Below are 72,089 nucleotides of genomic sequence, written 5' to 3' on the forward strand. Positions count from 1 at the left end.
CAGGCCTATAGGAAGTGCACTGAAACAAACATCCAAACGCTGGGGTCAGGGCACCAGGGAGGAGAGGGGTCTCCCAAGGTGCAGAAAACTGATGGTGCAGTTGGAGAGTGAAGAGATCATTGATGTACCCTTCAGTTGGATGGCAGGCTATGAGACAGAGGGAGAACTAATTCTTGGAAAGCTGGTAATGAGGCTGTACAACATTAGAAGATCTGTGGGGTCATGAGATCGGGAGACAGGAAAGTGTGCTTGCTCCCACCACTTCTATTAAACATTATACTGCAAATCCTAACCAAGAAGAAGAAATGAAAATCATAACATTTTAGAAGGAAGAAGTAAACATGCCCTCATTCCCCAGTAACTTGTTATGTAGAACACCCCATGAATCCTAAACAAAAACTAACAAAAAACAAAAGCTAGAACTAACAATGGAACTAATAAAGGAATCACAGAGGTCACAGACAATAGCTTGCTGGACTTGACTGATACTAGCTTATAAGAGTTGATTTTAAGTTTTCAGGAATTTCGTGTACAGGTTGTAAAGCACAGAAGTTAATAAAAATTGAAGTTTCATTTAAGTAGGTTATATTAAAAACAAAGGTGATAAACACTCAAAATGGTCACTTCTCAATAGTTTTATTACATTTAACAATATCTATGCTCTTGAGGATATTTACATCTATTGTATCTGTATGATGGAAATTCTATATAACTCTATGTTACTACGCTTACCTTCCCAACTCATTGTTCAGTGATGTCCGTTTGTAACTTGAAATCTGACATGGTATTTATACCATGAAAATCAGCAAACACTATAAACTGGGGATTTTTTTTCCTCGAAGAGCTAGTTATAAGACATTTACCAACACAACACAGGCCACAGGATATAAAAGTAATTATATTTCTATATGCTAGAAATGAATAATTAGAAATTAATTTTTAACATCTAGAATATCAATGCCAAGATATAAAATATGAAATATATTCAAGATCTCTGTAATAGAAACAGAAAATAGAAATATAGAAAGTAGAAAAAATTGCTTAGATAAATAATATAGACCTAAATATATGGATTAGAGATTGTACATGGATTATTTTAAGACTGAATACTGTGAAAATTTCCATTATTCTCAAGTTGACGTATGGATTCAATACAATCTCAATCGAGATCCCAGATTTTTTTTTAAAAGGTATTGAAATATGTATTCTAAAATTGGTACTGAAATGCAAAACCTAAAATGACTAAAGCAGTATTTTAAAATGATGAACAAATGTGGAGGATTTACATTAACTGATTTCAAGATCATATAAAGCTACAGTGAAGAAGATAATATGTGTCGGTGTAAGGATAGACAAATAGTAAAAGGAATATAAAGCCAAGAGCAAACTCAAACATATATGATTAATTGATTTTTAGCCAAGGTTCCAAATCAATTAAATGGGGACAGAAAATCTTTTTTAACATAGGGTGCCGTAACATCTAGATAACCAACGGGAAAAAAACGAACTTTGCCTGTTCCACCACTCCACACACCACAATTAACATGGGGCAGAGCATACTCCTAAAGTTATAAGAAAATTTAGCAGAACATTTTTGCTATCTTGGGGTAGGCAAAGATTTTTTAGACAAGACATGGCAAGTGCTAACCATAAGTGAAAAGCAACAAATTGGACCTCATAAAAATATACTTTCCTGTTCATCAAAAGATGCCCTTACAAAAATGACAAGGAAAGTCATAAAGTAGGTAAAACTGAAATACATGTATCTTTACAAAGGACTTATATCTTGAGTATATAAAGAACTCCTACAAATGAACAATAATAACATACGCAATGTTGGCCCCAGCCAGGTGGTGGTGTAGTGGTTAAGTTTGCAAACTCTGCTTGGGCAGCCCAGGGCTCATGGCTCAGATCCTGGGTGCAGACCTACAAACTGCTCTTCAAGCTGTGCTGTGGCAGCATCTCACATACAAAATAGTGGAAGACTGGCATGAGATGTTAGCTCAGGACAATCTTCCTCACCAAAAACAAAAAAAAAGATAGGCAATGTAATTTAACAAGTTGCAAAATATTTCAATAGATAGTTCACAAAAGAGGATATGTGGATGATCAATAAGATCATGAAAAGGTGATCAATATTTTTGGTCAACAGGGTAATGCAAACTAAAACCCACAACATAAGATCTTTCCAACAAACTAGAATGTGTAAAATAAAAAGAGTAACAATACCGGGGCTGGCCCCATGGCCAAGTGGTTAAGTTCATGCGCTCTGCTGTGGTGGCCCAGGGTTTCGCTGGTTTGAGTCCTGGGTGCGGACATGGCACAGCTCATCGGGCCATGCCTAGGTGGAATCCCACATCCCACAGCTGGAAGGACCCACAACTAAGAATATACAACTATGTACCAGAGAACTTTGGGGAGAAAAAGGAAAAAAATAAAATCTTAAAAAAAAAAAGAGTAATGATATCAAAAGATAGCAAGCATATGGAACAACTAAAACTGTCCTACAATGTTGGTGTGAATTTAAAATTGTCCAACTGCTTTGGTGAATTATGGCAGTTTCTCATAAAGATAAATGAACATCTAAACTAAGGCTTAGCAAACTTTTTCTATAAATAGCCACACATTAAATAGTTTAAGCTTTGCAGTTTATATGATTTGTATTACAAGAACTCAATTTGGCCATTGCAGCATGAAAGCAGCCATAGATGATACATAAACAAATGAGTATGATGGTGTATTAGTAAAATTTTCTTTACAAAGACATGTGGTAGGCCAGATTTGAACCACAGATAGTGGTTTGCTGATGTCTGATATAAACAATTCATAGAAATCCCACTTTTATAGATAAATAAAAATATTAGTTTAGTCTATTAAAAGACTTGTATGCTGGTATCTATAACTGCTTTATCCTTAATAGGCCAAATGTGGAAACAACTCACTTGTCTACCAACATGAGAAATGGATAAACAAATTAAGTTATTTGTATAATGAAATACCACTCAACAATTAAAAAGAATGAAACACTTACCCATGCAACTAACATCAAGGAAATTAAAAATTTTTTAATTGATAATGTCAAATGAAGATGAATAAATTACCAACACAAGCACCATTGGTTAGAATATGGAGTTGATTAGAATCATCATCAGTTGCTGGTGCCTGTGTAAAATTTGTACAAACATTTCTAAGAACAATTTGGAATGTTCTTGAAAGCCTAGCATATAGAGTAGATGTTAGGTTACATATATACTTACTTTTATAAAATATTGATAACAATTTTCCAATGCAGATGTACCATTTTACACTCATATCAGCATTTACTCTATGACTCAGCAATTCTACTCCCAAAGAAATAACACCCTCAGGGAATGTGTACTCCTAAGAAAGGTCCCCCTCTGAAGAGAAGTGAAAACATACATTCACAAAAAGACTTGTGCAAAAATGTTTACAGTAAACTTAATCATAATAGCCAAAAACAAGCCAAGTGTCCTTCAACAAAAAAATGGCAATAAAATTTTCTACATATTCATACTGTCAATGCAAATAACCCATAACCAATCTATAAATCAAAATTAGGGAGAGTTTATTGTAAGCCAGATCTGAGGACTAGCCTGGGGCCTTCCTTCCCCAAGGAAGGAAGGGCACCAAAGAAGTGGAGCGTACAGAGTGGTTATACACTGTCAAAGAGCATGTATCACATATGATTGGAATGTCCCTTTTATAACAGTCACCAGATTGCCTAGCCTAGCCGGCACAGCACAGTGATTCACACAGCAGGCAGCAGGTCTGTTGTCTGGGTGGACACAGCAGGTAGCAGGTCTGTTGTCTGGGTGGACACAGCAGGTAGCAGGTCTGTTGCCTTGAGCTGGCAGTCAGAGGGTGAGTGCAGCAATCAATTCCTAGCCTAGGGAGAGATGCTTATCCCTTAGGAAATGCCAATGTGGGGGAAGTTGCATCTTTATCTTAAGGGCATTTGTTCTTGTCTTTGGACATAGTAAATGCTTAAAGCAGATATACACTGCATGTTCAACAGCCATGTTAGGCCCTTTTGGAAAAACTAGGTCAGGCTGGATTAGTTTTACACTAAATGGCTTCCTCATATACTCCAGTATATCCTATTGCTTGTCATTTATTATGAATACAATGTAATACCAGTCAGCAATTTAAGGGAACATACAAATTACTGATATCCTCAACATAGCTGACTCTCCAAAACACGTTTTTGAGTAAACGACACCAGAGAATAAACAGTCCTATAAAACCCCAAATACAGGAAATAAAACAGCCTACGGTGATAGAAATCAGAAATGGTTGCCTGCTAACGTGTGTATATTGACTAGAATGCAGAAAGGAAAATTCAAGGGTAGTGGGAACATTCTAACTCTTGTTTTGGATGGTAGTACAGAGGTGTATATAGTTATCAAAACTCATAGAACTAAAACTAAAATCAGATTTCATGGCATATAAATTACGTCTCTCTTTTTTAATAAACAAAAAGAGAATACCAACAAAGACAAAATTGTATAAATTGCCAAATGTTCTGATTTACCGTGAACATTTGAATTACTCAGGCAAAGACCGTACTGTATATGTTGCTGTGGTTAAAGGCCACTCGCTTGCTAATTTTGACATGAGTCTACTTTATATCCTCAAATGTCTTTATATGTCATTCACATTTGTCTGGGTGGTGGAACAGAAACTTAGATGATATCATCGTTATGCATTGTGGTTTACAAATCACCTATATTTATTTTCTCATTTAATCCTTAATATCCCCATGAGGTATCAACATGTTCATTTAGCTATTAAAAAATTAAAAATGGAAAGAAGTTGAGGGATTTCTTCAAGATCCAAAAGTTAGTAACTGGCAGACTTGAACTTGAGGCCTTAGCTTCTGACACTAAAGCTCTGCTAATATGGCTTGCACGTGACCTGTTCTTTATGACTATGGCTGCCACAGACCACATCCTGAGTTTATTCAGCTGTTAAACTATATGTGACTCTGTTTCTATGACAGAATTGTCTCTAGTTCGTCTCGCTCCTCACCCAGTGATCCTTGTCAGCCTATTTCAAAGAGAAACAGAGTATTAAAATAATGACACTGTTATGTTGTTAAAAAAACAAAGGGAGAAACTGTACAATGGCTTCCAAACATGGGGAGAGATCTGATGTGTATTGATATGTATAAAGAACTAAAACGAAAAACGTTCCAAAGACTAATTTAAGAGAGAACGATAGTTGCCATCCATTCCATTTGAAGTCTCAAATCAGTGATATATAGTGAATGATCATTAAAAAAGTCCTCATCCCAAAGTTAGTGATCAGAGATTGAATTTAAATATTTTGTAGCATATATAATTCAAGAGAGAGAGAGAGAGAGATGCTGATAGCAGTGTTTCTTCTCTAATGAAAAATGTTATAACTGCCTGTGAAGACATGCCAGGCTCAGGTTGTAGCATTCACCTTCAGCCTAGGACAGGAATGAAAAATGGGTGTCTGTTTGCATGCCAATTTCCAATTGCTTAGTGTTGGCTGCCCAGCTTACAATGATGAGAAGGATTCATAATCTTTGGTTGGGCTTCATGAAAGTGTCATTAACATGCTCAGGATGGGAGAGTGCTAAACTGCATACCACATTTCTGACATTTCTTGACTATGGCCTTTGGAAATTTCCACTCTGTAAAGACAGCTTTAGAAGGGCAGCCCTCCCCTTTACTTTATTGTTTCTGTACTTTCCCCCAGCTGTATAACACCAAGAGTCAAACAACTGCAGATTAAGCATTTTGTAATGTCCAAAAAATGAGAGAATATCAGGATAGACAATATACATAGGTGTGCAGTGACAGACACAGGGTAGTGTCAAGATGCGGTGTGGAGCCATGTCCAGGTTAGGTGAAGACCTCGCTGGAATTCTCTCATTATAATGACTGCATCACACAGAGATATCTTTATGGAATCACAGGCAAATAGCTTATTCATTCCCCTAGAACCTTCTGTCTGCCCATCCAAGAAACTTTCTTTAGTTCTAGCTTAGCTCTACTTTCTTTGTAACAAAGTAATAAAAACACTACCTTGGATATATATGGTATTTTACAATTTATGAAATGCTTTAAATCATTTTCTCCTATCTGATATGTTAAACAGCTTTAGGAGGTAGGTAAATGTTATCCTCATTTCTTATTGAAGGAAAAAAAAGAAAGACCAAAAGTACAAGTCATCAAAGAAACAGTTTTCCTTCCTAAATTCAGAATGCCTCTAGATCTCAGCTACCTGACTTTCAACCCTTTAAGCCCCAATTAATGAGCATGTGCAGACCTGGAATATATCGCCATCATATATGCAAATGTAGAGTAACAGATATCCGGGAGCAAGCTGGAATACGTGCTCAAGATGTTGAGGGAAGTTTAAGAAAGAAAATATCACTGTGTAGGCACTGTCCTGCTCTTTTAACAAGACCTATAGTAGAATTTCTGACCCCAGTCAATTTAGGTCCGTGATTTCTAAAGTGAAGCATCATCTTGGAATACTAACGGCATTTTCTAGGAAAGATAATGGTTATTCTGATAGGCCCTCATTACACGTCGTGCTACTTAGGCTATAGGAAGCTAATCTCAGAACAACCAATTGCAGTGTAAAACTGCACTGAGCATTTCAGAACTGATTTGAAAGATTTTTCTACTCCTTGGATGAAACCTTTGTGCTGGTATTATTTGCATTGCCCCTTTGTAAATGCCACACATCCTGCATTTAACTCTGGGCTAAATCTTTTCTGTTCTGTTTATACATACCCTCTGATCTCCACAAAGACTTGCTGCAATGCAGTGGTGATTAGAGGTAATTGTGCCAGTAGAAAACAGGAAAATCAATTACTTTATTCCGTTCATGGTAAACCATTTTCAATCTTAATATTTTTCAGATGTGTTTGTGGGGATAAAAATGTTTTCTCAATATAGTTTGTGTCTAACCATCTTTTCTTTTTAAAGAATATAAGATGAATAAGATGAATATAGCAATTAAGTTTAAGTCTTCTTTTTCTTGTTTATTTCTTATACAATTAGAAAAAATAAAAGTATATAACACTCCAGGATTTTTCAGAGGATTAAATGATGTGCTGAGTGAAAATGATAATGTAAATTGTAAAGAAAATTTTCCCAACCTGGGATACAGGATACAGGGTTGAATTGTCACTATCAAAGCCATCAGGGTCCATGGATAAATTTTAGGTAATTGAGAATAAACAGAATTATACGAAAACTTGTTTGTGGATGTGCTTTTATAATGTCTCAGATTTGAGTGGTTCTTTTTTGTATATCAGTGTTTTCCTTAATAACATAAACACGGTTCACCATTCTCATTTTACAGATGAAGAAACCAATAGCAGATGACAAATTATTTGAACAGGACTCTGAGACTCAGGACTCGGTTTTCTTGATTCCAATTCTTTGCTCTTTTCACTACACTGGACATGCTCCTGAACCACAGAACCAGAAATCTATTTGGATCTATGTTTCTTTTAATTTCAAAGACACAGAGAAAGCCTCAGTTACCTACAACATATTCATCTATAGATTTTAATATTCTCTGTCATCATTCCCTTCCTGTCTCATGTCTCATTTGAATAATGGACCAAGTAAGCAGAGACAGCATTCACACCCAAACAGCCTGCGTTCATTTGAAAAGTTTCTGGGTGAGAATGTGCCCTCTACTGGAATGCAATCATATATGGAGAATGTTCCAAAAGGACTTTCATGCAGCAGCTATTTTTAGAGCTTGCACCTTATAGTTGGCGGCTTAGTGGGTACAGAGAGAAAGGGAACCTAGACTCTTTCAGCTGTCTCACTTGAGAAGAGTCTTCAGCAGGCAGAAATATTATCAGATTTGCATTACAGAAAGGAAATCACGTCTGCTATTTAGAGAGCAAACTGGAGACTGGAGTAAAGCTGAGTGATCAGTTAGGCCGACATTGTAATAATCCAGGTGAAAGTAATGAGCAATAGGGAGAGCAATGGCAGTGGGTGCAGAGGAAGGAGCGAATTTGTTAGATGTTTAGACATTGGAATAAGAAGTCCTTCAAGGCTGCTAGAGTGATTGATGAGGGGAATGAGGGAAAGTGGTGGGCTGAGAAGGGAGCCTGGATTTCTTACTTGAGCAACCAGCATGATGACAATGATGTCATAAGGAACCCAGGGGACAGTGAGACTTTTTAATGAAGAAGATTATTAGTTCAAACTTGGAATAATTTAATTATTCTCTTCAAGAGAGAACTTTGGAAATGTGAAGAGTTTTGTGAAAAGAAGAGTTTTTTGTTTGTTTGCCTTTTGGACTAGGGCACGATGGTCAGCACAGCTATGATAATGCAGAGCAGAGAAATTTTCCACAGTTGAGGTCAGATCTAACCAGTGTTTCCATTGGATGAACTCTGGCCTGTCTCACTGATGGTGAAATTTCCATGCCTGTCATGTTGTGGTGTGTCATAGAGCCGGTCAACTGGCAGCAGTTTGTTCTGTTTACCAAGAGCATTTGTAGCTTGAAATTGATTTGTTCCCTTAATTCAGTGACTGCCAGGCGTACCAGGAATAGGAGGTAAAGGGGAGTGTGTGGGGATCTCAGGATGCTGCATGGTAGGCTAGAAATTTGGACTTCTTCCCGGCTGCATTTGGTATGGCTTTCCACATGTTGCCTGAGCAACCTCAGGACATGTACCACTTTGCCTTTCCCTACTGTGAAATGAGGGCTGCTGCGCAAGTCAAATGTAGTGCTGTGGGTACCCGCTCCACACGGGCAGGGTGCCAGCAATGCTGAGGGATCTTAGCATTATGGGACTGGAAGATTTAAGTAAAAAAATACTCCAATTACACATACATTTCAGGCAAAAATAACCCTTCGGTTTAAATTATGTTTTAAATAGGATTTAATTTCTGTTTCATTAAATTAAAAAAAACACGAATAATACTTTTCACAGCTACATCCATCTCTACCACGACATTTATATTTAATTCTCATTTCCACACTACAAGGTGGGCAATAAGGGTAATATGCTCATGTTTAAAGACAAGAACATAAACAAGAGTCTCAACGACTCGCCCAGGGCCATTTTATAGTTAACAGTATAGACCTGACCAAAGCACAAGTCTGGTCACTCACGGCAAGAAATGGAAGGAGGGTGATTTTGTCCCCCAGGGGACATTTGGCAATGTCTGGGGACATTTTTGATTGTCACAGATTGAGGGTGTGGTGCTATTGGCATCTAGTTGGTAACAGTCAGGGATGCTGCTAAATATCCTCCAATGCACAGGAAATCCCCCACCACACACACACTCACACACACACACATGCTCCAAAGAATTATCCAGCCCCAGGTGTCAGAGTGCTGGGACTTTGCATTCAGGCAGGGTGAACCCAGGTCAAAGTTTGTAGGTAGGAAGTTGATCTTAGAGTACTGCCATCTGTCCCACATCCTGTACTTTTAGCAATTTTAAGAAAAAAAATCCTAGTACCTATGGAAATGGGCCTCTTAGCTACATTAGATTGCTCTTAGATTGAGGAAGTAGTACAAGATGTATATTGCCATTTCCACACTCCAGGGGAAATGTGGGAAGAAAAGTCTACTATTTTACCATAATTACATAACTTCTCACCTATTCTTCTGAAGATAATGAAGCTTATTAGGAAATAAGAATGACCCCGCAAAGTCTGTCAAAATTAGTGGACTCTAAGCAATACAAAAGCACCAAAATTTACATGTATGCTAAAATACACACATATACACACACACATATATATCATATACATATATATAGACATATATATTTAAGCACATATATATATACATACATAAACATAAAAATATTTACTAGTACATACTCAGATAATTTAGTCTCTAAACGCATTGTACACATAGTGGTCTCAACTCTTACCTCAAAGATTTATTGATTTATCTGAAGCTATTTTTGAGAATTCTCCCTGTATGAAGCAAACTACAAATTTACAATATCTAGTTATCAACAGGTTCATGGTCTCTGGAATAACCAGAGTAAAATCCACAATTTCAGATCTAGAAGAAGCTATGAACATTTCAAAATTAATTCTTCATTGAAAACATCAGAGCCGTCAAGGCTATCAATTCTCATCAGAAATACTAATGTAAAACATATCATAATGAGAGTTAAAAATCCAAATGTAACCTCAAATTTGGAGCATCTCCAAACAAGACTTTGGTATCACACTGTTAACTGCAAAATAACCATAAAGTTAGAGGAAAGAGCCCTGTCCACTACAAAATAGGTATTTTTTAGTATCGGTATCCTTAAATTGAAGTAATTGATTTCATAGGATTTCAGCAAGTCAAAATACATGCACAATTGGAATTCTAGTCATCACGAGCAAAAGTAGCAGCCTTGGGAAGGGAGGTGGAGAAGAAGAGTTGGCAGAGGAAAATATGCAGCCCCATAAACAACTGGGAGTAACTGTCAAGGTTTCTCCAGAATGGAGGATGGAAGGGGAGAGCAAGACGGATCCAAGAGAGACAGGTGATCCTGGGGACCTGTGCTAAGGCAGCGTGGGTACACAAACACATAAGACATAATTCCAGCTCCGGGAAGCCTATGCAAATAGAAACAAGAACAATTAAAAACCACATGAAAATAATAAAATTTTAAAAATAAAAATTAATTTTTACAGTTGAATTGGAGAACAGTTTCATAGATGTGTTATTTGGCTCTTGAGTTAAAACTGTAAACTTTTATTGAAATAGATAGTGGAACAAAGAGGGGGAAAAAGGAATTATGTGTTGGTGGTCTGGGATGCGGTTCTCACTGCGATATTCTGACCCACACACTCCCTGTTTTACCTACCACTAACTGCAGAAGTGACTACCCACAGACCTCTCCGTAGTCCTCTCCCCTCCGCATACATCTCCTTCTTATCTGCCGCTGCCGTCAGAATGTAAACCCCCTTTGGGGCAGAGCAGCAGTCTTTTTCACTTTTATATTCCCAGTTTATTATAACCACGATACAGTGTAGGCAGTCTATAAAATTTGGTTGAAATGATGAAAGCGAAAGCCCAGGGCAAGCTCTGGACAAGGCTGAAGACTTCCTTTACTCTTCTCAGGGGAACTTGTTTACAGAAACGCTCTGCTGAGACTGAGTTCAAAAACAGTCGCTGACGCAGCGAGTCACTTTCAAGTAAACATTTGTCTTTCTGAGAGCATATAGGGGTTACACTTGCACACATTCAGCCCCTCTTGCTCATTAAAAATGCTGCGCATTCTGAGAAGTGATGTACGTAAACTGAAAGACTGGGAAACGTGACTAATAACCCATCTGTCTTTGGAAATTTCCTCTTTAACAGTACCTTATTTACTGCTTGCTCAGATTAAGTGTACCAATTTGACAATTCTACATAGGCAAATGTTCAGCAAAGCTATTTCCTCTTTATGCAGAATAATCCTACGAAAATACTTTTATTCTCCCTTTTGCCCCTGTGAAGAACAACCTAAGCACGTTTTCTATATCTTTAGGCATAGGATCACTTGTCCTGGATGAAACTTTACAGGTAATAAGAGAGCTGGGCTTATAGAGTTGCCATCTGCCCCATATCCTGTTAGCTAGTGTTTTGGGACATTTTCCTGTTATTGAGAGCTATACAATTCAGCATATGTTTAAATGACATTACAATGAATCTTCAATGACATACTTAAGACTTGGAGAAATCGTCAGCCACCCAAGCTCTGGCAACACTTCATGGGCCAGCAGAGATTAAGCAAAGCAGTTAGAAGGGACCTAGGCTCCTTAAGAGCAGTGGCAATCAGAAGCCATTGATGTCCATAAGTGCTTTCACATGACTCTAGTGTCTGCAAACCCAATAAATTCCTCTTTAAGTTCGATCTTGAAAGTAGTAATGCAATCACAATAATGAAAAATGGTTAGAGTGAGCCAAGTGTAGTAAGAAAGTGAACAAAAAGTGTGCCCCTATTCAGTATCAATGACAATGATATTTAAAAAGAAACCTGCAGAGCATCAAGCACAATACCTAGCCCTTCGTAGGGATTTATAATGGACATTATTAGCTGCCTCCCAATACATATTCACTCTTTCTTCCTTGTTAATAGAATCTCGACAGTATTCAGGGAAGCAATGATTCCGGGTAGGCAGTCATTTTCCCAGCCTCCCTTGCTGGTAGGATTGGCCATGAAACACAATCTGACCAATGAGACATACATGTAAGTTTGCAGTGTTTTACTCCGAAAGCTTTTCTTGAGAAAGGGGGACTTCAGAGCTGGTATACCTCTCATATCGCCTGTCTTTAAACAGCCCCTCTGCTCGACCCCCTTTCCCCTCCAGAGAATACACTATCCAATTCTCTTTCCAGAAAATCTTCTCTAATAATTAGTTTATATTTTCTTTTTCCAATTTCTCTGCTCTCACTATTTTAAAAGTATTCCAGTCAGATTTTCACCCTGCCACTCTACCAAGACCCTTCTTCTCACAACCACTAATGCCCTCCAGTTGTCAATACACTGCTTATTTCTTAGCCCTCCTATTTTAGCTGATCTGACAGCAGCATTTGAAAACTTTGATCACTTCACTCTTCTTTAATTTTCTTCGATTTCTTCCTTTGGGACACCACTTTCTCTTTGATTTTCCTCCAAATTTTCCAGTCTCTTGTCTTTGTTCTCTGTGCTGGATCCTCCTCACATTCCTGAACTCTATATGTTAGAGTTGCCCATAGCTTGGGCCTTGGAACTCCTCTCTCTCTTCATACAGTCCTTTGGATTATCTGCAATATCAAGTCTTTAAAACAGCATCAATTTACTGCAAACTCCCAAAGTTTTCTCTTTGGCCCATATTACTTCACTGAGATCCAAATTCTCCAATTCTTGACATTTCCCTTTGAATCTCAAGCACTGATCTAAATTTAAGAAGTTCAAAACCAAACTGCTGATTTCCCTGAAACCTGCTCCTTCTCCATCTTAGGCAACTCCCTAGTTTCATTTTTTTAAACCAAAATCTTCAACATCATTCTTTATAATTCTCTTTCATTCACACGCTACATTGCCCAATCACCAAATCCTGTCAAGTCTACAAACAAATTATACGCAGAATTTGACTCTTACTACCACTACCACACTGGTTCAAGCCGCCATCATTTCTAACCCAGGTTACCGCAATACTCTTCTGGATGTTCTCCGTTTTCACCCTTGCCTCCCTATGCTCTGCCCTCTGCAGAGAAGCCAGAGTATCAGTTCACAATGGAAGTCAGGTCACATCTTCCAAATGACTACCCTTCGCCTAGGAGAAAAGCCAAAATGTTTACACAGCCTCCGCAGCCCTACGTCACTTGTCACTCTCTTGTTCTAGCTTTCTCTTCTCCACTGCCTACTTTCTCTCCTCATCCCACAAACACTTCAAGCAAGGTCCTACCTCAGCATTTGCAATAACTCTTCTTTCTAACAGAAAGTTCCTTCAGATACTCAGGAGTGGCTCCTTCACTTCTTCAGTTCTCTACTCAAATGTCACCCTGTCAGAGAGGCCTTTCCCTACCACCCTATATAAAACAACCACCACTCCAATCTTCTACTCCTCTTAACTGGCAAATCCCGCTGCATTGCACTGCTACCTGACACATATGTATTTGCACAATTGTTTATTGTCTGTACATTTTCAGTAAAATATAAACTTTAAAAATCAGGATCTTTGTCTTGCTAAAATAGTGTTTGTTGCCGTGTAGGATCTTGATGAATATTTGTTTAATGAACAAAAAAGGGAATCAATGAATAAAGGAATAATTATGACTGAATTCTTTGCACTCATTAAAATTATGTGCATCCCAAAACTTTAGGAGACATGAGAAAATGCTTAAAATGCAGGTTAAGTTGCCAAAACACGCAAAACATTATTTTGAAAAAATAAGCCCAACTCTTCACAATGTCTAATCACGCACACGTACATAAATTGAATATTAAAAGAACTACATCAAAATATAGATAGTGATTTTAACTCAGTTTGGGACTGAAATAACTTCTTTATATTTTACCTTTATATTCTCAAATTTTTACAAGTCAACATGCATTATTTTATAATATTTTGGAATCCGGAAATATAAAAAGATTTATTTTAAAAATAAAGAGAATCAATAACGATTACTTATATATGATCTTATCCTTTTTACAGTTGTAGTTTTGATTATGTCCAACACAATGCCATGCATATAACAGATGTGTAATTGATTCATGTAAATAAATGACTAAAATACTACTATAATCTGAAGATCTTCTTAATCAGTTTTAATTTCTGGCAATAGTGTTTCAAAAGTACTTTTATATGTTCAGTCAGATAGTCATTCTATAAACGTTATTTAAGCAGCAATTCTCTCAAGCAAGGTTCAAAGTACTAAGAATATAAGGGTGATCATGGCAGTTAAAGTTGCTACCTCGTGGAACTTTCTACTACAATTGAGACTTAGATTTATAAAATATTAAATAATAATCATGTGTTAAGCAAACTTCTCTCTGCTTATATCTTAACATTAAAATGTGTTTTTTATTGTTTATCTTATCCTTTCTTTCTGTTTGTTGGGTACTGTAATTAAACAACAGAAAGTTAAAGAAATTCCAAATGGTTAAAAACAATATGAAATTTTTTCTAGAGACATGTTTTAAATTCCCAATTGAGTGCATTTTATTGACCTTTGACTTCCCCTTATATACATTGTGATAAACTATAATCATTGCTGACATTTGCATTTTATCATCATCATCTATGTGTGCTTAATTGCTCAGAGGTGAATCACACTAAAAATATTAAAGCTATCATATATACCTTTATGTACATATGTGCATATATATGTACAGTGTACATTTGAAGCATAAACAAGTTGAGTATTTTAGTTCTTACTATTATAGATACAAAATGTTTATAAGCTTAACTGATTCAGTTTGGATGATTATAAAGTGAAATCATGTGAATTCGTTAGGTTATCAGATTCCAAAGTCATTAAATGTTTCATCATCTATTTTGTTCTTGTCACTCTAATTTCATGCTTACCAAGTGTCATTCTGATTAGAATTTGCTGGTTGATGGACTTTATCTTAAAAGATGGGTGTTGGTGAAGTTCCTGTGAGAATAGACTTTGAGAGTAATATTTCTTGATTAATATAACTAAATTGTCATTATGTTGCATATTTTTATGTAAAACCAATGTGTAAACAAATGTTTTCCAGAGATATTTCTACGATTAGTTACAACTAGATCATGTCTAATGTGAAGGGAAATACCAATGGCTCTTTACCAATTACGCAAATAATTAAATATTGATAAGCAATGCCATATTTTCTTAGGCTATCAGAATCCCTCCTCCAAAACAAGATTTCCATAAATATGTACTTAACCGAACTGAGTTGAATAGCGAAGTCTTAAAGCATAACACTTGTATTTGCATAATGATACCAAAAATAATCTTTGGAAAATATTGTAGTGTTTCTTAATGACACTGTCCAAATACTGGTTACACATTTTAACCTATAATTTACTGTATGTTTCTGTAGAGTACCATCTTGCTTACATTTTTGACATAAGAGTAAAAGCAGTATATATATATATATACATATACATATGCATACACATGAAATACTGACTGGTATAATGCAGTAGCTTTCTCCATATTTCACGAGGAAGGTTTTAGCAGCTGTTTCTTCTAATGCAAGAATAAAGTTGTAATAACACACAGTATTTAAGGTTGATCACTTGTTTCAAAAAAGAAAAAGAATTCTAGCACTCTACCTGCTGCTAAGATGGTATCAAAGAAGGACAGGAAATACATCCTCCAAGAAAGATTGCAGACCTACATCTGGGAATAAAGGCAATGTGTAATCTTTCAGACTAGAAAATGGTTTATCATCAAACATTACATGTCATCATTTAAAAATTTTTTATGATGTTTTATTTCTAGAGGCATTTTATTCTATAAGAGCTAAGCAATTTTATTTTAAAAAAATGTGTTTATGTGTATGTTTTTCCCTCTGGATTAAAATGAATGAATTCTTGTCTAGTCTTGTTTTGTCTGAAAATTACAAATAGATGAATGAAAGTTGATCTACATTCCTTACTGAATTCTACTGTATTCTCACTACTTTCAGGTAAAAGAATAAAAAATTGAAACAAAAATAAGATGATACTATTACAGGCAGAATGAAAGCCATTATCTCTAACTTATCTTCAGAAATCAGAGGAAAGTGGCTGAGACATTCCATCAGAAGACGAAAAGCTACTGTAATTGTCTTCTTTTACTTTCTTTTCCTACTCTATTTCTTCTGGTATTAATTATAGATTCCATGTTGTCAAGCAGTTGTAATATAAAGAACATAGATTTTAAAATCTGACAAAAGAGATTTGAATTTCACTTTTGTACTTACTAATTCAGCAACCTCATACATATTGAACAGCACTTATCTTCATTTTCTCCATGTTTAAAATGTAAATAATAAGTTTTACCTCAGAATACTGCAAGGATTTAATAAAATAGCATATATGTGGTACTGAGTACATTGGGCTGAATATTGGTTATCCAGATTTCTCAGTGATTGAATCTTTCAGTGTAGGTGAATTTTTCAGTTGACTGAGGGTCACAATCTAGAGTTGAAATTAAAACTAACATTTTGCATGATTTTCTAAAACGGAAATTTTTATAACCTAAAGATAATAATTGTGATCAGCAGAAGGGCCTCCTGTAGGTTAGACTTGGCATTAGGAACCTTCTACATATCACGTCTGATATTCACAACTCCACAAGTTAGGAACTTAATAAAATTAATTTAAAAATAAAACATTCAAGTTCAAGAATTTGGGGGAACTAGCCTTCTACCATAGAATGCATAGACTATATCTCAAACTAGACCTTGATTCTCAGTGTCTGTCACGTGAATACAGCCATTGTGACATGTTATCCATGCATTTGCATTTACTGACATGTGTTACTGACATGGTTAGGTTTAAGTCTATCAACTCATTAATTATTTTCTATTTGCTCACCTGTTCTTTGCCCCACGTTTTCTCTTTTTCTACCTTTTTGGGGAATTTTTTTTTTTTTATATTTTCTCTTTTGTTGATATCAATGTAAGAACTGATAAAATCCAAATAAAATCTAGAGATTAGTTACCAGCAATGTGCTAATTTTGATTTCTTACTTTTGGTGAACATAGCATGGTAATATAACATGTTAACATTATAGAAACTGAGTGAGGGGGTAAAGTATTAATGGGAACTCTGTAGCGTCTTTTAAACATTTTTGTAAATCTAAAATTATTCCAAAATTAAAAATTTATTTTAAAAAAGAAATAAAGACATTGTCAGTAAAAATCAAAGCTTAACTAATTTATTGCCAGCATACCTGCACTAACGGAACCCCTAGAAAACATCCTTTAGGCTGCAGAAAAATAATCCCATGGAGAAGAACTGAGACATGAGAAGGGCTGAAAAACAATGTAAAGGAAAACACGCACATAAATCTAAATAATAGTCTCTGTACAAAAGAAAATAATAGTATCTATGGGGTTAAAATAGATGTAGAATTAAAATGACAAGCAACACTAACACAAAGACATAAAGTAGGAAAAAGATTAAAGCATTCCTCTAAGTTCTAACACTGAAGAACGGTAAAGATACCAATTTATATTAGACTCTAATAAGGCAAGGAGGCATATTTGGGAGTAACTATTATAATGAAGATATAAGAATTTACATCTGACAAGCTCAAATTGGAGGAAATGGAAAAGAATTAAATGTATTAATCATTTCAAACAAAGTATAGATGAGACAAAACAGAAAACTAATAGGGTGATTGAGAAAACCTGAACTGTATCAATCATTATAATATGTTAAAAAAAATACTTACATTTAGTCTAAGTATCCAATTAAAGAACAAAGTCTATCTGACTAGATTGAAAGAAAAGAGTACATGCTGCTTATGAAGAAGTGTAATCCAGGACAGTTAAGAGCAAAAGGATTGGAAAAATTCATTACGAAAATACTAACCAAAATAAATATTGTACATCAGACAAAGAAGTCTTTAAACCATGAAACGGTACTAGATAGAATGAAGGACATTTCCACCAAGAAGATATCACTATTTTAAATCTGTGTGAACTCAGTAATGTAGCTTGAAAATGCATAGTAAAGCAAAAAGTGAAGAACTGTAAGAAGAAATGAACAATTCTGCAATCATAGTGGGAGATATTAACGTATCTCTCTCAATAACTTGTAGAATAAGTAGCAAGCAAATAGGAGATTTGAACAGCAGAAATAATGAACTTGACTTGATTGATATATATAAAACACCTAATTTAAAAAAAATATATAAGCACCATTTTAAGTGAAAAGTAAAAACTAAAAATTAGAAGTGAAATTATTTAATTTAATTAATCATATCAAGAAATCCCTACAGTAAACATCATATGTAGTAGAGATTTATGAAAGCTTTTCATTAAAAATGGAAGAAAGGGAAGTATGCTCACTACCAACATTTCTATTCAATATTTATGTGGGGGGCCTTCTCAAGTGCAAAAAAAAAAGAAAAAAAAAACCACCACAAGCGATAGAAATGAAAAATAAGAAATAAAACTGCTGATTGTCATAAAATACATGATTATATGTACAGAAAATAAATCCAAGGATAAATGGTTGGGATTAATGGGTGGTTTTGAGCATCACTGCTGAATATGCAAAATATATATGTATAAGTACTCATAAATATATATACAAAAAATAATTTTGATATTCCCTAGAATTCTAATAATTCCATATATGGCAACAAATAACCAGACAGTAAAATGTAATGTGACATAATTTATATTAGTATCTGAAATATCAACTACTAAGGAATAAATTAAATGTAAGATGTTCAAACAACTACTCAGAAAATTACAAAATACTAATAAGATAAATTACAAAAGACCTAAATAACTGAAAGATTATATTTGGTTACTGGATAGGGAAATTAAATATTATAAAAATGTCAGTTCTTCCCAAATTCTTCTCTAGTTTCAGTTTAACCCAATCCCAGTATTATTTTTGTGGAATTGAACAAGCTGATTCCAAAACTTACATATGAAAATATCAAGGTTCAAAACTGGCCAACATAACGTTGAAGAGTAAGAATAATTTGAAGGAATTTTAATAAAATATATAAAGACATTATAAAACCACAGTAATTAATAACATCACGCTATTGGCACCTGATAATTTTATTTATGACAATGATGTCACTGGAATGGAATGGAGAAAGTTTTCTTTTGGTATTTTTGCTTTTGTTTTTATAATAATGTTGGTCAATTGCATCTCTACAGGCAAAAAATAAATACTTTTTTATTCCTTACCTTATTCTATGCACAAAAATCAATTCCAGGTATGATGTAGAGCTGAACGTAAGAAAGTGAAACTATTATGATTATTAAAAGGAAAGCTACATTTGTGATGTATAATTATAACAAAGGACATGAGAAGTATATTAAAAACTCCCACAAAACAATTTAAAAAAAAGCAACCCAACTTAAACAATAGACACAAGCTTTGAACAGGAACATATCTCTTTCCTTATATACAAAAACAGTACAATATGGAGAAAGGACAGCTGGTATCGCAATAGGCTTCCTTCCTTGCGTTCTTGCCTTTAGCTCTACGTTAATTAGTAAAATGCAATGAAGACCAGAAAGACATGAATTGTCCTAAAGTAAGTGAATAAGAAATAAAATTATGGTTTGTGTACTTTATATTTTTATTTGTTACCCAAAATATTTGATTAACCAGTATAACCTCTACTGATTTATGCGGGAAGCAAAAAATTAAGTGAATTTGAGTTGTTGAGAATCGAAACAACCTTGTTAGAGAAAAATTCACCCACAGATATTTGCATATTTTATTTTGTTATTTAAATAATTTTGTTGCAGAAAAATATCAGGACACTTAACTGTAAGAAAAAAGTGAATGATGGAATACTCGAAAGAAAACAAAAACTAGGTAGGAGGCATTATTGGTATCACAAACAAGGCAAGAAATGTTCTCACAGAATGGAGAACGAAATGTACAAAAACATCAATATAGAGATGAAGAAACAGTTTTGTACCTATTAAAGCTTTCAATCTTTGAGCTTGACTTGCATGTTGGGAATTTGTTTTGAATATAGTTGTTAAGAGGATGCATAAGGGAGGGAAAAATAATGCTTCCTCACATTACGGACAGAAGAATTTTAAATTTAACACTGACCTTGAACATGCTCAAGTCTATAACAATTTAAAAAAACAAGCAATGGGATATACTACATTTACTTAAAAAATCATGGGAGTACATGGTATCCTATATTTTCTTTTCTCCCTGAGAAAGATTCACCTTGAGCTAACATATATTGCCAGTCTTCCTCTGTTTTGTATGTGGACCGCTGCCACAGCATGGCCACAAGTGGTGTAGGTCTGCACCTGGGAACCAAACCCAGGCCGCCGAAGCAGAGCATGCCAAATTTAACCACTAGACCACCACGGCTGGGCCCTGAGATTTTATTTTGTTGAAAGCAGTATGACGTAGTATTCTTCTGCAAGTAATTTAGACATGCTATAGTTCAATAATTCATTATTTTCTAATAGTTAATTCATTATACAATTCCTGAAACTGTCTTTCTGAAAAAGGACCATTTCTGAAGCTTAGAAGAAGACTACAATTGACCATGTTTCACCAACCTTTCTGAGTTTGATATTCTCAAAAGACTAGTTTATAAACCATTAATCCCCCCCACCTCAATGAAACATGCTTTTTTCCTTCCTCCTTACCCCATCAGCAAATATTCTGCATTTACTACTCTGAATTTCTTAATAAGATAACTTCTTTAGGTAATACAATTTTCTGCAACAGATTGAGCCCTTTCTAGAAAACGAGTTTGGGAGTAAGGAAAGAAATATATTTTGAGGACATTGAAGAAAGATTTCAAAATTAATCCTTTTTAACATAGGTGAATATATGTTTGAGCATCATGTGCCTTCAGGTCTTATCAAAATTTATCTGAGAGTTTTTTTATACTCTCTTGAGAGTTATATTAATATCCTTATTTTCTGACTGCTATTTTATAAAAAGCAATTTTTGTAAAATAATCTTTATAAATAATTAGCTTTGTCATAGGTGAAAATTTATTTGAAATAAAATAACAGCTTTCATGGTAATCAAGTAGATAAGTTTCTTATAATCCATAAAGGCCATGCTCCTCTCTTGAGCCAGAGTATACACCAGGGAGCTGATCTGGACTTTTGAACCAAATAAATGACAAGCAAGAAGGTTCTGGTAATAATTCCTTTTTGATTTGGAGAGCCTTCCTTCTTTCAGTATCTTAATATTTGAGTTAACTTTCATTTACAGAGTGTCTGTGCTCACCACCCTCATTTCTTTAAGTAAACAAAAAACCAATTTTAATTGTGGACTGTAGCTCCCTCTTATTTGCAGAATTTCTGACTTAAAATCCATTTTTGAGTGAGTAAACTATAAGCTTTTCTAGTCATAAAGCATCGTGGAAAGTTTGAAGTCAATTTTCATCCAAGCTGATGGAGAGAAGCTATGGCAAGAGTTCTAGACATCTAGCAGAAGTCTTGTGTTCAGAGTCTGTCTCTGCTAGATTCTAGTTGGAAAGTTTAATTTCAAGGTCTTACTGGGTCTCAATGTTCTAGTAATTTGGGAAATACTGGTTCTACTTCAAAAGATTAAGAGAATTAAATAAAGCCGGATGTGAAAGTAGTCAACACCGTGTCTGGAACTCTGCAGATTCTCCATAAATATTATCCTTCTTCCTTCCTTTCAATAAAGGTGAAAGCTATCATGTTTATTCTAATGTTACTGCTTTTTCAAGAGCAAACAAAGGCTTGATTTGTACCATACACAGGCTCCTTGAAAGACTAATATCAATATTCAGGTCAATTTAATAACTTAGAATAGGATTGTATATAGACTCATTTTATGTCGAATGTAATTTACATTAACATTCATACTAAAAACTTTCACTTTAAGTTTTTCACCCAAAGATTTTCATCAATTTGATGTCCTGTATTTATGCTCTTTAACAGGTTTATAAACTGAAACAATATATCTACTTCTCTAAGATTACTTATAGTAAGTGATAAATTCAAGCATATAATCCAAGGCTAAAACCTACTCAGATTTATGTAAGGTAAGAAGTTATTTCCATAAATTGATGAAAGAAGATATATTTTTCCTCTGAAATATAGTTTCTTAAGAGAGTGCATTTTGTTCTCTACTTCAATTTTACTTGGGTGAAAAAAAGGAACTTCAAGAAAATGTCACTTGTCTCACAGTTACATGTGGCTATACCCAAGAAAATAGCATATTTCAAAGTCTGACTGCAATCTAGAGTTTTGTTTTTAACCTTATTTTATCATCAGAGTTTTATGACATAAAAACTGTCTGTGGCTGGCTCCATGGTGTAGTGGTGAAGTTCGTGCACTCTGCTTCAGTTGCCCAGGGTTCACAGGCTTGGATCTGGGGTATGGATCAACACACCACTCATCAAGCCAAGCTGTGGTGGTGTCCCACAAACAAAATAGAGGAAGGTTGGCACAGATGTTAGCTCAGGGACAATCTTCTTCACCAAAAAAAGAAGAAGAAGAAAGTCAAATAAAAAACAAACCCAGACTTAAGCAAGGAGAGGCTTTATTCAAAAAGATTATTGCCATAGGGAGAGGTGATCAATTCAGTAGGGAGAGTGCTCTGGCCATGGGAACTGCAAGCATCTGAAAGGACAGGCAGAAAAGGGTTTTCCTTAGGAAGGAGTAAACAAAGCTAGAAAGAGCAGATATCAGGGAGTTGACCAGGGAATGTCTCCCTTTACGGTCAGTGATTTGGGGGAAGCGTGGTTAAGAAGGGACTATTTCTCATTCTGATGCTGGCTAAGGCTGTGTGGGTCTCCAAGTTCAGTGTCATGTGTGCAGGAGAAAAGCTTAACTAAAGTTTGGTCAAGTCAAGTTCACAACCATTTTGTTCAGATTGATCAGTGGGGACAAAGAGTTCAGCGAATCTCTTACAAGACAAAGAATGGAATTCGGAGGGTCCATGTATGGCCTTGTCAAGGTAAACAAGGGGGCATCTCGAGGCTTATCTAAGTCATGTGGCAAAAGGTGGTTCTTTGCAGTAAGCTTTTTCTGGAACACTAAGGGTGGGGGAATTTCTTTAACCATCTCTGTTTTCCAGGATCACAGGTTCAATATTGTCAGAATCTAGCCAAACATTTGGAATTCTAGTTTCTCAACCTTTGGTAGGCAAATAACGATAGAGAGCCATAGTTTTCTGACTTGTATTCATTTCAGAATTCACCCCATTTCATAGGGAAAGCTAACATGCAACATTCAAGCCTCTCCCATTGCTTCCAGATTCAAACAATAAGCTCTTAGATAAATAAGTGATAGCAGTCTCCTGCAGTTTCTGAAAAGAAATCTCTTAGCCATTCCTTTAATTACAGAGTCCTTTAATTATAGAACATTGTCCGACACATGCAGGCATTATATTATATGCTGATTGAATTGCAATTCATATTTACTTAATAATTATTAAGAAAGGAACATTATACTTGCTTCCAAATTATTGACTGCACTAATACACTATGTTGGAAATACTATCTATAATGTCCTTCTTAAATTTAAGAAGAGGCCTTAATGTTTAAAGAGAATACATCTTCATTCAAAATAGGAGCAGCGTGGGGATGGAAAAACTAAGACTTTAAATCAAATAGACCTGGGTTCAAATTCTGACTCTGCCAGAAGCTAGCTCTGTGACCATGAGCAAATGACATACTTCATTTTCCCTGAGATACTTTTTCAGTACAATGCTACCTTGAAGAATTTTTCAGAGGATTAAATAAAATATATACAGTTGATCCACATCATATGTGGATTCTCTGTCAATCCACCCACTCACTAAAATTTATTTGTAACCCCCAAATCAATACCTGTGGCATGTTTGTGCTCATGCATGGATATGCACAAAGCAGCACAAGATTTGAATCCTTCATCAGGCACCTTCCCAGCTGAGTTTGAGCAAGGCTATGCTTTGCCATTTTGTTTCAGCTCTCATACTGTAAAGAGTATGGTCTATTTAGTCCCACATTTTTGTTGGTGATTTTGCTGTTTAAAATGGCCTCAAATGGTGTAAGTGCCGTCTAGTGTTCCTAAATGCAAGAAGGCTATGATGTGCCTTGGCAGACAAATACATGCATTAGAGAAGCTTTGTTCAGGCATGAGCTATAGTGCTGTTGGCTGTGAGTTCAATATTAACAAATCAACAGTATATATTGAATAAGGTGTCTTTAAACAGAAACACATAAAATAAGGTTACATATTGATTGGTTGACAAAAATGTGACTGGTGACTCATAGGAACCTAACTCTATTTCCCATAGGAGCAATGCTCCAGTACGCGTTAATTCAATGTTCGTGGTGACTTTGTGAATATTCACTCATAATGAAAATTGACTCTGTGTGTATATATAGACAAGTTTAGTGCTTGATACATTATAGTTAGAAAGAGAAAAGCAGCCTCTGAGATCCAGGAGCTGGCCTGGCACTCCCAGCTAGGTACTGGTATCCTCCTGCTGAGCATAAATTTCACAGAACATCCACATCCGATGAGGTGACTCTGTGACCATGATGGACCTCATCTCTCACTGTTAATAAGAGTGATTGCTGCTTCCTTACCTGTTTTCTTATTACATCCCTCTAGTCTGCCCTCTCTCCAGATAAGACTTATCAAGATACCCAGTTATAGAATTGCCCCCACTCTCTGGCAACACCCAATCCAGCTCAAACTCTCACTGTTTTGGATTCTCTCCAAAATCACCCAATCAACCCAAATCCAAATTCTTTCTAACAGCATCTTACTGAGACATCCTACACTTCCCCATGCCGTGCATCCCCACGCCATGCCCTCACTGTAGAGAAATAAGCCCACTTTGTTCAACTCTACGTGTGTTCCTGGTGGTCCTTGGCTGGAGGACTACTAGTAAGCAGTAGTGATTTTCTTGACTTTATAACTACATTTGTCAAGCTAACCCATGCTAACTATCTCAAATGACTAAAAACTAGGAAGAATGTAATTCCCTCAGTTTCAGTTTATTTATTGTTTTGCATGGTACTATAAAGAGTTCAAACATAGACACCTTAGTGTATTGCCTGTGGCTTTTATTTGCTGATGCTTTGACGTCTTGGGGCCTTGCTGAACCTGGAGAGACTGCTTCTTCCTGGGTTAGCTACTTCGAAGCAAACAACTCACGCACACCTTGCATATGCAAACGATAGCTCTAACCACTTCCATTACATTCCCACATCCTGGGTCCCTATTCCCCTGCCCTGATCACTTCAGGGCCACATACCAGGTAATTAGAGAGCCAAACCTGCCGAAATTATTCAAACTAGCCAATCCTAGGCCTGCTTACCCTGACTTGCTCATTCTTTCCCATGGAAAACAGAATAAAGCCCTTGCCCATATTTTCCTCTACTCCCTCTGCCTCCTGATTGATCCTGGTGCTTCCCTGTGCGGCCCCCATGGCACGGCATGCCCCTCTTGGGATCTTTGAGGATAACGAACTACCTTTTTAATGGCAGTTTTTTCCTGATCTGTTGGCCTTCGTATACTTAAATAATAACAAAACCTATATTTTAAAAGACTTAGCCTTTTTCATAAAGGAATTTAGAGTGTAACATTGGAGACCAGATAACTCACACAAGAGAACAAAAAGGAAACCATCAAACACAATATGTAACTAGTGCAAATCTATGCAAAGCCAAGTGCTAAGCGTTGTTGGCAGCTAATATGAAAAGGCTCTCTGGGAGGTTAAAGACAGCAAAGCTTGGAGGAATATGGTGTGCTTGTTAGATGAGAGAATGTGGAGGGTCTTTGCGGAAAAGGTGATGAATGAAGCAATGAATCTGGCAGTAGATAATACCTCTGCAAAATTACTTAACTAAGATGTAGCGTTATAAGTTTTAGGTTTTAAGTTTATTTTTAAATGTATTTGATCAAGTAATGTATTAAAAATGGGTTTGAATGATGCTCTACCTCAAAAATAAACGTCTGTCTGACTCTTTTAGAGGCAGAATGAAATCCAGGCTTTTGTTTTTGTTTCTAAAGGGAATATCTTAAAAAACATATGATGCTTATGGACATAAACTTCTGTATCCAGGCAACATCACTTTGAAAAAGGGGGCAGGTTATTGACATTTTATAGCTGGGGTTCTAAGAACACCAAAAGAAAAGTCAGTTGTGGAAGCAAAAATATCCCACAGGCCAGGGCTCTTAGAAAATTGGGATAATTACTGAAATCAATTCTGGCTTAACAAAGAACATAAAAGCTGAACACACACTGCTAAATTGCATTCTGCTCACCTGTGGTTTACCATACTTTATTTTTCTTTTTTATAATGCTCAGATTTTGTAAAGGCCAAGTAGAATTTCTAACAAACCTTACTGAGGGGAACTGTAGCAGTAATGGGAACACCAAGCTATCATGGCTTTTAAAAATCTACATTTTATGTAACTTAGAAATTCATAAAATGTAATAAAAACTACTAAGTCCATTCCAACAAACGACATTTATAGATAACATGTATGTGGAAGTACTTTTTAAAGCTTTTAACACTTATATGATTCAATTTATTTATGATGTGGTTACTATGACTTGGCTTTGAGAGGTCATCTGTATATGAATAATCCCATGAATTGCTGGCAATTATTCATTCATTACTACACCCCACCAGATCCATACATAATTCATGAATCGTGTAGTTGATTTTCCAGGATAAGAGATAATTGTAGTCATAAGTTCTATGGTGTGAATGATTGCCTCAGTGTGGAGAAGGAGTGATCCACAGTGTGCTGGCTTCTTGCCCAATGAATAGGAGACCACATTCATATGATACTACTGCCTGGGAGAAGGAACAAATGTCTAAACAAAAGGAATAAGATTAATTGAAGGAACAGCTTCAAGTTTATCTAGACTGTGGGAAATCCAGACAGAAATTCAGCACAGCTCTGCCGAGGCCTCGTAAATCCATTCGATAGTGTGCTCTTTAAGCTTATTGCTAGAATGTATCAGATGTGATGGTGAAATTCATCTTTTGTTCCTCAATTAGTATAATTCATATTTATGCCACCTGTTTGAGGAACTACAGGTACTATATAAAGAGTAAGTTTTTTGAGACAGACAGATCTAGTTTTGATTCTTAATACTGCAACTTTCTAAAAGAATAACTGAACATAAATTATTGAACATTTTGGAGCTTTCATTTTGCTCATTTCTATAATTAGTGCACTTCTATATCTTAAAGACTTATGAAAATCACATCAAAATACATAGAAGAACAAAGCTAGCACATAGCAGGTACTCAAAAGATGGACCACTCTTCAAAGAACGAATTCCAAAACAGATTGGAATCTTTAGAAGAAATGGCTTGAAGTCACCATTGGTCTCATTCAAAACTGAGAAGTGAGGGTTTTATCTTTGTCACCATGCAATTCCCCCTCCTGAACCATTTTATTTTTGCGTGGTGGCTTAGTGCTTGTCATCATTCTTGATCAAGGCCTCTTCTAAGGAAAACAATCTGTAATTCATTTAAACTGCACCTTATTATAAATTGGATTATCTCTGCCAAGTAGTCACAGGCTTTAAAAGACTAACCATAGAATCGGAGACTTCAGCTAGCGGATGTGTGTTTTCGATTGGGTTGGGCATGGAGGTCAGGGGAGAGAAGGAGGGAGTTTGGAGGGAGTAGCTGGGATGTTGATTTGATAAATTTACTCATCATCGATTATAACCAGGAAAATTACTTTGTGAAGAAAATGTTTGTGTTTTCTTTTAAGGTACAATATATGAGTAATTGTATTCAGAACATTTTCTAGGGACAGATTTCAATGCAAAGTGTTTTTAAGTAGGTTTTTACTCTACAGAACTTTTCAATTTCCTATTCAAAAGTGACCCATACGAAAAATTAATAAGGAGAAAGTGATATATTAAACTGTATAAAACCCATGTTCTTGTAAGACATTAAGAAAATTCTTCTTTGTACTGTCCTAGACATTTCATTTTTCACTTGCTTTTGCCATTTCTAGGGTAAATGTGTTTCCTTGCTTTTTCACTCAGTGCTGACTAGATGCACTGAAGAGAAAAACACAATTGAAAGTCTAGAGCCTTAGGATTGAGGGTGTGAATTACTAACAATTTGATATGGAAACATGAATAGGGTATTTTTCTTAATCTCTTCAAGTTTTAAAAAATTATGATCTGTAAAATTAAAGCTATTTTTTCCCACTTGGAATACTTGCACAAGCATGGCTGAAGGTCTTTGTGTATCAAAAAGTAAAAAACAGGGATTGGACAATTGATTTGGGGTGATAAATGAGTATAACTAATGATACTGAAGAGCAGCAGAATGGGACACCCCAAAATATGACTGTAGGAGTTTAGGATATGGCACCCCAAAATATGCCGCTTTGGGATAGGGATTATTTTGAGCCGTAGGCACTTGAAAAATAGCTTATATAGGGAGAAACTGTCTCTGAATTCCCCTTATCTGCCTAAAGACAGATCCTCTAAAAGAAACTCAGCTGTCACAAATCTCTTCCCCAGTAGTTTCATCTACCGGAAAAGACTGACTCTTCCCACAGGAGAGGAGACTGGAAGTCCAAACCACACCCAGACAAACTTGCTTGCAAACTATCAGACCTCCCATCTATTCCTCCAAGGGCCCATTCATCTTCCCTAAAAATCATTTACTCTCTCCTGAGAGACCTACACCACCTCCCCCTCCCCTATTATCACGGTATTTAAGCCTGAATTCTAAGCCACCTCAAGGAGTGACTTTTTCTTTGGGAGTCTTCCATGTACACTTAAGGTAAACATGTTAATACACTTCTGTTTGTTTCCTCTTGTTAATCCATCTTTTATTACAGAGGTCTCAGCTAAGAACTTAGAAGGGTAGAGGGAAAATTACTTTTTCTCCTCTACGGTACAATACTGAATGCATCCCTTTTTATAGTCAGTGAAGTTTCCAGCATCGAGAAAAGGGTTTCATATGCTTATGTGGTTAGAATGGGGCTTATACTCCATGTAGTCTGACGATTTCCTCCCTAGAAAAAGTCATAAGCCATTGAATCAAAATAATTTCATATGGAAAAAGCTACATTTGCAAGAATGTTAAATTGGGTAGATGCACCTGGAGGCTTAAAAAGAATCACATTATAAGATTAAGAAAATAATTTTACTTGAAGCTATAATGTGGGGAATACATACTGTTGATTATTTTCTATAGTTATTGGTGCTATTCTGAAATGATTACTCTTTGGAGTCTTAATTCCTACCCTCCTCTGATGGCATGCTGGAACTGATTACACAAAAATAAAATTTAATCTTCTTCCGAGTCATATGTTTTACAAGTGCAGTTTAACTCTGGGCAATTACGTTTAAAATTAAAGGATTCCAACTGAAGGGAAGTACACTTAGAAGCAGTATGAATTCAAAAACCTTCCATTTCCTCAAGCAGCATCTAATCAAATGGATATATAAAGCCTAAATACTCTGCATTTTCCCACCATTTCTTTTCTCTTCTTCCACTGAAACAAGGCCCCTACCTAGTAATGATCTTTGGACTTTCTCCCTACATGCTGCTTTTATCAATGCCTCCCAGTTCTTTTGCTGAGTTGATTTACTTTTAAAACAGATGCTTTAAAATCAATACAAATCTTACATGTCACTTTTCCTTAAGAAGAAAATTTATGTGGGAGAAAATATTTACAAAAGACACATGTGATAAAAGATTGCAATCTAAAATACACAAAGAAATCATAAAACTCAACAATAAGAATATGAACAAACTGATTTAAAAATGGGCCAAAAACTTAGCAGATACCCCACCAAATAGGTTATATATATGGCAAATAAGCACATGAAAAGGTGCTCCACATTATATGTCATCTAGGAAATGCAAACTAAAACAATAATGAGACACCACTACACACCTGTTAGAATGGACAAAATTCAAAACACTGTTAACACCAAACGCTGAAGAGGGCGTGGAGCAACAGGAAATCTCATTCATTCCTGGCAGGAAAGAAAATGATACAAACACTTTGGAAGACAGTTTGACACTTTCTTACAAAACTAAACACACTCTTAACACATGATCCAGCAATTGTACTCCTTGGTATTTACCCAAAGGAGTTGAAAACTTATGTCCACGTGAACACTTGCATACAGATATTTATAGTAGCTTTATTTATAATTGCCAAAACTTGGAAGCAATCAAGATATCCTTCAGTAGGTGAATGGATAAACTATGGAATACCTAGGCAGAGGAATATTAAGCAGAGTTAAAAAGAAATAAGCTATCAAGCTATGTAAAGACATAGAGGAAATTTAAATGTACACTACTAAGTGAAAAAAGTCAGTCTGAAAAGGCTACATACTGCTTGATTCCAATTATATGACATTCTAGAAAAGGGAAAGCTATGAAGACAGTAAAAAGACCAATGGTTGCCAGGAGTTAAGGAGGAAGAAGAGATGAACAGTAGAGAACAAAGGATTTTTATGATAGTGATACTACTCTTATGATACTACAATGGTGGATACATGTTATGATACATTTGTCCACATCCACAGAATATACCATACCAAGAGTGAACTCTGATGTAACCTATGGACTTTGGATGATAATGATGTGTCAATGTAGGTTTATCAATTATAAGAAATGTACCACTCTGGGGGAGGATGTTGATAATGAGAGAGGCTGTGTGCGTGTGGGGACAGGGAGTCCATGGGAACTCTCTGTACTTTCCTCTCAATTTTGCCATGAACCTAAAACTACTCTACGAAATAAAGTCTATTTTTTAAAAAAGAAATTTTATACATATGTATGTATAAAGGGAAATATATACGCCTTCAAGGACTTTTGGCTGTGATGTGCTAGTAAATGTTTAACAAGCAGAAAACGAAACAAGACAAAGGCCTAATCTGTACCATTTGCTGATTTCCATGGTGTAAATACTTCTACTTTGGCCAATTTCTAGCCTCTAATGTGATATCATTGAATGAGTGAAACCAGGGGCTGCCTTTAACTATACTTGGTTAGTTGTCTGTTTGCCAGAGCATTTAGATAATGCTTACTAAAGCCCACCCTATGCTAATGGGTCACCGTGGTAATGGGTGGGGTGCTTAAGTTTTTCAGGAACTGAGAGTTGACCCCCTGCCCAGTTCAGGCTGGTTGAGACTTGTGCAGGTGCCTGATTGGTGAATTCCCGACATCGGAGAGCTAAAAACTCCACCCTCAGATCACACCTACACCACCATTTTGTGAACATGTGTCCTGTGAAGAGGTATGAAGTTTGACTACGCCTGTGCAGATCATCAAAATACCTCACTCCTCCTTACCTTCAACCACCTATTCTCATACTTCAGACCACTGCACGGCTTTATCCCATAAATATCCCCAATCTCCGTTTTTTGAGAAGGTGGATTTGAGATTGGTTCCCCCATCTCCTCACTTGACTGCCTTGTGAATTAAACTCTTTCTTTGCTGCAAACTCGTTGTCTCAGTGATTGGCTTGTCATGCCACAGGCAAAATGAACCTGGTTTGGTTACATGAGGAGTTGGAAAGAGATACACAGCAGCATCCCATTCTACAGTATTTCCGTCATTCTGTTACATGGTCAACAACGTAAATTATTTCAAAAGCATAGCATTGGGGGTGGGGCAAGTTTACACTTTACCTGTCTTGTTGTTCTTATGGCTGGACTAACAATGAAATTGACACAAGGCCAGATTAACAGGAGAAAAACCCAACTTTATTATATGCACACAGGAGAATCCTGAAAATATTGCTCAGAGAGGCAATATATATATATGTGAATATATCTTTTACACAATAAAAACAATAAATCTGTGAGAAATGGCAGGACAAAAAAACTTAGGTTTGAAATTTGTGATTAGTGAAGAATTTAAGCAGAGTTTAGGCTTGAAGTAGTAAATTGACAAAATTTGTTTATATGGGCTTCTTGGCCTTGAATTCCCTCTCTCTGGTGATGAGGATCCAGGAAGAGAACCTTTCACATGGGAGGTTTGCTTCCTGCTTTCAGGGGGAACAGAGGGAGGAAGGTCAAAATGCCTGTTTTTGCATTGGTTGCTTCTCAAGTAACTTTAATTCAAAATCATCAATATATCATCATTGGATATTTTGGGGCAGCCTGCCCTGGGCCCCAGCAATAGATAATGGTAAAATATTGCAAAACAATTATAAAGTGATATGTTTTGGTATTTATTACCTTTGCCTTTAATGTAATTGATTTAATTGTACATCTATATGAATTAATTTTTAATTATTGTCTGTCTTTACACAACTTGCTCACAAAAATCCTGCAAATTTAATGGTTCTGGTGGGCCAGTAAAGCTGACTCCAGCACACCACCGGAAGATAAAAATAGAGGGAAGAACTATCAATTGCACTTTGGGTTTTAATGGGTAGGACATAATTTTGGATTCTGAACTATTAATATTCCTTAAATAGCAGTTGGGATAACTTCCTTTATCCTTGGTATGTTTATACATCACTTTAGCATTAATAAACTGAGAAATTTTTGCATGTATCCTGGAGTGGGATGAGTTTCAAGAAAACCAAACTTTTGAGTGAGTACAGTTAGATGTTTAATCCCACTAGAAAGACAGCTATCTGCCTGAGAGACAGAAGAGGGCCCGGCCTCTGAAGTGCAGTATATTCTGAAGCCTAATAGCCTGCATTCACATCTCGGCCCCTCCATTTATTTTTCCCTTTAGGCAAGTTATTTAAGATCTCTCTATCTCTGTTTCTTTACTGTATAATGTGCAAAATAACAGTTCTTACTTCTGAGGGTTCTATGGTGTAGCACAGATGTATTAAGCTCTTAACAAATTTTAGCTATCATTATCATTTGATTTTTGTGAAGTTTTCACCTTTCGGAAAATATCCTTCTTTCTAAGCCTCCCTGCGTGTGAGTGTGGGGTGGAAACATAATTTCCCCTCTACCCTTCTAGGTTCTTGGCTGAGACACCTCTGTAATGAAGAACAGATTAGCAGGAGAAAAACAAACAGAAGTTTAATAACATGTGTACCTCCTGTATATAGGAGAGATACTCAGGAAAACTGAGTAACTCCCCAAAGGGGCTTAAGCTATTACCTTAAACACTATTTCCAGCTAAAGCAAAAGAAAGATGTTGGTGAGATGGGGAGACAGTTATGGGAGGTTCCCAAGAAAAAGAACAGTAAACAAGGGTAAGATCATTATGCAGATTTAAGTCATTGCCTTTCCACTGATAGGTTTCTAGAGATTTAGAGTCATCCTCTTCCTGGTGCAGAGAGAGAGAAGAGACACCCTTACTAATGGAGATTTCCCTTATAATTGTAAACATTGCTTACAACACGCTAACTCTACTCAGTTTTCAGAGCTTTTCCTATGTCAGCTATTCTTAAAAATAACCAGCTTAAAATAATCCTTAGGCCAAAAAGGTATGTTTTGGAGTGGAAAATTCTGCTCCCCTTCACAGGAATTCCCCTAGACCGCACAAAGCAAGACTGGGTGTCATGATGTCCTCAGAACTGTGTCCATTTAATTTAACATATACATCACTGTCTTTTATACCAGTTTCCTAGCTTATAGGAGGAGAGCTATTCTCACATTAGAGAAGTACACATTTTTTGTCCCTCTCTAGAAACACAGTGATTCCTCTGCCTTCTATATAATGTCCCTCACATCTTCCATAGTGGCTTCTTCATTTCCCTATTTCCACCCAAGCACTCAGGTTCCTTTGTGTAACTATCTTGTATCCTGTGGAGAAGAGATATGCTTTATGCTCTCATTTTCTTTTCCAGAATCCATGATTATTCTAACCATGGCCAGATGCTGCTCCTTTCGTAAGAAATTGCCTAATTTCTGATATCCCTTTTAAAGAGGTAGCAGTAAAAAAATAATTTCATTGATTTGGCAAAGAGACTAGAAGAGTGTCAAAAACTGAGCTCCCTTCTAATATGGATTGTAAGGGTGGGGAAAATTCCCCCCTTCTCTTCTTGTTTCCTATGACTGATTGAATAATAAAAATGACGTAAGTCAGGTTAACAGGAGAAAATCAAATTTACTATGTGCACATGAGGAATTCACATTAAGCATGAAAAATTCCAAAACCAGGCAAAATGAGGTATATATGTCATTCTGGACTAGGGAAAAGAAGGCAGGAGTCTGAGCCTTCAAAGGGAAAGGAGGTAATTTGCAGGAAGATGAAAAGAGTTAACCTTTGGTAAACAAATGGATGTTGGGCCATCTAGAGACAACAGGACACAGAGGAATCAGAGAGGCCGGGCTAGGTCTCTCCCTGTCTGCCACACCCAGTTCATGTCATACTATAGTTATCTACAGTGATATCTCCTTCCTGGAATAGGCCTTCTACCTTAAATTCTTTTATGCAGTTAGGGGGAAGGTCAAAGTTTTTTCCTGAATCTTTTGTTTCTCAAAAATAATCAGCCCCAAATAATCCTCAGGCCAAAGAGATACATTTTGAGGTGGCAAATACTGATAGCCTACAGGACGCCTCAGTTTCCTGGAAGTCCAGAAATTTCATAGCAGCCCTTATTTCAAAAATTGAATTGAAAACAAAGAGAAAAGTTTATAAATGTGGAATGAATTTTTAAATTTCATAGTCTAGTATTCTTTTCTTCAATGTAGTATTTCTATGGTCATTCAGAGGACATATTTATTAAATTTTCAAACATAAATGCTTGGGAAGATTTCCTGTCCATTCATCAAATGTCTATCTCCTCCCTTCCCACCTGAATGAAGGATATCAGTAACGGTGCTCTCTTTCAATCCTATAGCTTAATGATAATAAAAACACATAGCTAGTTCCTTGGTTGTTTTTCATTATTTGCTTGGGGAAGTAGGTTGTGTTGGAGATCATCTCAGCTATCAGTTTCATTTACTCTCAGCATGAGTGTGTGTGTGTGTGTGTGCATGCACATAACGGTTCGCTTCATGGCATTTTAAAATTGTAGAGCATGTGTCTAATAATAATCCCACTCATTTTTTTTGTAGCTAGATAAGTTTTTAATCACTAAGCATGACTAAAAAATATTGTACAAGAAGATCCAGAACCCTAACTGGATGTCAAATACAAAAAGAGGAAAATGCACATTAGTTTCATTCCCTTCAAGACCATAGGTAAATGATATAACAAAGCAATATAGGGGATTAGGATCCAAAAGATCAGGGTTTCTTCATATTTTCTCTCTAAAAAGGTTGGATTGGCACCAGATTTTGAGAAAATCAATTTAGTCATTTTTTCATTTTCATATTTATTCTAATAGATTAATTTTATCAATCAACAGCTGAAAAAATTTTCCTAATCCATGTTTTGGATTTTCTTTCTTGGATAACAGGAAGGCTGTAGCTAAATATATCGCTGTTGAAGTGCTTATATTAACTAATACAACCAGCAATATTTCTAGCTACTTTAAATTTGGGATAATTAAACCTTTGTAACATTTATTTGCTTGTCAATATTCACCTTCATTTTTATTTAGACAATGTGGTAGGCAGCTCCAAGATGGTCTCCAGTGATCTCTGCCTCTTGGTGTTGATGACTTTTTTTGAGAACGGGCTCTTAACTAATGGCTGGCTTCTGTCAAATAACGGACGACAGTCACGGGAGTCACTTTTGTAATTAGTTACAAAAATACTATAGTTTTTTTTCCCTTTGGGCTTCTATCTCACACTCTCTGGCTCACTTACTCTGTGAGAAGCCGGCTGGCATGTTGTAAGCTGCTCTATGGAGAGACCCACATGGCAAGGAACTGATGTTTCTAGCCAATAGCCAGTGAGGGCCTTGGGCCTGTAAATAGCCATGTGAGTGAGGTCAACGGAAGATACATCAAGAGCTCACAGTCAAGCCTTGTGATGACTACAGCCTTGGCCAACACCTTGAATGGAGCATTGTTAAGACACTCTGAGCCAGAAGCTCCTGGATAAATGTTCCAATTCATGATCCACAGAGACTGAGATAATAAATGTCTGTTGCTTTAAGCTGCTAAATTTTAGGGGATTTGTTACTTAGCAATAGATAATAATGCAATCAGATTCTCTGCCTTTCTAATAAATCTCCTATCAATGTATAATTTTCTAAATTCCATTTTGTTTTATCATTGAGTATATATAAACCACAAGTTTAGGGAAAAGAGCTACCATAATGCTTTTTACTACTCTTGTATTTCCCATGTATGCTCTAAATTATACATTCTTTAAATATATACAGGACTGGGGATTTCAGGCTAGCCTTTTTTATTTCACCCAGCTGTATTTTTCTTTAGGAACATTAGTTTCTCTCAATGGATAACAATCTAGTAAGAAAATACATTTCTTTTAGATAGACTAGCATAGAGATCTGCATAAACTATTACTTTTCTTAATTATAGAAAAGAATCAATAATAAAGTCAATTAATTTAAATCATACTGGCATCACTTTGTTAAAAAAAGACTTTTCAATCAAGATTTTCATCCAGTAATAAGCAAGACCCTAAATAGATAAAGACATGATAAATTAACCTAAGTTAAGAAGAATATTGGATAAGTTTTGAGTCGCGCTGTAAAATCCTTTCCATAGGACAAAAAGTTTTATGGAGAAGACATGATTGGATTTTTATTGGGATATACAGTTTCTAGAAAGTTTTAGAAAGGTTTTGAACATAGGCCATTTTGACTGATTCTCCAATCCTGCCCCAGTAGGATGCAGTGGAAAGACCAGTGGTTATATTTTTAAAAAGGTCAGTTTGAAACATATGTATATGAAATTAACCAGCCACATTTTTGAATATTTGGTGAGAAAATACAAGAAATATTTATCTATTTGTATATACTGTGGAATGATTATATTCACTGCTTCCAGAGAATTTGGTTCTGAATTTAAAACCATAGCATATAGACTCTTTAGTTACTATGAACTACTCTCAAAAAATGGAGACCCCTGGCAAAGGAATGAAAAAGAGTTACAGAGTAAAAAGCTCCCCCAGGAAACTTGGGATGGATCTGTCAGATATCCTCTTGGTTTCCGCAGTCTGAATTTAGAAGTTCGTGCTATGGGTGTATTCTCAGTTGTAAGACAGGCAAAGTATTTTGCTAAATGTTTCCTGGTAATAAAGAAGTGAGTGGTAGAGAGAAGTCCAGAGGCAGAATTGTTAGAAGGAGTACATTTTCCTCAGTTCTCATCCCAGAAGAGACTTCCTCAGCATCTTTCAAGAAGGAGAATAACCTTACTCTTGTAAAGTGGGATTTAATGAAACTTAAATGTAGTTTCAAGCAAGTTTCTCACTGCAAAACATTTCTTGGTTGAGAAAAGTGTTTATATACCTAATATTAACGGTGTGTTTTTATGACCACGCTGATTTGGTCAAATCATGCCAGTTTGCTATTTCTTGTCCTATTAAATTTGATTTTAAAAAATGCTGCTCTTTCTTGTAAAGATGTTTATTGTGGTACCTCTGGAAGCGTCATATGAGATAGATAGATGATAGATAGATAGATAGAGCTAAAGATACAGATATAAACATTATCTATCTATCTAAAGATATTTTAACCTTAGAAATACACTTATAGACATAGGACTGATGCTGATGACTTATTAATTTTATTAATCATTTTAGTATTTTTCTAAGATTTCCAAAGGGCTTTATTTTAAGAATAGATTTGATAGTATTTTCAAATATATGGAAAGCTCTCAAGAAAACTGAAACTTGTGGAAAAGAATTTTGGCAGAACAACAGTTGTAATGAAAAATAGAATGGATAATAAATTCTTCAGAATATTCAATGTACTCAAAATAATATTTCTTTCAAACTTGAGACACAATTTAATTTGTCTTGGCAATGTAACATTCACACAAGTTGCAAGAATATATATTTAAAATAATGTTATAGAAAATAAAGACAAAATATCAAAGAAAGCAAATTTTATGTGAATTACTATTATTATAACCTAATAATATTTTTCCAAAAATAAATTCTCATTCCTAATTCAATACTATTGGGAAAGTTTAATTTTTACTTGAGGTTTAAATGTCAAAAAGAACTTTCTTTAAATTGCCTATTTTTCAACCTGAAGGCTTTTTTTCTTCTGAATGAATAGTTGTGATTGCAAATTCAATTGATATAAAAAAAAATCTAGTACTTAGAAAAAAGAAATAGGAACCAACCAGGACATTTGATAACAAATTATTTGCTATATTGTGTTTAAAAGGAACAACTACTCAGTACCTTAAAGGAAAGTGCTTAATGGACAAAATGTTCCAACAGGGACTAAAACCTCAATTTATAAAGGCAGAAAAAAATCTGCAATTTTGGATAATGTGACAGAAATAGCATCACTTGGAAGAAATTATTTTTTCCTAATCAAAGCTAACCTTCTCCAAACTCTTGGTTTCTACTTCTTCAGAGAAAATGTTCTAATTTCAACTTTCACTTTATCTTGACTTATAAATTATTTACCTATATCAACTAATGGAAACATTTAAGCATCTTTGATTTAAGAAAAGGTACAGTAATTTTGAAGTGGGATTATGTTATTTTAAAACACACTGTTTAAAGAAAATAATCTTATGCAAGCTATTAAATGTTTCTCTGAATAAGATCAGATACTAACTGCACTAAAGTTATTAACATCCCATCATGACACCCCAAATCATTTTTAGTAGTGCTAATGAGAAAATTAATGATTGATGGTTATATCAAATTTGTATATTAAAAGGATTTCATCTAAATGCATCTTTTGATATACCAGGCTCACATAGAACTATCTTATCCTTTACAATTCCTTTTCAGTATAAAATTTTTGAAACTTCAAGTCACATGTTTAAAATTTTAAAACAGTAATAGATTGGTGCCCAGGGAGAGTATATGGCTTGGTTACAGGCATAATAATATAGAGTGTAATGTAGAGAAAAGTAACTTTGAGAACAAGGATTAGACTAATCAAAACAGATAAATTCAAAATGGTATGATGGAGATAGAGCTGTGGTATAGAAAGGTAATGAGGATGAATATTGGGTGGGAGAAGGAAATAGGAAAAGCATACAACTCTTTGTGTCTACATACTTGTTGCAGGCATTTTATTAGGCACTTTCTATTTTCTATAATAGTGATAGAGTGTGTAGGGGTGGAAAAATTTTCTTTTCTTCCCTTCTAGGTTCTTTGGCTGGTCTAATAATTACATTGATATGAGACAGATTAACAGGGGAAAAACAAACAAAAGATTAATAACATGCATATCTCCTGTGTACACGGACATATCCAGGAAAACTGAGTAACTCCCCCAAATGGCCCAAGCCACACCTTAAATACCATCTTCAGCTAAAGACAGAAGAAGATGTTAGGGGTGGGGAGGCAGTTATGGGAGGTTAGCAAGAAAAGCACAGTTAACAAGGGTATGGCTGTTATGCAGATTTAAGTCCTGGACTTCTCCACTAATAAGAGTTCCTAGAGATTGAGTCATCCTTCTCTTCCTGGTCCAGAGAGGGAAACATCCTTACAAATGGAGATTTCTCTTTTAAATGTAAATATCTCTTACAAAAGGGTAACATCCACTCAGTTTTCAGAACTTTTCCTATGTCTACTATTTCTTAAAAATAATCAGCTTAAAATCATCTTTATGCAAAAGAGGTATGTTTTGGGCTGGTAAATTCTGCTCCCCTACAAGTGACAGAGTAGGTACTATATTCATTTCACAGCTGAGCAACTGTGGATAAGTGAAGATTCTTAGCCAAGGTCAAAACGTTTATAAGTTTTAGATCCAATTACTTGTAGTATCTTGGTTGAAATACTTCTATGAAGTTTACTTGTCATTTACACAAACTTACATGCGTGACTCCAAAACTTACTATGTTACTATATGATAGTATAATATGAGCAAAGCTACCATGAGACGTGAAGTATCACAATGTGTGTGGGTAATGAGGATGTGGCCGGAGCTTGGGTTATGAGATAGTTAATGGAGTTGGATCTAAAAGAGAGCCTGTAATTTAACATTCCAGGTTAAAGAAAACCTTAAATACCAAAGTAGGAAACTTGGTCTTTGTACTGCACTCAATGGGGATCCATGAAAGATTTTGACCAAATGGTAACCAAATCAAAATTATGGTCTTGATATGTACATTTCCTCAACTTGTTCTAGGAAGAACACATTCTCTAACATAGCATCATTTCCAAAAATTTCTCAGCTGAAATTCATTATATTGCAGTTATTTTAATTTTGAAGTTAGTTTAATTTAATTTAAAATTAAAATATGATTTAATTTAGAACTAAAGTATAACTCCATAACAATCGTAGTATTTCCATTGAAGTCATGTGGATCAAGGCTACCCCAGGGAGAGAAGCCCAAGGCATTCTGGCCTACATACTGATCTATATCATCCTCCAGGAAGTATAGGACATCCTGACCAGATTTGTATCTAAAGCTGTACGACCACGTGATAACCAGACCCCACCTGCACTGATACCATTTTAACGACTTTTTTACGTGATCTTTCCTTTGTCTTACAAAGAAATAACTCACATACCTATGCCTTCTAAATTTAGCCCTACGCTCAACCCATTGCAGCACTTCACTGCCCATGGGTCCTGTCCCCCTGCTATTCTCTGAATAAAAGAGCACTACCACCAAACTTTGAGAGTCCAAGAAATCTCTCTTTTGACTCCCTGGCTCACTGAGCCAGAATCAGAAGGAGTTCAGAACAGACCTCCCCAAGATGTGCCACTTTGCCATGTAGAATATTTTGAGCTAAAGGCAATCAAGATCCTGTAAGCTTAAGAGAAACTTTTACCTCTCTCTTAAAAAATTTAAATTGGGGGCCTTGCTCATAATAAGAGTTATTACCAGAAGTAAACTTTTATGACCTGTCTGTATGGTAGGGAAAATCTCTAGATACATCTGCTGACATCTAATGAGCATCGGCTCTTCTTATTGTCCTATGAGTTACCCTCCTTGTCTCTGAAACCTTGGGTCCCTATCCCATTACTGAGCTCAAGATGCCATATGTACCTCATTTTACCTTTTTGTCTCTGAACCTCTCTTGTATGTGGGGTTCCCATATGTAGGTAATTAAATTTAATTTGCTCCTATTAATCTGTCTCACATCAATTTAATTCTGAGACCAGCCAGAAGAACCTATGAAGGTAGAGGAAAATTTCTTCCTCCCTCACAGTATCAAATTTCTATACTTTTATTTTCTTTTAAAACTGAATTCTAAAATTTCTCTTTAATGATTAAATGTAAAATCTTCCCTACCATGAATAGTTAGCCCCAAAGGGAGAAACTAGAAGAATTTAGGTGGACAATATTTACAGAAAAGTCAAAGTTTATGGTAAAACGTATTAAGAAACATATCCTGGGATAATTTTTGAGGCACAAAGGAAACTTGGAGATTTTTCTAGCCTGTCAGCAGATATTTATGGAATTTCTACATGCCAGAAACTCTTACCTGTTCTGGGGTCACATGCAGCAGTGAAGGCAGTCCTAGCCCTCAGTGACTTTATATTTCAGCCAGAGGGAGACATTCAATAAACAAACAAATAAGGAGATAACAAAATTCTGATAAATGTCATAAAATGGGTTGAGTAGAAAGTTCAGTATGGTGGTGGTGTGAAGGGTACACTGCAAACAGAACACTTGAACAGAGACCTGAAATGTGTGAAGAAAAGTGACTTCCAGCTTATCTGAAGGTCAGGATTTCAGACAAAGAGAAAAGCCAACACAAATGGTTTAGCCAAAAATGTGCTTGGGGTGTTTCAGTCCTCCAGGTGTGCTTGTAGAGTGTGACAGAGTGGAGTTTGAGAGAGGGGAGAGTGATAGTGTTTTTGAAACTGAAGTGGGTTCCCTCCTGGCGAGTTAAATCAGACTCTATACCAGAAGTAGTTGTCTCACAAAGTAGAGTATATTTGCAGCAAATAGGAGACCATGAGAAAGTATTTCCAGAGTCATGGTGTCCCGAACAAAGGGAAGCAGGGACATTTATTTCAAATGGGGAATGAATATTCAAAAGGGAGAGGAGGGTATTCACTTGCACAGGATCAGTTGGAAAACATGCTTCCACATACACTGCAGGATACAGTAACAAGGCCTAAGCTCCTCCTCAAGAGATCTTAGTATTAAAAATAAGGCAAAGGTCATAGGCATAGCCCTTGTGGTGAGGCTTGGTCTGTTTCAGGGAGGTTAGTGATTGCATTTCCTTAACATAACAAAAGGAAAAAAAAAAACAGTTTGGAAAAACAGTTAAAATATCCAAACTTATCCTTGAATTCCTTGGGTAACAAGTCAGTGATAATAGCAGATGAATATTAGGGAGGTAGCTGGGGGAGGCCAAAACATGTAGGGTGTTGTAAGACATTGTTTGAATTTTGGGATTTATTCTGAGAAGCGATCTCATTAAAGGACTTTTATATGAATGACCTGATTTTACTTATATTTGGGAAGTATCATGGGGACGGAGTAGGGAGCAAGGGCAAAAACAGGGATGCCAGTTATAAAGTCTGCAATAATCCAGACAAGCCATAATGATGGCTTGGAGTTTGCTTGTAGCAGTAGAAATTCTGAGAGTGGTAAATTTCCAGATCTATTTTGAAACTGAAGTCAAGAGAATTTGCTGATAGATTGAGTGTGGTGTGTGAAAGAAATAGAAGAAAGTTAGAATACTCCAGATGAGGTTGAGTGGATGTGGAGAAGATGTTGAGAGAGCTGAGGAATCAAGTGGTTAGTTTTATTCCTATTAAGTTTGAAATGAGTATTAGATACCCAACTGTAGATGTTGACTATTTAGTTGTATATGAGAGTCAAGAATTCAAAGGAATAGTCAGATTTAAAGATATAAAATGGAAAATCATAAGAATATATAAAATATTTACAACTATAAGATTGAATGGAGTCTCCTACAGAGTAATTGTAGGCAAAGAAGAGAAGTCTGAGGTCTAAGCTCTGGGGCTTTCCAAAGTTTACAGGTTAGAAGGAAAAGGAAAAACCAGCAAAGGAAGTAATAACAATTGAGATAGAAGGAGAGTCAAGAGAGACTGATGTCTTGAAAGCTAAGTGAAGAAAAACTTCACGATGGAATAAGTGATCAACTGTCTTAAGAACTAAAACCACTGAATTTAGAAATGTGTTGGTCACTGTTGACCTCGACAGCAGATGTTTGTTGGAGTGGTATGGAAGAAGGTCTAATTATACTGGCTTAAGGAAGGATAACAAGTAGAGGCAGTATTTTCAAAGAGCTTTATTTTACAAACATGCAAAGAAATGGGACATTAACAGGAGCAGAATGTGGGCAAAATACATATTTTAATATGACATTTATTATATCAGGTTTTCATTCTAATTGAAATGATCAAGAACAGATGAAAAACTGATAGTGTAGCAGAGGGAGGGGAAATTGAGTAGATGAGAAGGGATTAAATATAGTGTATAGAAATACGAATAGTTTGTCCATAATAACAGAGATATAGGTAGGTTGGTAGATGTGATCTTAAGAGTGTGTATGGAAGTTTTATTTGGATACTTTTGAAGTTCATACTATATCGCTATTGTCCTTAAAAAAGATATTGAAATCCATGGGTTTAATTGTTCTTTGTGAAAATCATTGAGGGTTTTAGATTAATGAAGAACTTTCAGACCTTTCTACTCTCAAGCCAGTAATTTTAAAAAATAATTTAAAATAATTAATATATGCAGCTTCATAGGAAAGTTGATAAATATAGACGTTATTTTAATGAAGCCCTTTTTTCTGATTTGTTTTCAACTTTTGTGAATAATATCATTAATTTTCTCATTTTCTCTTTCTATTTTCTAACTGGAGCATGCTAACTTCTCTAAAAATATAGCTATTATTAGGAAAATAAAATGGGAAATGTAATTTCTTGGTTAACATCATTTTATGACATTTACTTTGAGATTTCAGACATCCTTTGTTTTTATACAAATCACTCTTCAAAATTTTTTTCAACTGTGGGGAAAGCATTCAACTGTGCATAAAAAATAAAAACAGCCAAATTTATTCTGGAATAGTAGTCCTAAAAACTTGTTCTCAGAAAGACATTCACAAACATATGTCCATTACTGAAGAGCTTTGTTATAATTTTCAGGTGAGGTCACCTAAATGAGCCAGCAGAATCTCCAAAGACTTGGTTGATTTCCTGGTAAAATTGTGTAATCTCAAATCATGTTATAATGTGCTACTACAGCCATGGTTATTGTCCAACTCTAAATCTTCTGGTCTGTGGGGGGATATAATCAACAAAACACTTGACATGTGCATTACAGTGGAAAAATTGAGAACACAAAAGCTTTAACTAGGCAAATAAAACCTGGTGTTCCAGTTACAACTCTATCCTTTCACATGGGGTCAAATCTGAGAGGCTATTTAAGCAAGAAGACAAAGCTCTCTCCACAAAGAAGAGTGAAGACCAAAACCAGAAAGGATTATATCACCAAGCATCTTTAAGTCATTTCATTTTTATATATTTTATGACATTGTCAAAAGAATAGAGTTATAATTTAATGATTTTTTTTGGACCATTGGATGTTAGGACATTTGATGATGTTGCTTGCCTTCTGGAGATCCACTGTTATCTGAGGAAATTGACACATTGCCATTGCCCTCTAAAATGAAATATTTTCAAAATTACTAAAGCTCAGAAGGAAAACCAAGATTGTAAGAATGGTAGAAACTTTAACATCCAAATATTGATTCTAGATGGACAAGAATTATTATTTACATTTCTATAATTTATTAGACAGCAAGACAATGTGATTTCACAAATTACTGAACAATTATTCAAACAAATAATTTTAAAGGAAGCTCTTTTTTTCAGAGGAGGGAACAACCAGATATATATATATATCTCATTATCATAGCCACTTTTTAAGGACATACTGTTAATTAGGAGGAGAATATAATGAAAACAATGACAAGGACAGCAATAAGATTGAGTATATTATATGAAATTTTAGTTCTAAATTTTTTAAGATTAATATAGGAAATTTGCCCATGTAAAACTGAAAGCATTTTGGTTCTTTATATTAATGCTTATAAGTGAAATTTTGCTTTCATTTATCTGAAATGATTCCTAGAATATATGTTTATGGGTAAAGATATAGATATTTTTCCACTTGTACAAGTATTATAATTGAAAAGCACTGAGGATATTTGGGGTTTTTTTTAATACATTTAACATCCACAGAAATAAAAAGGAAAAGTTTACTTGGTTGACTAAGACATTGATAAAGTCATCTACACTCAACATTTTGTATGTTGACCTTCTAAGTTTTAGATCCCAGGTGTATGTCTTCTACACTTGCAAACTGATTAACAGAAAAACAAAAGTGAATTCCTACAAAAGCCTGGTCATTAATCATTCTATAGAGATGATAGTCTTCTAAGAAGATCTCTCAAATTGGTCGATTATTATCATTGTTATTTTATTTTGATATTCATAGTTTCTTCTATGGTTGCAGAACAGCAGAAATGCAAAATAAAAGTACCTATTGCTCTGAGAAGTCAGAGTATATTACTTTCTTTTGGAAAAAAGTAATTAATTTCAGTTTTGGTTGTTTTCTTTTTTTAATGACTAGGAAAATAAAGGTGAGCTATTCAAATAAACTCTTCCCAGAAATAGTGAGTTTAACTTTTAGCATATTGAGAATTTTTCATCTTACCCGCTATAAAGAATCAAAGCATTACATATTGAAATAATACCAAGCAAAAATAAAAATTCTAGGAAAATATTTTGTTTAGGCATATTCTTGGCTATACTTATAATAGATTTATATATACTTATAGAAAAATGGCTGTTACATAGAGATTTCTTTTATATTTCTGTATATTTTCTTTTATATAAGAAAAGGAAGACTCTGACATCAGCATCATGGTGGAGTGAGTTGTTCTCTTAGCCTCTCTTCCCTAAGTTACAACCAAATGGGCATTCATTAACAAACAGAGGATTCCCTACAAAGCACAATAGGACATCTAAGAGATCCACACAGCCATACATCTGAAAGTGGGGGTACTGGACCCACAGGAAGCAGTGGAAGGAGGTGAGCAGATCTCTACCCCTTCTCCAGTAGCAGCAATCTAAAACGCAGGTCCTCATACAACAACAGGTACACAACTGTAAGAGGAGCAGGCAGGCATGCACATGAACACTTTTGCTTTGGGAGTTGCAGGCCAGCCCATGGGAATGCTTCACACAGAGTGGCTTGGCTCAGCCCCTGTGTGGGTGCCACCATTAAGTGCAGCAGCACATGCAAACTTCACATGAGCACAGAACAGGCCTGCATGCATGAAAGAAAGCACCCTCCCATCCCACCCAGCATACCAGTTTGGCCAGTCTTTAGCCAAACAGTGGTCCTGCACCCGAGCACCTGTGAAAGCATGTGTGACCTTCCAAGTGGCTGTAGCCAGCAGACAAACACAGACGAGCCCTATTGGCACAACTTCCAGCAGACACAGTGGATTCAGAAAACAGCTCCTGCACCCCCACACACACAGAGGTGGCAGGTGGAATCTTCAACCTGAAACTAATACAAATCCCTTGGCAAGAGATCAGTTCATCAAATGCCATGAAAAACTGCAATAAAAATTCAGGTCAGAAGGAAACTGACAAGCCTACAGAAACCAATCAGGAAGTCACAGAAATTTACAATTTAAATGAAAGAATTCAAAATAGTTGTCATAAAGAAACTTCATATGTTAAAATAAAACTCAGAAAGACAGTTCAATGAAGTTAGGAATAAAATTAATGAACACTAGGAATATTTCACCAAAGATTGAAACTCAAAAAAAGAAACCCTGGAAATTCTAAAGATGAAGAACACAATGAGTGAGATAAAAAACAATCTAGAAACCTTGAAAAACAGTGCTGATGTTATGGAGGACAGAATTAGTGATTTAGAGGACAGAAATACAGAAATGCTTCAGGTAGAGGAGGAGAGAGAACTAAGACTTAAAAAAAGAAGCAATTCTTTAAGATATATCTGACTCAATTAGAAAAGACAACATAAGGATTATCAGTATTCCAAAGGGAGAGGAGCGGGAGAAAGGAGTAGAGAGCTTGTTCAAAGAAATAATAGCTGAGAACTTCCCAAATCTGGGGAAGAAACTGGACCTACAATTACATGAAGTCATTAAAACCCCTAATTGCATCAACGCAAAAGATCTTCCCCAAGGCATATAACAGTAAAACTGGGAAAAATCAATGGCAAAGAAAAAATATAAAGGGCAGCAAGGCAGAAGAGAATACTTACAAAGGAACCCATATGAGGCTTTCAGCAGAAACCATACGGGCAAGGAGAAAGTAGAATGATACATTCAAAATATTGAAAGACAAAAACTTTCAGGCAAGAATACTCTATCCATCAAAAATATCCTTCAGATATCATGGAGAAATAAAAGCTTTCCAAGATAAACAAAAGCTGAAGGAGTTAATTGCCAGTAGACCTCCCTTACAAGAAATGATTAAGGATACCCTCAGAGCTGAAACAAAAAGGCAAAGGTTTACAGAACATTAAGCAAGAAGGTAAATAGACAGACAAAATCAGAAAATTGCAGTTCTCTAGCAGAACAGGTTAGCAAATACTTAATTATAAGATTAAAGATAAAGGGAAGGAAAACATAAAAAATATAATCTCATCATTTTAACCACAAACTGAGAACACAAGTTGGAATAAGTTGTGACAACAATAACTTAGAAGAGGAAGAGTAAAAGGATGGAATCAGCTTAGGCCAAGGAAATAAGAGGATATCAGAAAATGGACTATATTATCGATGAGATTTTTTATACAAAGCACATGGAAATCACTAAACAAATAATCAGAACAACACAAATGACAAGTAAGGAGAAAACTGAGAAAAGCATCATAAAGAACTACCAAACTGAATTGGTAGTCTGAAATAAATGAGATGAAAAACAAAAGAAATGTAGAACAACCAGAAGATGAGAGAAACACAACAGCATTAATACCTCATATATCAATAACCATTCTAAATGTAAATGGATTAAATTCTCCAATCAAAAGACACAGAATGGCAGGACGGATTTCAAAAAAAGACCAAAAAATATGCTGCCTCCAGGAAAAACATCTCAGCTCTAATGACAAACACAGGCTCAGAGTAAAGGGATGGAAGTCGACACTCCAAGCTAATGGCAAACAAAAGAAAGCTGGTGTTGCCTTACTAATATGAGACAAAGCAGACTTCAATATAAAAGAGGCACTGAGAGACAAAGAAGGGCATTATATAATGCTAAAAGGGACACTTCATGAAGAAGACATAACACATAAATTTATATGCACCCAATACAGGAGCACCAAAGTACATAAAGCAAGTATTAACAAACGTAAAAGGAGATATTAACAACCACACCATAATAGGATGAGACCTTAACACCCCACTTACATCAAGGTATAGTTCATCCAGAGAAAAAGTCAACAAGCAAATAGTGGATTTAAAGAAAACACTGGACCAGATAGAGTTAGTAGGTATATACAGAACATTCCATCCAAAAACCACAGACCACACATTCTTGTCAAGCATACATGGAACATTCTCAAAGATAGACTATATGTTGGCAATCAAGGCAAGTCTCAATAAATTTGAGAAGATTGAAATCATATCAAGCATCTTTTCTGATCATAACGTTATGAAACTAGAAATCAATTAGAAGAAAAAGCTATAAAAGTGACAAATATGTGGACACTAAACAACATGCTACTGAACAACCAATGGATCATTGAAGAAATTAAAGAAGTCAAAAAATATCTGGAGACAAATAAAAACGAAACTGCACCATACCAACTCATATGTGATGCAGCAAAAGCGGTCCCAAGAGGGAAATTCACAGCAATTCAGGCCCACCTTAACAAACAAGAAAAATACCAAATAGGCAATCTTAAACTACACCTAAAAGAATTAGAAAAAGAAGAACAAAGCCCAAAGTCAGCAAAAATAGGGAAATAATAAAAATTAGAGCAGAAATAAATGAAATTGAAACCAAAAAAACAGCAGAAAGGATCAATAAAACAAAGAGCTGGTTCTTTGAGAAGATAAAATTGACAAACTCTTACCCAGACTCAAAAGAAAAAAAGAGAGAAGGCTCAAGTAAGTAAAATTAAAAATGAAACAGGGTCTGGCCCAGTGGTGCAGCAGTTAAGTGCGCATGTTTCCCTTCACAGCAGCCTGGGATTCCCTGGTTTGGATCCCAGGTGCACATATGGCACAGCTTGGCAAAAGCCATGCTGTGGTAGGTGTCCCACATATAAAGTAGAGGAAGATGGGTGTGGATGTTAGCTCAGGGCCAGGCTTCCTCAGCAAAAAGAGGAGGATTGGCAGCAGTTAGCTCAGGGCTAATCTTCCTCAAAAAAAAAAAAAAAGAAATGAAACAGGAGAAATTCCAATGGATACCACAGAAATACAAAGGATTATAAGAGAATACTATGAAAAACTATATGCCAACAAATTGGACAATCTAGAGGAAATGGAAAAATTCTTAGACCCATACAACCTCCAAAACTGAATCAAGAAGAAATAAAGAACCTCAATAGACCAATTACAAGTAAAGAGATTGAAACAGTGATCAAAAATCTCTCAAAAAAATAAAAGTCCAGGACCAGATGGCTACTCTGGAGAAGTTGACCAAACATTGAAAGAAGATTTAATACTGATTCTTCACAAAGTATTCCAAAAAGTTGAAGAAGATGGAACACTTCCTAACACGTTTTACAAGGCCAGCCTCACCCTGATCCCAAAGCCAGACAAGGTCAACATAAAGAAGGAAATGTCAATATTGCTGATGAACATAGATGTAAAAATCCTCAACAAAATTTGGCAAACTGAATACAGTAATACATTAAAAGGATCATACTCCATGATCAAGTGGGATTTATACAAGGGACACAGGGATGATTCAACAACCACAAGTCAATCAATATGATACACCACATTAACAACATGAGGAATAAAAACCATATGATGATCTTGACAGATGCAGAAAAAGAATTGAACAAGATCCAACATCCATTTATGATCAAAACACCCAATAAAATGAGTATAGAAGGAAAGTACCTTAACATAACAAAAGCCATAAATGACAAACCCACAGCCAACTTCATAATTAATGGTGAAAAACTGAAAGCCATCCCTCTGAGAACAGGAAGAAGACAAGGGTGCCCACTCTCAACCACTCCTATTCATAGTACTGGAAGTTTTGGCCACAGCAATTAGGCAAGAAAAAGAAATAAAAGGGATCCAAATTGGAAAGGAAGAATTGAAACTCTTGCTATGTGTCAACGTGTTCCTATATATAGAAAACCCTAAAGAATCAACCAGAAAACTATTAGAAATAATCAACAAATACAGCAACGTTGCAGGGTACAAAATCAAATTACAAAAATCAGTTGCATTTCTAGGCACTAATAACAAACTAGCAGAAAGAAAATTCAAGAATACAATCCCATTTACAATAACAGCAAAAGGAATAAAATATGTAGGAATAAACTTAACCGAGGAGGTGAAAGACCTATACACTGAACACTATAAGACATTATCAAAAGGAATCGAAGATGACATAAAGAAATGCTCATGAATTGGAATAATAAACATAGTTAAAATGTCCACATTACCCAAAGCAATCTACAGATCCAGTGCAATCCTTACCAGAATCCCAATGACATTCTTCATGAAAAGAGAACAAAGAATCCTAAAATTTACATTGAACAAGACCCCGAATAGCCAAAGCAATCCTGAGAAAAAAAGAGCAAAGCTGGAGGTACCACAATCCCTAACTTCAAAATATACTACAAAGCTCTAGTAATCAAAACAACATGATGCTAGTACAAAAACAGACACACAGATCAGTGGAACAGAATTGAAAGCCCAGAAATAAAACCACACATCTATGGACAGCTAATCGTTGACAAAGGATCCAAGAACATCCAATGGAGAAAATAAATCTCTTCAATGAATGATGATGGGAAAACCAGACAGCCACATGTAAGAGAATGAAAGTAGACCATTATCTTGCACCATTTACTAAAATTAACTCAAAATGGATTAAAGACTTGAATGTAAGACTTGAAACCATAAAACTCCTAGAAGAAAATATAGGCAGTACACTCTTTGACATTGGTCTTAGCAGCATCTTTTTGAGTACCATGTCTACAGAGGCAAGGGAAACAAGAGAAAAAATAAACAGATAGGACTACATCCAACTAAAGTCCTTCTGCAAGGGTAAGGAAACCAGGAACATAACAAAAAGACAACCCACCAACTGGGAGAATAATATTTGCAAATCATATACCTGACAAAGGGTTAATTACCGAAATATACGAAGAACTCATACAACTCAACAACAAAAAAACAAACAATCCAATCAAAACATGGGCAGAGGATATGAACAGACAATTTTCCAAAGATATACAGATGGCCAAGAGACACATGAAAAGATGTTCAACATCACTAATTATTAGGGAAATGCAAATCAAAACTACATGGAGGTATCACCTTACACCTGTTAGACTGGCTATAATTACCAAGACAAAACATAACAAATCTTGTAGAGGATGTGGAGAGAAGGGAACCCTCATGCACTGCAGGTAGAAATGCAAACTGGTGCAGCCACTATGGAAAACAGTATGGAGATGTCTCAAAAATTTAAAAATAGAAATATCATAATACCCAGCTATCCCACTACTGGATATTTATCCAAAGAACTTGAAATCAACAATTCAAAGAGACTTATGCACCCCTATGTTCATTAAGGCATTATTCACAATAGCCAAGACATGGAAGCAACCCAAGTGCCAATCAATAAAAAAGATGTGGCATATAGATACAATGGAATGCTACTCAGCCATAAAAAAGGATAAATCATCCCATTTGCGACAACATGGATGGACCATGAGGATATTATGTTCAGCAAAATAAGCCAGACAGAGAAAGACAAACACCACATGATTTCAGTCACATGTGGAAGATAAACACATGGATAAAGAGAACAAATAAGGGTTACCAGAGGGGAAGGAGGTTGGAGGGGCAGGCGATAGGGGTAAAAGGGCACATAGATATGGTGAAGCACAAAAATTAAACTATTGGTGATGAGCACAATGCAGTCTATACAGAAAATGATAAATAATAGTGTACAGCTGAAATTATACGTTATAAACCTTATGACCTCAACAAAATAATTGAAAAAAAGGGAAGTAATTAAAATTGTCAAAAATAAAAGAGAATACAGCATTAGGGAGAGAATATGGGATGACTGATGTCTGGGAGGAACTAGCAAATTTTCTTTAGAGCAGAAGTTGAAAGCAGATACAGAAGGAAGATCACTGTCTTAAGAATATCAACATGTACTTGACGTCTTCCTCTCTGTTTTGACTTCCTATCCATGATGAACTGGAAATAGAGATGTTTTCTTCCCTCTGCTAACACCCATGTGAAAAGAGGTAAGTGAATAAAAGCCTAATTTTTGTTTGCAATTATTTGAATTACTCTATTCAACATAATTTGAGAATGATCTATTTTTTTAATTGCAGGTACTTGTGTAGGATGAATATTAAAAATTATGAGAAAGAAAAAGACAAGAGTCAGGAAACATTATGTAGAATTATGCAAATTAATTTTTATCACTGTCTACTGAAACTGCATTTAATTTTAGTTTTTTGACCATATTACCATGGACTACTTGCTGTGTAATACGTTTGTTAAATGTTAGGCCTTAGCAAACTAAGAAGGATGTTTGGATGTCAAAATGTGAGTCTTCCTGACCCTTTTTCCATTTCCAGAGAACTGAATTAATTTTCTCATTTTTTAAAAATCATCTGAACAAAGGCTGTTGTGAGTTTGAATAACCTGTGATTCTGCAAAAAAGCAAAAATCGTCTCAGAGACTGTTTATGATATATAATATATTATTACATTATTTATATAATATAGACAATAATATAGAAATATTCAAATAACTATTTTAAAAATTTCTTGTCTGATCATTCCACATGCTTTGTGTCATTAGTCCAATGAAGGATGACCATGATTACTGGGTTTACTATTTTATCATAAACCAAAGAAAACTTTAATGTCATATTTTTATAATATGTATCTTATTTATTGATTTCTTTATATAAAGTATTGCTAGAAAAGTGAAAGGCTTTATGGTGAGTGTAATGAGGTAGATGTAAAAATATGGGGGTCATCAAGAGGAATATAAAATGCTGCATTGATCAACGTCTCAGTATGTCTGGACATAACAAAGTGAAGAGCAGTCTACTCTCAAGATTATTCCACAATGATGCCTCTACCAGGAGCCAGACAGGTGGAACTAATTACAGTAGGTGATATAATTAGGAAACAAAATTACAAGCTTTAAAATTAACCTCATTAGCAAGTTTTCAAGTTTTGTGTTTGTTTTTTTTTTTGGCTGAGGAAGATTTGCCCTGAGTTAACATTTGTGCCGATCTTGCTCTATTTTGCATGTGGGTTGCCACCACAGCATGGCTGCCGCCAGGTGGTGTAGGTCCACACCTGGGAACCAAACCTGTACCACCAAAGTGGAGCATGCTAAATTTAATCAGTAGGCCACAGGGCTGGCCCCAAGTTCTTTGTTTTTTAATAAAATGACACATGCAAAAGATTGAGCTCTTTGAGAGGGAGCTGCATGTTTCCCTCACTTTTTAATTTTTTGAACCCTGATAAATTGTTTACCCCTTGTCAAATTCTGACTAAATATTTATGACATAATGGATTGATATTTCATCATAAATGACATGAGTCCGTTATGAAATACTTTACAACCAAGAGGGAAATCAACCAGATTGACTTTAAATATTCAGCTGAAAGTTACATTTGAAATATTGTTTTGGAAAATTACGCACTTAGACAAATATATGCATGATGACTAATTCTCATTATTCTGTACTTACTGCCCTCTCTCTAAATATCAAATGTTGGGATGATTTAAAATTTTAATTCATGTCAAAAAAATAGAAGTTCAGCCAAAATAACATTGTCTCTTCCTTTAAAATGCTGTTTTATCTTTAAGCTTCTGACATGATTTCTCTTTCTCCCAATATGAATTTGAAAAGAAGGGGCAGTTAATAGAATGGAAAACTGTAATACAGGACTTCGTGACTGTAGTTTATGGAAAAGAAATACTAATTGTCTGAAAGTGATCGTGCCTTTGTCTTCTGGTTTCTTTGTAAATGATACAATGCATTATCTTTTAGAGTTCTACTTGAGAGCACCGCTTTCTACATTATGATGAAAAATTATTGAGTGAAATGTTGAACTTTGTTTCTCAATGAAAAAAAAGTTTTGTTGCAATCAGTACAAAATGCAATTTTTTAAAAAGTGTTCATTTCATGTTCTTACAGGGAATTTAGATTGACCGACATGAAGCAATTACTTGAAATGAGAGCACTGTTTCCTGAGACTCCATCTGATGGAAAATAGGAAGATTTTTTTTAACTTAACTTCTACTATTTTTAACAGAATTGTCAGAGTCAAGTCACATAAATAATTATAGTGTCTTGTGCCGTATAGAAAACTAAGCTCTCTTCCAGTGTTGGAAGAGGCTTTCTAATACATCTTAACTTGTTTCCAACCATATCTATTTTCATAGGAAAGGTCTAGAACTCTGGGGAGAGCCACATTCGTTATCAAGTGAATGTTTATAAGTGATTTGTGAAGAATGATCAAACCCCAAATCACAGATTCTCTGAAAGAAGATTTAAAATGAAACAGATGTAAAATATTTCTTCATAGTAATAAAAAAGACTATGTATTGAGCATAATGTATGAGGAACAGTTTCACGTCACATTCATTTCAACTGAATGTGCTAGATACTTCTATCACCTACGTTTTACAGAGGAAAGGATGGAGGCATCGACAGGGTAAGTGACGGCGTGTGGTCTCAAAGATGCTAAACGGTGGAGTTGGAATTGAATGCACGTGCTTTGGTTGCAGAGTTCACATGCTTAATGATTATACTCTATGACCTCATCCAACTCATTGTTTGAAACACAAAAAGTTTCAGATATTTTTTTGAGTACCCCTTCCCCCTAGAGATTGTTAAGCTTTGTTACTGTGGAAACACAGAGGATTCCTTGAAAGCAAGGAAAAGAAACGAATTTATAGCGAAGACTTTAAAAATTGCAAATACCAGCCTGAAGTCAAGGCATCTCTCGAAAGGTTAAGAGTAGCTAAAGGGGAAGAAGAATAGGCACAAAACGTTTCTGCAGAATTTGAAAATAGAATATAAAGCAAAAGATGTTGCAGGACCTGGAACTCTGCTAATTGAGGACAAGTTTCCTCTGGTCAATTTCCGTCCCACCTTAAGGATTGCTACGATTGAAAAATGTGTCTATTCACTTTCTACTGTGATTCCTTGTGTGGCAGAATGTATACATTAAGAGTAGAAATGATTGGAATCTAATTTTAAACACATTTAAAGGATTATATCTCAATAATACTGAGAGCTTGTCTCTTCTGTCTTTGTTATGGTTATCATTTTAAGTAGAGTTGAGTGAGGGGAAGGGGCCGTTTCTCATAGGCAGAAATCAACATGTACCTTCCGCTATTTTATAGATACGCCTATATTCTAACTGCTAGAATTCAAATAGTAGGAGGTGAACTACACGTAGAGAATTGAAAGTCAATTTCATAAAGAATTTTACACCCTAATATGCATTGAAGTTAGAACTGATTCTAATTTTAAAAGGTAGGGCTTAATGTTTGTTGCTGTTAAATTGCAGAAGTAGAAATTTTAATTCAAAACATTTCATTATGAATTATTATTGATGGAAGGTCAGAGGTTGGCAGACTACATAAGTTTTTGGTGAACTTCCCTGCTCTTGAGTACCGTGAAATGTCAGCTCTCATAATAAAGTGGTATAAACCTGCCATGAAGACGAGTCTCCCAGATAGACTCAGACATTGAATTAGAAGCAGCAAGTTTCCTGTGAATACTCAGTCAGAAATGCGCTTTCCTGCTTTGCTCTGGGACTTTCTTCTTTATCCACTTATCACCCTCAAGTTTTACAGAGTTCTGTGTTATGCAAAAAGAGAAAAGAAAATCAAGGTTTCTTTAAAATTGTACACCCAAAAAAGAGATTTTTATTTGTGGGGACTTTATGGGTTACTGCCACTCGAGATGAAGGCTTTGGATAGTAACTTGTTCGCTATTCTTACCAAATTAAGAATTCTGGGATTACATTAGTATGATTTCCGTTTTTCTATCTGATATAGGAAGAAACCAAAGGAGGGGCTATTTTGGAAAGTTATTTTATCTTGAAAAATTTAAAAATTCATGAATTAGTGAAAATTGCTCACTAGACTATGATTTAGATAGAATAGTATAGTTCCATACCTGGGAAATAATATAAAATATGTAGATTTTAGATTTACCTTTTTGCAAAAATAAGGAGAGAAAATAGATTTATACTGAGCTGAGAAGTGAAACAATATATTTCAAAAAGCAAACGCGATTGTTTGTGGCTCGCTCCCTGCACATCAGCACTTATCTGTTCACTAACTTCACAGAATCTGGGGCATCACAGTTTTTCTGTGACTGTTCCCACACAGAGAAATACTTAAACAGGCTGCAGAAGCACTGCTATCTATGAGCCTGGCTGTGAATTGAATTAATTGCAAAGCAAGTGCTCTGTTCAGTGTTTTAATATCATATTTGTTTTATTAAATAAATTTTTTATTTTATTAATTTTATTATTTATTTATTTATTAAATATTTATTATTTGTTAAATTTTATTAAATAAAAGTTTTTTGCAAGTGGATATGTATTTTATGAGAGGCCACTGCCCAGTACTGAATTGTTTACCAAAGGTAAAAAGAATTCAAGTCCTAATTTTGGTTAATGCATAACTCCGGGAAAAATTTAATACACACACAAAAGTTGTGTGTTTTGCAAAGTTTCAACATGCATGAATTTTATTTCCTGTGACTTAAAGTAACACCATTCCCCAGTAACATAGTTCAAAATTTAATTAAAATATATTAACTTCAGTCATTGCATAAAGTACAAACTTTACCACCAGTTCTTTGGCCCATGGATCACTGTGTAAATAATAGAAGTCCATCATGATCGATGACCAATCATATCACCTATTTCAGAATCTGTCCCTGAATGGTCACTGCTCACAGGTTAGTTCACAAACTGACTGCATGTCCCAGAATAAGTGAAACCAGTAAAACACTCCACATTAAAGGAACTCTCAAAGATATCTCACCATATTGAAAGCACAAAGACTAAAATATTGAAAGCTAACTTAAACTTAGAAAAAAGTATGACAAATCAGTAAGGCATAGAAAATGTGTTGGCTTCATATTATAAGTTTTACACTGGGAAGAACAAGACAAGCACTGTTCACACTGCCCTTTATAAGCTTTCTTACCAAGAAATAAAACACTTTAATTCTCAATGGTTCTAATATTGTAAGTTACAGCGTGCTAATTAAATTTTAATTTTACTCTTTTGACATTCCCTTACACATTTATAACTGACAGTAAGAGAACTTTGTTTTGACAAAAATTTTAAAGATCAAGGAACAATCACAATTTTTCTTATTGATTATTAAGATTACTTTGTACAGTTTCCGGTTTCGAAGTCGTTTATATAGTACTGCACCACCATACAAAGTAAGGACTACATATAGAAAATGAGATTGGGGTTTCAACCTCCAATTTAAAATAGATGGGTTTGTCTTCATGTAAGAGTGATCTCACTATTGGAGACCTTAACTGATCAATAATAAAGAGAAAAATATTTCTGGTGAAAGTTTATTTTTTCTTCCTTAATTAAAAAGAGAACTGTTCACCATACTGATCCTGGTTTGAATTCTGAGTAAGAAAGACATCTACAATAACCAAAGAAAAGTGATTTCTCAAAGACAGAATTGACGGAGGAAAAATCTTCCGTGCCATCTGATGACTTAATAAGATTAAAATGAAAGGTTTCTGTGGACGTTTCTCTGTGAAAACAGCAGTTAATGGTCCTTTTTAACACCTTTAGAACCATGTTGTCTCCAGGTCATCTGCCAATGAACCATTCATCAAGAGTAGAGATTCTCAAAGAATTTAAAACATAGAGATTCTCAAGCTCTAGTGTTAGCGCAGAGCAGAGATCAAATCACAGAGATTCAAACTAGGCAGTGCAGAGAAAGAAACAAACTTATGATACACATGACAACACAGATGAAACTCGCAATCATTATTCTTAGTGAAAGAAGTCAGACACAAAATAGCACATATTGAATGAATCCACTTGTACAAAACTGTAGAAAATGCAAACTGATCTCCAGTGATAGAAAGCAGATCAGAAATTGTCTAGAACATGGGCTGAAGGGAGGGATAAATTGCAAAGGGGCGTGAGATTGTTGGAAAAGTTGTATATCTTGACTATGGTTGTGGTTTCTCAGGCATACACCTCTGTCAAAACTCATTGAATTGTAATCTTTGAACAGGTGCAGTTTGTTGGATGAAAATTATACTACAATTAAGTGATTTAAAAATCATAGAGATTGAAGATTTCAACAGGATCAAACTAGATTGTGTCAAACCATAGAGAAGCCAAGAAGTATTCTTTAGATTCTGAAAGTTTTCTGTGGTAACTTTTCAATTCTGTGTTCTCAATCATAACAAAAGCTTAAAAAGACTAATTGAAATTTTTTTTGCAGGTGACAACTTCCTTACTATGCACTAACAGGTGCTGTCCAAACACAGGTCCATTTGTGTGTATAATCCTTTGGTGTTACATAGTAGTGCGATAGTATTTTAATCATTGTGCTATGATCAGAAAAGAAGTGGTGTAGGTTTTATACCTAAATTATGCGTTCCATTAAGTGAATATTAATTTACGACAACCAACCAAAGATTTGCAGAAGCTCAGAAAACGGAAAAGTAAATCATTACATCTCCACAAAGCAGGTATGCTGTTAACATCTCAACTCAAAAGTACTTGCCATGTTCATGTAGTGAGAGAAAAAAATCACTTTTAAAGTTTGAATTTAATTTTACTTTTTGACATTATAGTTTTTCTTATAAATGTATAAGATGTTTAAGAGCTATATGTCATATACACATAGTTTCTATGCATAAAGGTTAAACATTATTATAATGAGAATATCTAAAACTCCTTCTTTAAAAGGAGTTCTTAAATTTCGCAAGTTTGAGAAACACCCATCAAGATGACTTTGAAAATGTTGATAATTTGGTTAAAACTCTATATTCGGTAATGATATATCTTTCAAAAATAGTACATCATTAAAATTCAATTTAGAAGAATTATTTTTTTGAAGTCATCATGTTCCCTATGGTTGTTCATTGTAAATATCCAATATTTTAGTGATATTATAAACTAAGCAAGGCCTATTGGCTTGCCTTCATAACTTGAACTTCAGACACTAAGAAAACTCATTTCTGTTGGTAAATCACAGTTTACCAAATGTATTAGAACATAAGCAATTCACAGATGAGGATTACTGATATGTATTGCGTGATTCTTGAGAAGCTGGCAGCATCAATATACTTTTTTTTAAACTGGATTTTTAAAAGCTATTTCTGATAATTTCCTTGTTGGTTACGTTAAAAACAAGTATGTTTTCCTTAGCAACTGGGGTACACAATGAGAAAACTGAAGATTGAGAAAATTCCGTTGGTCCATTTGTCATAGCTAATGCTAAACAAGTATAAAGGCATTTCCTGATGACTTTTCCATGCATCAACATTTCAATAAACCTAAAAGACATAGCTCATAGCTCCTAGCTCACTGGAAGCAAGCAAGCTGGCTGGGAATTCATCCAACCTTGAAAAAAAGGAAAAAACAACAACAAAACAAGAATACCTATTTAAAAAACTCGAATTTTTTTAAGAGGAAAAAATACATTAACGAGAATCTCTACCCACTCTTACTTCTCTTTTGAGCTACCAAACAACCAAGTGGACAGTGGATCTTGAAATCCTGGAATATTCCTCTTCTACAGGCAACACAAAGATGGCATTCTTCCGTTTTTAGAAGAGGTTTTCCAAAGTGAATCTTTATAATGATGAGTTTACTGAAGAGCAGATTATTTTTATGGGAAAGCTAATCAAAGCTATGTAGGACTTAAACTGATGTTGGAGCCTAGAGCAGGCCACTCCAAAATATCCCACAATGGCATATTGACTTTTTTCTTTCTTTTAAAATATTTACAATTTTTTTTTTGAGGAAGATTAGCCCTGAGCTAACATCTGACACCAATCCTCCTCTTTTTTCTGAGAAAGATTGGCCCTTAGCTAACATCTGTGCTCATCTTCCTCCATTTCTTTTTTAAATGTAGGACGCCTGCCACAGTATGGTTTGATAAGTGATGCATAAGTCCGCATCCAGGATCTGAACCTGCAAACCCCAGCCCTCCAAAGCAGAGGATGTGAACTTAGCTTCTATGCCACCGGGCCAAACCCTAAAACATTCTATTTTTCATTCTCCCTTTTTTCTATTGAGATAACATTGGTTTATAACATTATATAAATTTCAGGTGTACATCACTATATTTCGATTTCTGTGCAGACTACGTCATGTTCACCACCCGAAGACTAATTACCATCCATCACCACACACGTGTGCCCAGTCACCCCTTCCACCCTCCTCCCTCTACATTTCCCCTCTGGTAACCACCAAACTAATCTCTGTATCTACGTGTTTGTGTTGTTGTTGTTGTCTTCTATTTATGAGTGAGATCCTATGGTATTTCACTTTCTCTGTCTGACATTTCACTTAGCATAATACCCTCAAGATCCATCTGTGTTGTTGCAAATGGCAAGATTTCATCTTTTTTTTTTTTTTTATAGCTGAGTAGCGTTCCATTGTGTATATATACCACAACTTCTTTATCCATTCATCCCTGGATGGGCACCTAGGTTGTTACCAAGTCTTAGCCATTGTGAATAATGCTGCAATGAACATAGGCTGCGTGTGTGTGTGTGTGTGTGTATACACATTAAGGTTTCATGTTCTTTGGATAAATACCTAGCAGTGGAATAGCTGGATCATATGGCAGTTCTATTTTTAATTTTTGGAGGAATCTCCATATTATTTCCATAGTGGCTGCACCAGTTTGCATTTCCACCAGCAGCATAGGAGAGTTCCCTTTTCTCCACATTCTCTCCAACACTTGTTATTTCTTGTCTTGTTAGTTATGACCATTCTGATGAGTGTGAGGTGAAATCTCATTGTAGTTTTGATTCGCATTTCCCTAATAATTAGTGATGTTTACTATCTTTTCATGTGCCTATTAGACATCTGTATATCTTCTTTGGGAAAATGTGTGTTCAGATCTTTTGCCCATTTTTTAATTGGGTTGTTTGTTTTTTGTTGTTGAGATGTATAAGCTCTTAATATATTTTGGATATTAAACCCTTTCAGATATATGGTTTACAAAAATATCTTCTCCCCATTGTTAGGTTGCCTTTTCATTATGTGGATGGTTTCCTTTGCTGTGCAGAAGCTTTTTAGTTTGATGTAGTCCCATTTGCTTATTTTTTTCTTTTGTTTCCCTTGCCGGTCAGACATGGTATTCCTATGAAGTGAGTCTCTTTTCACCAAAAGACTGTGCACCTTTTCTTCTGGTGATTTTGTATTGCTTTCCAAAATGGGTGAATTTGTGTGTGGGCCCTTTAAGAACAGGCTTTTCTTTCTCTTATATTCAATAGCTTTCCTAGGAGTATTCCCCATTGTTGTTAATATCCAGCAAAGCCAGATATTATGGCACTCATTTTGGTTATGCTGAGTTCAAAAGCTGCTTAATGTGGCATAGCTCTCTTGCTCAGATCCCCTGCTCCTTCAGGGAAAGCTTCAAACCTTAAGATTGCTCCTTTGGTGTGGGGGTTCTTTTTATCCAGTTTTCAGTTCTCTCTCAAGGGTAATGTTCCAAGGGTAATTGTAAATTTGTTGTGCCCATGGGAGGAGATGAGTTCAGAGTCCTTCTACACTGTCATCTTCCCAGCAATCTCTTATTATTTTGAGTTAAAATTACTCGAGAAGTGAAAAGGGCATTCTAACCCTCCTGTCTCTTCCTCCCAAAAGCAGAAAATCAATCTCCTATGTGAAAGGTGCTCTCCTTGCTTCCTTATCACAAGAGCTAGGGAATTTTGGTCTGAGAAGCCTGCATAAACAAACCTTATTAATTTACTATCTCAAATCTAAACTCTGTTTAAATTCCTCACTATTTACATACTTTAAGCCTAAGTTTCTTTGTCCTGTCAATTTCCTACCAATTTATTGTTTCTTTGTATACAGGATGTATGAACTGCCTGCTTTGTGTACTTGCGGAACATCATTTTCATGATTCTCCTGTGTATATGCAATGAAATTGGGTTTTTCTCCTGTTAACCTGGTATTTGGTCAATTTTATTATTAGTCCAGTCATAAGAAGACAAAAAGAGTGGAAGTGCTATTCCCCACTCCCTGACATTGGAAATATTCCATGACACCTTTAGTGTGGTCAGTTATTTTTAAACATTGAAATCTGCCTAATGTCAATTTTTTCCAATTTTGAAGAAAGAGAACAAAGAAAGGGCTCAAATATTAGATATAAATAAGTCACACTTGAGCTCTCTTTTATGACTTATTTGCTTAAATAGTGTACAAGCCAACACTACTCAAAACAAGAAAGCTTAACGATTCAGGAGATTAGACTCACATCTTTTTTCCACTGACCTGTGTGTTGACTTCTGCAAGTTATTTCCCCTTTCTGAATCTGCTTTATATCTTTAAATGAAACGGATAGACTAGATCTGACATTTTCAATCAAAGCATCTATGGATATACCTCAGAGGCCCCTAGGGATCTGAATGGAGAGTGATGGAGCAGATGTCTATCTACCCATCTCTCATCCCCAAGCCTCCACTCCTATGTATTTATATGCTGGATTTAGTGGGAGATTTTTTTAAGAGAAACTGAACCTAGAAATATGTTTTTAAGTGCTCGTAACTATTAGAATGGATTCTCTATGGTGCCTTCTAAGATCCATAATTAAGTGTACTAGCAATGGAAAGTGGCATTCGGAACTTGTTATTACTGTTAATAATGACATCAGCACGTCACTAAGAAACAGACATTTTTAATATGGTAAGTTCCCCACTTAAAACCAGGTTGTGATGCATATACTTGTTCATAAGTTGGCTATTGGGGAGATGGAAAGCATTTTTCCATAGAAAAGGTTTTTAAAGTGAAGTGGTTAGGCTAGCTGAAAAAACAAAAGAAAACTAATCTAACTGCCAAAGTAAAAACAGTCCATTTTCAATAAAGAAGCATGGGAGAAATATTCTCACAGAAGCTGCATTTAAAATTCAGGAAGAAAAACAGCACAATAAATGGACTTCTAAAATCCTTTTTTAAAAAATATTTAAAGAGAAATGACTTTAGAGATATTTAATCTATTTCACTATATTTGGTTTTAAAAGTTATCCAGAGACATGATTTGAGAGATAGCTCTTTACTAGTATTGGCATGGTGACTGTGAAATATAAGGAAAAAAAAAGCCAATGATCATTTAACTTTATTCAGAATGAGAGCTATGCCCAACCCCGTTGAAGTCCTGACATCCCTCTCCAACTAAGGCAAACTTTAAATATTTGTGAGAAAAGAGCAGTAACAACAGGTTTCACTATTTAACCATCCCTACCTTTGTTCACATACACAGATTTCTAGTCAGAAGATGCTGGTAACTCAGGGAGTAGCTCTATTAAGACTAGAGGAATGCTTATATGTTTTTAAAGTCTTCCATGAGGCAAAAAAGTTTGTTAAAAAGATTAGTAAATAGAGATCCAGAAAAAGAAAATTTTAAAGAATATAAGTATCTAGATAATTTAGTCAATAGAAATACAAATATCTGGCTATTTTGAATGCTATTAATTCTACTTAACTAAAAATATCATATTTGAAAATGTTTCTAATACCCTATAGATGAGTCTATTTCACTTACGCTGGAATATTTTCAGACTAAATATTGTAATGGGAGAAAACAGTTCAGAATCCATGGCTTATTAATACATTGTTCAGCTTTCTAAACTTCAAAAGTGATCATAATAATTTCTATAAAATTCTATCATCATCAACCACAGTTCTTGGATGTTTATACATTTTGGAAGCATCAATGTTCTTCTTGACCTTCCAACAGTAGAATAATTGGGCATCCCACAAAGATTTTAGTTTCCATGAGCCTGATTGTGGGAAATGGATATTATTTTATTCCCAAATTATACTTATCATGGAGGGAGTTACATGATTATTCTGACCAAACGTTAATTTACATTGGGCACTTTCCATGCATTCTGAAATCTTGCAATTAAGAATAAAATTGTTAGTAGTTAATTCTTAACTACTGTAAATAGTTAATCTGTATTGCTTTATCATTAAAATAAGACTCCTTCCATATCCTTATTTTTTAAGCACTAATACAGGACTTTATTCAGCCAAGTACAAATACACAAAATTCCTTTCCCCACTTTTATGAACAGAATGCATTAGTGTGTTCTCATGCAAAATAACAAACAAATTATCTTTCCAATTCTCTACTTTCTATATTACAGCACAAATTTCACTGAATGAGAAATTTGAAGGTTGAGTATATTTCCACAAGATTTTAAACATTAGAAGTAATATTCTTCTTAGGCAATTATTTTAGGAAGGTATATGGACTTTTCCAGGCAGAGGTTTCATTTTGATATGAGCATGATTGATACGTCATGTATGGTAATTCCGTGTCATTTGGGGAGGTACACATCACCAAAAACACACACATGCATGCATCATGTGGTATATGAAAATTACGGCTTGATGAGATTTTTGCTTAATTCCAGGAAACACTACAGTTTTTTGGAAACAAATTTCAGAAGGAAAAAAAAAATGATTCCCCTCTCTGGGAAAGCAAAACCAGGCGGCTGAGTGTGACTTGATTTTATAAAATGTCTACATGGTCTTCCAACAATGTCAGTGTATTGTTGGATGTTGCCTTCCTTCTATATTTTCTTTGGAAGCTGAAAGTGACTAGATGGAAGAAAGATATGTACTATAGACTATAAGGTCCTTCAGCAGCAATTTGGATCTCCTTGCTCTCTTAGCTGATTATCTGTATCCCACAAGTCGGAACAATTACACAATTCATCAACAAATTTATTTACTATAAAATAAAAATTTAGATACAATATTCTAAAAATTATACTTATATAACAAATGTTTATATTACTTTCTTGGCAAATGTTATTACATAAGATATACTATACAATGTTTCCCAATTCTAAACCATGATTTTCCCAATCATGAACAAAGACAATGGCTTCTAGAAACTCAAAGGTAACCTTATTTTGTATTTTATCAAAATTAATATAGTTGGTAAATAAAGGGCTTTGTAATATTCTGTTTCTGAAGTCTTAACCCAGAAGCTTCATAAAATTTACTACAAATGCACTAATATAGAATTCTAGCTAGATACAAATTAAGACATCCCCATTTCAGAAAATATATTTAAATTGGCTTATAAAATATTAAAAGGTAGCTTAAATGAAAAGTAGAATGAAAAATAAGACACAATAGTTGAGATGTAAGAGAGGAACCAGAAATAAGATTTAAAATATCTTAGGTAGTAGAACTGCTAACGTAGCTAAGTAGCTACAAAACAAAACGACAAAGTTATATATACCTACATGCAATATACACAAATTTATATCTAATTACCCTCATTTTGATAATATCGTTTTTTTAAAAAAATGTTCATTAAGGTATTATTTAGCACAGTGCAGCTGGAGAAGCTTCCATATGTATTTATGCGCTAGGGTACTCACCAGCCAGATTAAAATATAAGACATTTCAGAAGTTTCCCTCATGCCCCATGTCAGTGCATAGCCTGCACGCTCAAGGGAGCCACCACTCTCTCCAATCTATCACAATAGGTTACTTTTGCCAGGTCGTGGACTTCATATAGAAAAAACATCACAGTATGTATTTTGTGTGACCATCTTCTTTTTCTCATCTTTATATCTGTGATATATACCGTTGCGCGTAACAGTAGTTCCTTCTTTATTTCTAAGTAGTATGCCACTGGATAGTACACCACAAATTGTTTATACGAGAATGCTACTGATAGTGGGCGGTTGACGCCTCTTGTTAATCAAACATGCCCACTGTAGTTTATTTTGCCACCTTTCCTTCTCCAAAGGAGAAGGAATGGTGGTGAAACCAAAAGTGGAAGATCCCTGTCTTGTGTGTGGTAGGATGATATGTTATTTTTGTGTTTTATGTCTCAGTTATCATTAATAAATAAACCACTGAGCTCAGAATTCAAAACCACAGAGAGCCATTCCCTTCCACCCTTAATAGAATGGCAGGACTCAATGACTGATAAACATGAGTCACATCTGACAGCTGGGGACAAAAGAACAGGACGAGGAAGGGATTTGGTGTTAATAGAGATATTTTAGCCATTCTTCAGGTGGAAACATGTACTTGGGAACATGCAAGCAAGCAGTCACATATCGATGGACATGATTTGAGAAGGATGTTACTAGGAGTGTTATCTGAGCTGACGCATGCAGGAAGGCATAACAATTTCAGGTTCAAAAGTTCCTTTTGCTTAATAGGTATTTACATATCATTTGATCTAAAAGCATGTCATTAGCCTTTCCAAACAGTTAATTTCCCAAACTATAAATATATGAAACATATTTTATGCAATTAACTTATCATGGTTTGTTTCCTGTTATCTTAGTACCTCCATCTCTTTCCTTTGTGAGCCACCTGCATGACAGCCCTTTCACTCTGATAAATGGTTTGCATCTCAGCCAATAAAATTATATATTACGCAAAACCAAGGTCATTCTTAAGGAAGTTAATGTTTTCTTTTCTGCAGCAATTAAATGTGCTTTGATTATGTACATGTTTTACAAACCTTAAAAACTTTGATAGAAAACATATTAAAAAGTACTTTTATTTTATTCTTTAAAGTTTTGTTTTTGTGTACATTTATATTTCTAAAATGGGAATAAATTTTCTCGATGCAACACATTGATTTTAAATAAAAACAGGTATTTTATTACGTGTTCCATTTTGCTTAATATTTTCTCTTATTTATTGAATCATTCATTCACTGTTATTTCACTTGCTTCACACCCCAAAATTCAAACTACTCTCTCTTAATCTATCTTTTTTTAAGTTCTAGAAAGTTATTGACATTTATAATGTAGTTGTTCACACAGTAAATCAATATCATAAATTACATATTATTAAAATTAATAAGCCATCTATAATTTAATATGTGGTTATTCTTGAAGTGTTATAAATATTTTCATCAGCTGTGATATTAAATTAAATTCATATTTGATTTGGACAATAACCCATAAGTGCTTTATTCTGCAACATCATTTTTATTCTAAGCATGTGCTATTCAAATAAGGGGAAAAAGATTATTTTTGAGAAAATATAAAATCATAGTGTTTAATTTTTTATAAATAATTCAATATCCCTATATTTACACAAGGATTATATGTTGCAGTTTTGATACAAAGAATCTTCACTCTGCCATTGAAGGAATGACAGCAAACTCTTATTGTACCAAGGTGGGTCAATTTTTCTCAATCTTCTTAAAATGCTTGTTTTTATATCATAGGGTAAATTTATTGCTTTACATGCCAATTTCTTAAGATAATCAATTTAATACTTAAACCTTGGTCTATTTTAAAATTCTCACTTTTAAGCATGCGGTTATTATGAATTAATGTATTGATAATCTCCTTTCAATGACTATTTCAAACTGGTGATGTTCTAGAATTGCCGACCAAAATTTAGAAAAGGGAAAGTCAGTAACTGAATGGCAACTGATTACACTGTGGTAAGTAGTTTTGTCCAAACTAACCTTAGTTTTTGTGATGATAGGATTAGCAAACTGCATGTTGTTGATAGAGTAAACCTTTGATTTAATTTAGGCATTATCAAAATTTTTCATGGCATCTCTTCTAAAACATTGAGTGGATATGCATTGTATGACACAGCAGTGTATCCAACTGATAAACCTCCAAAGAATGTAGATTAATGAATTCATAGCAATGTGTAGGGAGATCTTTTATGGACTGATATAGAGGTGTCAACAGTTTTATCAACAACATGCAAGATGAGAGAGAAGAAATGGTTATCAAATTTATAAATGACTAGAAACCAGAAAGGTTAATTAATGTAACAAATAAGATGCAAGAAAATGTTTATGACTATGATGGGCCAAGTCAACATGATGAAGTCTGACAGCTGTAAATGTAGAATATGAATTCCACACTAAAAGATATATAAAAGTAGCAGTGGAAACTAGCTTGATAATGAGTATGTGTGATTTTGTGCATCTGTGTGTGCGTGTGTGTGTGTGTCCATGTGTATGATGGTAAAAGACCAGCTCCTCTGTGCTGTCTCTGGTAGTACCACAGCACTAGGTACAAGTGTGGGTACCACATTTTAAAACCAACAATGACAAAGTGAGTAATTTTTCCATCAGTGATTCTCAATCTTTGGGAGATCACAGATAATCTCTCCTTGGGAATCTAAAAGAAGCTATACACAGCTCCTCCAGAAAAATGTGTTTAATATCCTGACAAAATTTTACATATAATTTCAGAAGGTTTACAGCATTCCTTGAAAGCCATCTATAGATTCCCTACAGATCCATAGACTTCAGCCTAAGAACCTCTGATGTAAGGCCAAGTGGTGAGGATTGTTGATTCCCTAACATATGAAAACAGTTAAAGGAATTAGACGTTTAGTCTGGAATAAAGAACACCAAGAGGGCGAGGACAAAAGAGCTGCCATCAAATATTTGAAGAATTTTCATGTTCAAAATTTATTACATTTATTTCATAGATCTCCAATGAGAAGAGTAGAAATACCAGAGAGACATATTTTGTATAAGTAGAAATAGGATGAATGGGAGGAATTTAATTCAATTTAACATTCAGTCAGTGCTTTCCACATGGTATGCTAGACTGGGAGGGGGAATGTAAATATCAAATGAATAAAACATGGTTTCTTGCCTTGGTATGTTTGGAGAAGAAAGTTTCAGCTTAAAAAGCAAATTTCCTTTAAGGAGGAATTAAAAATATATATATGCCATCCCTTTTATGATTATATGGTATAGCTATAAACCTAGAGTAGATTTTAATTATTAGGAAAATAGTGATTTTTGAATGGCCTCTATTAGTAAAGCAAACAGATAATATTTTACTAAGATTCATCATCTTGTGGAAAAGAGGTGACAGTTACTTTTGAGACTACCCATAGCTTTTATTCTGAAATTTTTTTGGTATGCAGAGGTGATAGCTGGAATGTGGGTGAAAGAGTATGCATAGGAGCCAAGGAGCATCTAGAGAAAAAGGAATGCAGATTTCTTCCTCTTTGAGGATCCACCTTATTAGAGTCTCTGTCATAGACTGAAATGGATGGTTCCTTTCAGGAAAAGAGCCTCAGCCTCAAATTCATCCTGAAATGTGTCAGCGGGCCCTACACGTCCTTGGATGAGAGCTGGCTCTAGCAGAGCATGCTGTTTAGGCTGAAAGCCCTACCTGACTGAGCCACATTGACAGAGCAGCTCCATTTTAAGTAGAATGTTTGAGCATGTCAGTGTACTTCAGAAGAACTGTTACCTTGAGAGCAAAGAGCACAGTGACATCCTTCTACAGTTTCTATGAGTACCTGGACTGGCAAAGTTATCTGTGAGCCACTGCATACAGATCTGTTAGACAAGGTTACATCAGTTAACAGTGACAATCTTTGGGTTGCTACAGAAACAATCACATCTGGAAAGTGGTCACAGTAGGCTCTCCAGCTCTTGCTCTTCCTGGTGAGTGGATGAAGGACTACTCTTTTAAAGTGAATAAATTCCTAGGAATTTTGAAACCTGTGGGCTGAGGGGTGTAGAAAATCAAAAGGGAGATGGTGGTCTTCTTAGTGTGTGTTGGAATTATTAATAAAAAAAGAAACAATATTTGCTCGAAAGGTCATTGAATCCCAATGGGAGTAGATCTGAATTTGTAGCTTTGCATTTTCCTCTCTAGTTTTGTCTATGACAAGTTATAGTGATGGGAACTGAAAAGAAGATAATGTTCTAGTTTATTTCCTCAAATTAAAGTCTAAAAATCATACTAGAAAGAGACAAGATCAATTGACTGATATAATGCATTGTTCACTGCAAAGGGCCTGCTCATCTTGAATAGTATTTCTGTGTTCAATTGGTATAATATGAAAACTCTAACTCTGGGTTATAATAGAACAGTCATTCTTCAGTGGATGGACATTATTATCAAATTGACTGTGTCTCACCCCACACTAATTAAATACAAATCTAGGGTTTGGTGCCTAGTCATCAATACATATTTTTTAAATAATAAAAATTCAGATGATTTTAATGAGCAGCCAGGGTTGAGAATCATTACCATAGAGCAGAGATTCTCAAAGTGTGGGGTAGCAGCATTAGCATCACCTGGGACCTTGTTAGAAATGTAAATTCTCTGGTCCAATCCTGCCCTACTGAATCAGAAACTCCGGGTGGAGGGAGCCCAGCAATCAACAGTTTAACATGCGCACCAGATGATTCTAATGCATGGTCAAGTTTGTGAATAACTCCATGAAGCCATATAACGAGTTGTAATTTTTCTACTAATTAATTAATGTAAATCAGACTTGTTCATTAACCAATTACAACCAAGAGGTTATCTTGGAGGTAAACACCATATCTTATGTTTCATCTGTATCCACCCAGAGTCTACACAAATGTATGACATATACATTGAGTTCTCAATACATATGTGCTGATTAACTTGCCCCTGTGTATTTGAAGGTGATTTTTATGCCTAAAATGATAGAATACTCAACATGTTCTTCCCATTCAAAGTTCCTTGCTTCTTCGTGTTTGGTTTTCTTCTATAGTAGAGGTGAACAGGGATAGATAAATCCTTGCCATTCATTTTTCAGCAGCTATTCATTGAGTGTGCACTATGCGTCAAGCACTATTCTAGATTGTGAGGATACCCAGTGAGCAAAATAGACAAAGATCTTTGCCCTGGAAGAGAGAAACTTCTTGAGGGGGAGTCAGAAAATAAGCAATCAACATAAAAGTATGAACAACATTATATTTGAGAGTGACAAGTACTGTAAAAACTAAAGAACAGAAAGGGTAAGGAGAATCAGAATTGTGGAAGATGAGAAAGGTAGGGTAGGCCATTTGCAACACTAAATAGAGTGGCTAGTACATCCCCCAGAAAAAAGTGAGATTTGAGCAATGACTGGAAGGAGGTAAGGGAGTAAGTCAAGCAGGTATCTGCATGAAGAGCTGTCTAGGGAGAAAGAACAAAGGGAACAAAGCCTGTAAACTAGAAGCATGACTGCCGTGTTTGAAGACCATCATGGTGGCCCATGTGGCTAGATGAGTTGTGAGCAAGGGCAAGCAGCATGAGCAAAGAGGAGGTGAGGGAGACAGCAGAGGGTAAGAGCAGAGAGGACTGTGTAGGTCATGTGGAAGGATTTTGGCTTTTACTCCAAGTCAAATGGGGAGCCTTTGGAGTGACATGATCTGGCTTACCTTTTCAATAAATCACTCTAGTTGCTGCATGAGAATAGACTGGAGTGCAGAAGGGTAATAACAGTGGAGTAAATCCGAAAAAGTCTCTCGCAATAATCTAGGAAAGAAAGGATGATTGCTCGGATTAGGGTGCCAGCAGAATATCTGGTGTTAAAATTCTAGATATATTTTGAAATTGGAGCCAAGAGAATATATGAATCAGGTGTAGGTGGGGAGAAAAAGAGAAATCATAGATCATTCTAAGGTTTTTGGCTCAGGCAACTGGAAGGATGTCAGACAGAAACAAACTATTGAAAATACAAAAAAAAAAATTTATAATGGTAAGACTACACATACTCAGAGATTCTCTCTCCCCTTAAGGC

Source organism: Equus asinus, chromosome 6 (genome assembly GCF_041296235.1).
Source record: "Equus asinus isolate D_3611 breed Donkey chromosome 6, EquAss-T2T_v2, whole genome shotgun sequence".
Lineage (NCBI taxonomy): Eukaryota > Metazoa > Chordata > Mammalia > Perissodactyla > Equidae > Equus > Equus asinus.